The 72,089-nt window shown below is 38.2% G+C and overlaps 1 protein-coding gene across 1 annotated transcript; it reads right to left on the reverse strand.

Moving 5' to 3' along the window:
- Nucleotides 1–11,225: 11,225 nt before the first annotated feature.
- On the reverse strand, nucleotides 11,226–36,672 carry LOC139723318 (beta-1,3-galactosyltransferase 1-like). The gene is made up of 2 exons (XM_071634578.1): nucleotides 36,610–36,672; nucleotides 11,226–13,398 (listed from the first exon to the last, which is right to left on the reverse strand). The coding sequence occupies exon 2, from the start codon at nucleotides 13,351–13,353 to the stop codon at nucleotides 12,103–12,105; it is 1,251 nt and encodes a 416-aa protein (XP_071490679.1). The 5' UTR covers nucleotides 13,354–13,398; nucleotides 36,610–36,672; the 3' UTR covers nucleotides 11,226–12,102.
- Between the last annotated feature and the right edge of the window lie 35,417 nt (nucleotides 36,673–72,089).

Here is a 72,089-nt window from a genome sequence, read left to right on the forward strand (position 1 = left end):
CTGTAGATCTTTGCTTTGATCAATTTGAACATTTATTATAGGAACGCTTATTTGTTTAGGCGGTGCACTTAAAGATTATTCTTATTTCTGTTACTTTGTGTGTGTGTGTGTGTGTGTGTGTGTGTGTGTGCGTGTGTGTTTATGGGATGTGTATATGTGCATGTGTGCAAGCGCTAAATTTAACTTGTCTTGATTGAATTTGCTCTTTATTTTCACCGTTCTTATCTGATTACGTTAGTACTATTTTTAAGTATAAGAAATTAATCAATTTATGACAGGGAGGAGTTATATATATACATTTGAAATATTAGTTCTTTTCCACATGAAATGCATACATTTCTCAACATGAAACAAGTGCACACGTTCATATTTACTTATATTCAGTCGAATAAGTATAAAGCCCAGAATAAATTTGCAAAGTTTTTTTTTTTTTCAAAACTTCATGCCTTTGTATATCATTCTTTGAGCACGATTATAAAAACGATTATGCTTTGAAAGTAGATTGCTTCAATAACTCCTAGAACTCATTCTACTGGTATTCCTAAATCAAAACATTATAGTATCACCACGACTAATGCTGATAGAAATAATAGTTCACCAATAATGGAGAACTTCATGAAATATGACTATGCATACGGTACTTGTACAGGTAGGTTTCCCTTTTTCTTTTTAATTCATTGATGTTGCCAACCAACTCAATTTCTGCTTGCGATGGCGGTCTCCTGTTTTTTTTTTTTCTCCCACTCACATAACAATTTGTGTGCAACTTCTTGTACAACGTTGCTTTATGTTGCGAACGACAATGATAACTAGATGACATGCATATTTGCTTATCATTTTTGCAATCTTTTGTATCATTTCCAAACTTCGTATTTCTGTTGTTGTCTACCTGGAGAAAAAAAGATAATATCAGATATGAGACAAAACCAAAACGATAATGGCATAACCATGTTTCGCATGATAGCACTTCACTTTTGCAATTAATTAACAGTGATGTACATTCGACGTTACGTTAAGGGGGATTTCGATAAATTGAAATATACAGATTACACTCACGTGGTATTTGTCATACGCCTCATCCATAATGCCTCAGGAATTAGAAATACGCCGTAAGGACAAACGTAGAAAATCGAATGTCTGCTTCTTCCACTGCCGAATCAATAATTATGCATGCACAAAATATACTCGTACGAGCATTTCCCGTCGGCGTATCCGCTTCAGCCGAGCTATTCCCTACTTCCGATACTAGACCTGCCCCTCGTAATCATTCCCATGTTATTGCCACCTTGTTGTAGCCATCTCGAGCCGATGAGCAGACGAGAGAATAATAGAGTGGTTGCTCCGGAGCATGGGTCTCCTCGTATACACCAGTATCATGTGCGTAATCATAATATACTTGTTGCGTACTATATACAGCGGCAGTCTGCCACTTTGTTGGAGGCGGAGTCAATTTTGTCGTTGATCGTTACCGGGCAACGACCAAGAGTCGCTCTTGGTAGACACCTCCTCCCCCCCCCCCCCCCCCCCACACACACACACAAACACACACACACACCCACCCCCCGGCATTTGTGCTATCAATCGGTGCATGTAAGGAAACCAGAGATCTGTGACTAGAGCATTTTGATATAAATTGGAAAGAGTGCGTATCTTTGATAACGTCTTCGGCTAAAAGAAAAAAAAAAATAATCAGAATATCACTGTTCCAAAGATAGAGCATAAATGCCCTGATCGGTCCTTGTCGACCCTACAGGACACCAATATCTGGTTCTACTGATATTTTAATTACTGTTGAAATAAGAAATCCATTAAAAATAATTTTGTTGTGTAGTGTGCTAATAGAACGCAAGGAATTATGTTCATAATTTGATATGCAATAACCAAAGAGATTCTTTAGGTACAGAATCTCTTTTTTCTCTAGATAACATGAATATTGATAAGTACCTGTTGGTACATGATATTACACTTATGGAAGAAGAATGATTGGACAGAGCAATGCTTATGAAGTCATCCATTCAAAAGTTTAGAAAATCAACAAATTTTCTTGTCTTCTGTTAAGTTGTTTAGAAGTTCAGGTAGTTCAGATGCAAGTGATTTTTAACAAGACAATTATCATTCAGTATTACGTGGCAGATGAACCTCATCAAGTTAAAAAAGTAATATATTAACCATTGAAAACTTACTAGCACCATCTCTTTTCTTACTCGCTCCACTCCTCCCCCTTCTCTCCCTCCCCCACCCCGCCCCCTCTCTCTCATCCCTTCTCTCTTAAAACACCTCTCCGTGCTCCAAACAAAGTCGCCTCGCTCTGAAGATAAGCGAGCTTTAGACCTGCGACGCGAACGCTAAGACGACGCAGCCTCCTGGGATGGACGATGGAAACAGCTTTCTCGCGCATGTGCAAAACACCATTTTTTTTTTAACCTAGTAAACGTCATCTTAGCGTTCGCGTCGAAGATGTACAGCTCGCTTAGAGAGGAAAAAAATGCGCGTACAATAAAACAATCAAAGCTACCGAGCCTGCAGCTACGAAAAAAAAGAAAAAAAAAAAAGAAAGAAACTTGAAACTTACAGGCCACGGCCAATAATTTTGTCTAATACAATTATGCATCGCCCTCAACGTTTACCGCACTCACATGTTATCGTCAGTCACAGAGCTGCAAAGAATGAAGTCGCATAAGTGACATGCATGCAAACGTCCATGTATTACACTTCATTGAAGTTCCTCCACAGCTTGAACTTAATGTCGCATTACACACACACAAAACAACGACAAAAACTGGATGCGCGTTTTTGGATGTCCAGATGAAATACGTTACAGTAGCTTAATACTGCAATGAAACCAAATGAGGATTTTTTTTTCTTTCTCAACGCATACGTCAATAAAGACTATAGTTTCTGGATATGTGAATTTTTCGCTATACCCTTACATTATTTTTCGTCTTAAAAACAAACAAACAAACAAACAAACAAACAAACAAACAGTTATCATCCTTGGGAGGGTAAGTTAACACGTCTCCTTTCTGTTTATACTATCAATATTTAACAATCACGTGCTCTCTGATGAAGATTAGCGGTGAGACCAAAAAGACTGGTGGCAGCATTCGCCCAGTTTATCACTATATAGAGCTGCCGTGATCCCAGTTATCACCTTCGAATATTCATCTTCATGAAACGTAAAATACATGTACTTGCAAATTTAGTCAGCGACTCATACACTGCGTTTCTACTTTGATAAATAAAGGTGCCATAATCGTTTTCATATTTTCTTTCGGTTTTCACATAATCACAAAAGACATAGGTCCTATTGTCGTACAACCCCGCATTACAGAATGGAGACACGGATGACGAAAATCAAGAATGAAATTTAAAGGCGTGGAATTTTGCATGACGGCTGAGAGCTATATCTTCTGCATGCGTCAGGACAATGATCACCCTAGGCCCGAAGACATGAAGTGAAGTTTAATGATTTGAATAAGCGCAAATGCTTATTGATGTCCGAGGTTTTCCGATTATTGTGCAGCTACGATCTATACCCTCCGTGGTTTCAGAATGAAGCGCAAAAAAAAAAAAAATAAAAAAATAATAATAATAGAATTTGTTTTACTTTTGACAGTTTGAAATAGATATCAGCTGGCACTGATTATTGAGAATCGAGTTTTTACTCTCGCACTCATCTCTATTAATTGCCACGCTACAGAACAATGCATCAATATGGAAACGACAATAAAATCAGCTTCAGATACAGCATGAAGTTACTTGGCAATATCGCATTTATCAATTTCGTATAAAATACAATACATGTAACACCTAAATTAAAGATAATATCTTGTCCAACAGATTCAAATTACAATCACTGACAATAGCATACTTTACGATTAAACTACGAAGTCTTGCCAGCTAAGTCTTGATATACATTAAGTATGTCAATGGCAAGAAGTACTTGTCTCAGCATAGAGCAGTTATTTCGACATATAATCGTGATGTCGTTCACACACACATCTGATTTGTTGAAAATACATTACACTATATACTCACGTAATGAAAATAAGACAAATGAAAATCAAACAAAACGTGTTCACCTCACAGTTTGCGTTTTGATTCTAACAAAAGCGATTTAATTCCTCTAGTATTATCCGTCGTCAAAACTGATTTCCGACATTGTTCATACAAAGGACTGACTTTTGATATAAGAAGAGCGACGAGAAATAACGGGACAATGTAGGGTCTTCACACTAAGTTAATGCTCGCGGAGACATTAATACGTTTCTCTTTTCGTGTGCGGATAAAGCGACAAAACGTATGCATACGCTGAGTTTAGTTAACGTTCTGCCTTTTCGGCTCCGCAGTATATAGACGGGCAGACCTATAAATTGGCCCCGATATGACACGGATAGCACGTGCACTCACTAGTCTTGTGCAATCCGCCATGAACCTTTAAAGAGGAAGCGTTAATGACTCCTTCCCGTGCCCAAAGACATACAGGTAGACCTGCTTTGTCAGTTTCGTGATCTGCACCCTAGCACGGTTCGCAGGCCTTCGCGTCATCCCTTTTTGTCCTCACTTCATACGAAAAGCATTGGCAAATTTTGACTCGTGTAAACAAGACTTGTGCGTACCTCAGATATATTTTACTCTAACAATATCTCTATGGTACGCACACAGTAATATAGATCGCCGAACGTTATCTTCAATGACAGCGATAACACTAAAGCTGACGATATTATAGATGTAATAAATTAAATCACAATATTTTCAGATTAATCATAATATGAACATAAGATGAACATTTTCCCTCCCGGCACGGATAAATTTCTAATCGTGTTGATGTAAACAATCCGCTCGAAGGCTAATCATTATTGCGTATGTGTGTCTGATAATATTAATGTTCTTTTCTTTTTCCCACACGCATATCAAAAAAAATATTCTCCATTCATTTTTTTTTTTCTGATTGGACACTCATGTTAATGTGCATTATAACTATGTTGATTACAGAGAAAAAAAAAAAAACTGCACTGGGTAATAAGTTGAGTTTGGTGTGTTAAAGGGGAAGTTCCCTCAAAATAAATGGACTCATCCGAGGATGGAGAAAGATGACTGAAACGTTCAGTGAAAAGTTTGAGGGGAAAGTCGGTCAACTCTTTAAATGTCACCGATAGACCGAACGTGACAGAAGATCACGGCTTGCCAGACCATGTGTTCACTTGATACCCCTATACATCCAGCAGACGAATGAAAGCACTTGTACCGCCAACTTTAAAAGGGATGGTACAGTAATGGTGGAAATTAGAATTGGGCTTTTAACTTTTTGCGAGATACCAAGAAAAAAAACTTATGAAATAGTACAGAGCACACCATTTTGAGCGGAATTCAAAGTTTAATTTGATGAAAATCGGGTTTGGAATGACTGAAACATCAAAAAACTAAGTAAAACAAAGCGATCGTAATTAAAGGTGCGTCCCCACACTTTATTACAATAGCTCTGTCTTTTTATATCTCAGCCATTTCAAAACCAATTTTCATCAAATAAACGTTGAATTCCGCAAGAAAATTACAAGCGCTTTCATATTTCATAAGAGGTTTCTCACTATCTCACAAAAAATGTATAGAAACCTGAAATTAGGTCTCAACCAAAACTACGATCCCTTTAAGGCGCGGTTATGGAAGGAGTGCCAATCAGGCAAACGAACATAATGTCCACCGCACACAAATCAATTTAAAGGGGTGGGAAGGAGGGGGCAGGAGGGAGGGATGACGTCATTAATGGGCGGTAATTCTTGCTATTTCCGTGTCTGCAATCAAGACAATACTGACGGATTGTATCTAATCTCTATTCGGATCCGAGAATGATCGTCCTATAGTCTTCTATATGAGGGTGGGAGAGGGGACGAATTTGAGGACGTCTATACACCACTGAAACTTGTACATGTATTTTGCAAGAGAGAACTACACTATAGCGTCTTTAGCATTTTCGCTTTTGTTTTGATGTGTTGTGTATTCTTTTGTTGCGTTTTTAAAGAAGACGTAAAGGAGAACTGGAGAAGTTTATGTATAAATTGGGAAAAAAAAAAACAAAATAAAAACAATCCGAGAGTAAAATACATAAAGAAAAATGAAACACAATTCGTCGTAACCGTTACTTTTCTTAAAGGCAACTCATAGCTTTTTGCCAACAATCTATCCTTACTGTGCTCTGTGTGCCCAATGGCACATTAAAAAAATTATAATATAATAGCGTTTCACTTACTGTCCAAAGTCCCTGGATGGCATAAATAGGGTTAATTGCCTTGTATTACAACAGTGTGCACACGACGGCTAACAATTTTTAAAGTAACCCCACAACAACAAAACGCCAACTGGAAAGTAACAAAGAAGACACATTAAAGTCTCTTTTGGTTTACATCATGGTTTATACAACAACGCCACGGTCAAAGTCATAGTGAATACAATGAACTGTCAGTTACTAATGGCACACTGTCAGTTACTAATGGCGCACAAAACCGGTATTGCTGCAACAATAAGGAATGGGTTATTTACCCAATATGTGGAATGTGGGGAGGACGGTGTGATTGTCATTGTCCGTTAACATTGTGAATAATGTGAATGTCATTGTGAATATCATCGTGAATGCTACTGGTTCTACGGCAAGCCGAATTCTCGCTGGTTTCGGTATCTCTGAGAGTGCAAAATGATCACATTGTGAAAATTGGAAGGGTTGACAAAAACGGTCCTAAAATAATAACGCATTAACCAAAATTAAAAAAACTTAAAAAAAAAAAAAGAATGGCCTTTCCAATAGAATGCAAAATGATGACATATTTGCAACAATATTACTGAAATTAAAGATCTTTGGTGTTCCGTTCTTTCTGGGCCACCCTGTATAATAGAGGTTATGCATGACCATATAATACATGTAGTGAGGCAGGGTCACTAGCATTGGCAAGTACGTATACTAATATACAGCATATCAGCTGTTATCGTAATATAGTCCTTAACGGACATAAGGGCAGTGTTCGATATGTTCTGGGGAAAGCTGACTTTAAAGGATACCAAAAATCCAAATATTAATGTGGATTGAGTGAAAGCAGCAATATTAGTTGATCTCATGAGTGAATCTTTAAAGAAAATTGGACATTCCATTCAAAAGTTATGAATGTTTAATGTTTTGGCGACTACTACAGTTCATGATATCATTGTGGACAACTAATATACAGAAAACATATAGAAAATTCAAAATATTTTCACTTTTATAGCATTATAAAAAAAGAGCACTCGGCTTACCTCTTTCAGAAGCAGTGGGAATAATATTACTAATAACCTTTTTATGTCAGCACCTCGTCGATGGAATTTGTCCTTTCCATGAAAAATGAAATTTTGTGGAATTCTCCCTATATTTCTTTATATTGTTGTCCACGATGACGTCATGAACTGTAGTAGTCTCCTTATCCAGCAATTATTTTTCATCAAACTTCAGCTGATATGAACTACTAATATCGCTACATTCACTCAATCCAAATTCATATTTTTATTATTTGGGTTTCCTTTAATATAGTTTGCAAGTTTGCGCAGCTCTGTGTTAGCTGTATAAGAGATCATCATGATACCTTTGACTGAAAAAATAAAATCAAAGCAAACAAAAGAAATACATATCGCGTAATATATGTATCTACAGCAAATTTATGATCAGTGTACGGCTTGTTGACGACAACTAGCATAATTCTGCTCGTCTATATTTTGTTTTGTTCTTTGTATTTATCACGCAATAATTGTCTAAAAAATATACTTCTCCATCCGCATTATGATTTGACAGGTTTCACTTTTAACATTTAACAGTTATCATGACTTTCAATGTTGCGGCAGTGAATTAGAAAAAACGAAGCGCACGACCGAATCGTTTACATTACTAACTGAATAATTTTCGCTTATACGCAATATTATAGGACCTATACATACTGTAAACTGCAACTCATTTAATGGTAAGCTGCAAATGTCTATAACGTTACGTGCATAATATCTTATAGACCAAACCATGCACCTGTCAAATAAACCAACGCAAGCATAATTATACACTTCTCTGAGATTACGATCAGCTGATAACTCACACTGGTACTTTTGATCACTACCTGTAAAAGTGGATATTTTCGCGCGAATAATTTGTCGCGCTTTGCCATGTAAGAAGAGTTTCGCGCGTTTTTAATTCCGCGAATCAAGACATCAGCTATACTGGAACATGTGGCACACAAAACTATTCGCGTTTTTTTTTTTTTTTTTTTTTTTCGCGCTAGCTTCTGGTTGCGCGAAATGCGCGAAAATTTCAACACCGCGAAAATTTCCACTTTTACAGCATATTTACTTGATCAATTCGTGTGCTTCATTCCATACGCTTCGACACATCAATTTGTTCTTTGCACAATACTGCGATGATTAGATTCATGCATACACAAGCCTACGCCATACAATTAGTGTATCAATATCATACATTGTGAAATATAAGTAATCATGTAGGTATTCAGGGTCTGTAGGTCTTTACAGTGCATTTCAGCATGTTGAGTGATTGCAATATTGGTCAAGGTCCTATACAATGTCTTGTAACATTTCCTAAACACGTTACACGAAATAAAACATTGACGAGTGTTCCCTTACATTACTGTATACATTCTGTAGGCAGTCCATAGAGCCAATTAACCCGCCTCCAGCAGTCGAATCAAAAGGGACTGGAAAAAAAATCCTTCAGCTTGCGTGAATCTCGACTTACGCACTAGAATTAACACATGTGTAAACATCCATCTAATGGGCAGACATTCTGTTTGACTTATTTATCAAAATATTCAACTTACTCGAGGTTCACGGCGTATGCTTACTCTCAGTAAAACTTAAAAGAAACGACATATTTTATCTTCTTTTTAACGATCATAGGGTAAAATTAAGTTCTGTTGTTCTTCTTGTTGCTCTTTATTCGATTTCCGTGCGAGTTCTACCCTTGAACAAACCTCGCTAAAAATCCGCTCAGATGTCAGACGAGATTTCTGAAGAGGAGATCGGGAAAGAAGCATGGGGTGATAACCATGATCTAAGAAACTATTATATACAAATTTCTATTTCAGAGGGATAATCGGCAGTGTAGCCACTCTGTCGACAGATTTCTTAGGGCTCCGGTGGTGTTATCCTTGCTAGGAAATTTCCTGATAGTTCTACGAGAAGCTAGCAGTACCTATAAAGCCTACGCCGGCAGATCCTGCGAGTACGTGATGAACTTAACTTTATGTCCGATATCGTAAGTGTATTCGATATATACGGCGAACGACTACCTTGGTGCTGTCGACAAGAAAAGTTATTCGAAAACATCGAATCGACTGCCTTACAATCGGATCTGACGTTTGATTGCACCAATCCCATCCAAAAGCCATGCTTCTTGAATTGCTAAACATGCAGGTGTCAGTCTGAAAATTATCCAGCCCGCCAGCAGCCCGCCTGTGATGTAAGCAATGATCATTAAATGTTTCATATCATTGTCATCGAGAGGAAAATAGTGACCTTCTACATTACTTCACTTACATTTGCTCAATTTGTCTCTTGAACCGCAGGTACGTGAAATTTTGAGTTTTAATACGTATAATATGATAACATCCTGCTCGTTTTCGCTTTGTATTACCAAGAAAACAATGCTGCACATTTAAGTCAATCATTTACCTGTTCCATGCATTTTCACTGTTAGATTCAAACACTACACTCAACAATAACTTTGTTCAACTGCCTTTGTGTTATATTCTTGCACGAAAAAGGAATGCAGAAATGAAATGAAATGAAATCAGGTCACGTCACGTCACGTCACGTCACGTCACACCACACCACACCACACCACACCACATCACACCACACCACATCACATCACACCACACCACACCACACCACACCACACCACACCACACCACACCACACCACACCACACCACACCACACCACACCACACCACACCACACCACATCACATCACATCACATCACATCACATCACATCACATCACATCACATCACATCACATCACATCACATCACATCACATCACATCACATCACATCACATCACATCACATCAAGTAAAGAATTAGGTATAACACCTTCTTATCCCAGCCTTTTCTTCCTCAGCTACTTCGCCCGAGAAAGTCTGCCTTTTGTTACGTATAGGATATGTCACAGCATACTCTGAGGTCTTCATGATCGCTGTGAGACACTGCGTCCTTCGGACGCTTCTGCCTTTCCTATCAATTAAATGTTAACTCAATCGCCTCATTTGTTACACACAAATTTGGTTTACAGCAGTATTGTAATTCTGGCAGCCATGTAGAAATTTGAATTTTGCATGGCGTGTGAATGTTTTATGGTGCAGAGGTCATATAAATGAAAACAAATCAAAAGAATGATACTGCATTGATTGCTATTTTGCCAGCTAAAATGATCCCCATCAGAACTATATGCTTGTTTGATGATTTAATAACCCGACTTCAATCTATTCTGCACGTCTTTTCAGCATTGGTAAATATTCTGCCAAAAGTCAGGCTCAAAGGGGTGATTGAATATTCTCTGCGAGGGGCATTGCGTTTCGTTTTCGTTCTTGTTCTACGTCAGCATATCTTTCAATCATCACATTAAGTCAAAGCTACGTCAAGTCTGGCATCATATTGCATTGATGGTAATATATCACGATATATTAAAGTCTGGCATCATATTGCATTGATGGTAATATATCACGATATATTAAAGTGATGTCACAATCATGTAGCATCATAATTATACACACTATCATAATCACATTCATAATCACAATCAACTTTATAATCACAATCATATTCCTAATCATAATCATAACCGTAACCATAATCATATTCAAAATCATAATCAGCATCATTCGAAATCATGTTTATAATCGTAATCATACTCAAAGGATGCTTAAATGATGTTACCCATAATTCCTGGTAAACCATAGATCAGAACGGAATTAAACTACTAAGTAATTAGATCAGTTAGGTATCTGACAAACTCAGCTCTGCAAATGAGAAGCCAGATAAGCCACAAGTACAGTATACAGAGTCCATTAGGCTGAATAAAACAAAATAAAAGAAAAAAAAACAGACTTTAAAAATCTAAATAAACGTTCACACACGGAGGACTAAGTGTACATTGTGACCAAACAGAAGTGAGAAAAGCAGCTTAATTTCCGATACTCCTCTAAGTTCTGTGTACTGATTCACCCTGTTGTGCATGACGTATGCGGAAATATCAACGATACTGTAATCGTCTCGCTGAAGATTATCGGCGATGACGGGCGTGTCATTACAGTGTTAACAAGCCTGGTTTTGTGGCGGTTTGGGCGTATGGGGATATCACTGTTTGTTAACACTTACGCTTCTGTTCACACATTGTGCTGACAAGAAGATTAAGGAAATAGGGGAACAACTTGATACGGGAAAGGGGGTACTCTTATGATGAACTCCAGTGAAAGTTAATTAATCGAACTATCATGTTCACTGTGTGAAATGAACATATTCCCATTTACCTCAATGACAATTTTCTTCTGTTATGACTTAATTGTGTCTTAAATAGGCCTTCGTGAATTTTGATGGTGTGAAAACTGTTTGTACAGTAGGAGTAACCTATATTGTTGCTGTTTTTTAATTGTCCTCGTTAATGGTATTGTAAATTTCTTCAATCTTGACATGTGACCTTTTAATACTTGGTAGGTCTTCCCCTATTATACATCGAAAAGAAAACTTGCTTTTCATATCATTGATGACAATGTAAATGGTGACCTTTAACTCGTAAGTTTTGGCCTCATCCTCCAAAAAAATTCGGGAGGTTTATTGCGCGCTCCTCAATATAAAACTCTGCATAATACCATGATATGAAAGAATTACACTTGCACAACTCGACTGTGATTATAATCGTGATACGACTGAAAGCGAACACGAGATTACGGTTATAGAGACCGGATCATCTCACAGTTATCCCACATTAAGGCGCCACATCCAATTATAGCCAGCCTGTGCAATTATTCGTCAGGTTTGCCCCTCTGCCTGTTAGCTCTCTATGCAGAGGTATATGACCCTGTGCTACGATTTGACCCCGATGCAGCGCGTGTTGCCACGCGACCGCTGGTCCTCCCAGATGCGGTACATCTCCGTGGTCGTCTTCCCGTGCGTGGTGATGAGCCTCTTGTAGGCGCAGTACTTGTACGGCTGATTGTCGATATGGAACCCCGTGTGGCCCGTCATGTTGATCTTCAGTTTCTTCATGCACAGCCCCATGTACACGTCCTCCAAGTAGAGGTAGCGCGTGCGCAGGGACATATTGTACGCGCGCCCCGGCACGTCGCCGGACATGACGTAACCGGTGCCAGAGCAGAACGACGGGTATTTCGTGTTCGGGTACATTTTACGCGGGACGTACCACTTGCTCTTGGGATTCCTGATCGGCGCGTTGCCGGAGAATTTGCTGCCGACAAAGTAGTTCGTTGGTGGCGTGCCGGGATCTGTCAGATGGGTGATGAGCATTTTGTAGTTCACATACATGTCGTCATCAGTCTTCATTACGTAATGCGCGTTCGGACAGTACTGACTCGCCCACTTCATCGTCATGATTGTTTTGAGGGTCAAATTATGGTAGGCGTCCACGAAGTCCTCCATCAGGATATCTCCGTGCCTCCTGCTCTCCAGCTCGACGAGTTTCTGATGAAAGGCGTTGCTAGACTTTCCCAGCATGAAGAGCGTCACTATTCGTTTATCTTTGATGAGCTTCTGCGAGCCCCATGTTTCGCGAATGGCCTTCCGTTTCTCGAAATTCGCGTGCACGGTGAACACGCACACGAGGAGAAACACTTCGGTGCCATTGGTACTGCTAGTCCTACACACATCGCGTTGATTCAGTACTAATTTGTAGTTGTGCGACGCGCTTAAACTCCTGCGCGCTTTGGTACTGTTTCCCGCGCCGAACCAACCCAGGATCCACGAGAAGAGACCACGTGACTTTGCCGTGGTCGCTCCCTTGCTGGTCCCCCTACACAGCTTGTCCATGTGTTCCTCGGCGTTGGCCCCATGGTGGCGCACCACGTCCTTCACCACGTCTGCCCCACCGCAACGCACCTGTCCGAGATCGCGCGTCGACAACCCGGCGCCGTCGCGCGGCTTCGACGTGGCGACTTCGCGCCCGCTGACCACCTCCTTTCGCCCGCTGTAGATCACGAGATAGAGGCAGGCGTTGACCAGTATCATGATGACGAAGGAGAGTTTGATGCGGCGGTGTCTCGTCCATGACGTCGTCAGCTGTTGCAGTACCCTCAGGTACTCACCAGAGTATCCCGACATTGCATCAGGAACGGCGTTCCAGCGTCCATCAAGAGCATAAAAGACCTGCGATAAATAGAGCAAGACAAAGAAGCTTTTGTTTATGAGATTTTTTTTTCTTGTTTTCACCATGATTGTCCATGAATAATCAAAGCAAGCCTATATCAGCACACTTTATCATATACTTCATAACTGCAGCTGTTTAAAACAAACCGGGACCCCCATACCGGAAAATATGCCTCTTCAAATTATTTGGTTTGTTTAAATTTCAATGCATCAGTGAACAAATAAAATGCACATATAGATTATACGCTCATTCCTGCTACTTGATGCAGTAGTTTGAGATATCCAGTGCGAAAGTGATAGGTATCAACACAGAATGTAACAACCCCACTTACTCGAACTTTGGCACATAAGTCAATAAACAAAAAACAAAAAACAAACAAACACGAAAATAAAAACAAAAAACAAAACTTTCTTTTTAAAAGTAAAGAAAACTCATCACAATTATCCTCCCCTCCCCCCCAAAAAAAAGCAAATAAGGTATAGGAGGTCCACTTGTTTGTTTTGTTTTGTTTTGCTTTGTTTTAATGACTTGCATTCTAAATTTGATTTTACGTATAGATTAGCGTATTTAACATCAATACTGATCTGGTTGAATGAGATGTCATAAGTAAAGTCATTATAAGCAGCTTTCTCCAAACATGAATTCCTCATTATGTTGCAACCTTCAATATCAAATTACATGGATTTCCAACTCTGCATTGTTTCGAAAAGTAATCAAATTATTAATGACAAATAACATTCACACCAAGAGTTGAAATTGCTTGATTTGATTAGTCAATTATCCATGATATGGAAACCAACACAAAAAGTCCACAAAAAACAACAACTAAAAGCCCAACATTAAGCATGACACGTTCGAAGGATCAACGTGTGCGAAGGAATTACATTTAAATTTTGAGTCATATTATAGACATCAGTCTACAACTAGACCATAAATAACATTGGGGGTTTTAATTTTTGCCATTTTAATGCACCCCCTAATTCGGACTGCATTTCCTGCATTTGTATTTGGCACCCCAGCTGGCGTATATTAAGAGGAGTGATTCTTACGGCGTTTACAACTTCAGTACACGAAAGCCCGATAGTATTAGGATATGAACGCAAGAGTCATTTTCTGAAATCCACTGGGCTTATGAAGGGACGTATTTCTGGATTTCTTGCTTGGACGAGTCACTGTCGGCCAAATTAAGAGCATTACAATTTCATGCTCTTCCTATGTCAGCGTGAGTTTATGGGGAAGGTTTACAGCATGAGAAGCGTATTAAAACCCACAGAAACTATATGCAAACCTGATCATGAACTATTATTGTCTACATTAATACACTATATAATCATCAAATGTTATATCACATCACATTAGTGAAATTGATATGATATAATAATACATATGATAAATTATATATAATATAGGGTTAGCTAGTATATATGACATAACATGATAACCGACGATATGAAATACAACTGTCTTTTAGTAATTAAGGGGGCACTACACCAAGAACATTGAAAATGACAACAAAAAAAAATCAAAATTGTTGTATTTCATTTTTTTACTTCACGAAGAATTTATCAAAACACACCATACATGTATAACTATATATGTACATGTTGCTAGAGATGTCAGCAATATAATGGTATACATTATGTGTAATATTGTGCATGGTTACCATGGTAACCAGATGCCTACAGGTGATTGGTTACCACAACAATGCCTACTACTGCTGTAAACTTTGATATTTTTTTTTTCATCTTTGGTACATCTATAGATGCATCTAAAAAAAAACAAACATTTTTATTGATTATTTTTGATTTTTTTTTCCTGTTGCCATTAACCCTTAATATCCAATCAGGATTCAGCTGTCAATAACGTAAAAACTAACGAAATAACTAAAGCCCATAATATCAAACTCTTTATCAACTTATTAAGTATGTTCTTCTGCATAAGTGTACCAAATTTGGAAAGAAAATATTGAAGCATTCTCAAGTTATAGCAAAATTTATAAACAAAGGTATACAAAAAACGCATTTTGAGAAAACGGCCATTGAAAATGGAGATGTCACTTTCGAATAATAAAATACATAAAAAAGTTGCATTTGCTGTAGTTTCTACACAAATTTGACCTCAAAGTACGGGCAAATGTCATTTCTAGCAGTGTGGACACAAAGTTCCCTTCAAACTATATCTATAATTCACTTTATACACTTTCACAAACATATTATTATATATATTATTACATATTATTACATATTATGTTAAGAATTATGATTTTAACCCACAAAAACAAGGTAAAAGGATTATGTTCAGTTGTTATCACACTGTAGTCCCACCTACAGAGTTTCGAAAATACATTTCTCCATTGCAAAGATGTGCCTTCAAAAGGGTATCGAAAAATGAATTTTAACCACTTTTACTGCATTTTTTTAGTATAGAAGTTACTGAATATTGAAGATAAGGACCTAAACTGTCACTTAAAAGTAAAAACAGAAAATTGTAAAAAAATAAATTCCAGTTTTTGGTGTAGTGCCCCCTTAAGTATTTTTCTAAAAAGTAATTTTGTCCTCTGGTGACACCTGACGGGCGCTGACGTATTGGCATTATGGCATTACGTGATCAGGGCCCCGTTTTATCAAAAGATAAAATCAATTTTAAATTTCCTTACCACACAGGCTGCCATAGACTTACAGTTGAAATCAACTATATAATCAATTTTAACCTTTCACAAAACAGGGCCCTAGTCGTAGTTCATTATAACAGCTATATGCTCAAGACTTGGTTAAGGTGTGGTGTTTTGTTTGTTTGTTTGTGTTTTTTTATTTGGGGGGGGGGGAGATTTTTCTGAAAGGTATAAGTTCGGCGACTTTAAAACAAGTCAACCTTGCATAAGGTTAGGTTAAAGCCTATCCACAATGAGATTGCCACCCGTTCAAGTCTGTCAAAACAAACTAAACGGATATAACGCAAATTTCCCGTCTCCGGAAGGACGTTTCTGCTGTGTCTTATACACCGAACAATAAATCGACCAACAATATCCACGATACCTTCAGCTAAATGGCTAAAGCTCGTCGCACACTATACAACTTTTCGTCGCACGGCTGAGCGATTTTAAATATGAAATAAACAAGCGTGTTTATTCTCAGGCTAAAGGGATAATTTCGGATCCAAAGTCAGTTAGCCGTGTGACCAAAAGTCGTATTGACAAGTGTGAGGCGACCTTAAAGGGATAGTACAGTTTTGGTTGAGATGAAAATTGAGCTTTTAAATTTTTGCAAGATACCAAGAAAACACTTATGATATAGTACAGAGCATACCATTTTAAGAGGAATGCAAAGTTTATTTGATGAAAATCGGGTTTGGAATAACTGAAACATTCAAAAACAAAGAAAAACAAAGTGATCGTTACAAAGTGTGGGTCCCACACTTTATTGGAATCGCTCTTTTTTTTATATATCAGCCATTTCAAAACCAATTTTCAACAAATAAACATTGAATTCCTCATGAAATTGCATGCTCTTTTATATTCTATATGAGATTTCTCATTATCCCACCTGAAAATGGTAGAAACCGGAAATTAGGTCTCAACCAGAACTGTATGATCCCTTTAATGATACGGGTAGACAGTGTATCACCAACTTATGAAACACACATGATATCACGGCATAGTATGTTCTCGTGTATAGTAGCATGTGCTACCCGTGAATCTCGTCACAGAAACGGATATTAAAGGTATCGTATAGTTTTGGTTGAGACCTAGTTCCAGGTTTCTAACTTTGTGTGTGTGTGAGATAATGAGAAGCCTCTTAGGATATATGAAAGAGCATGTAATTCCAAGAGGAATTCAATGTTTATTTGATGAAAATTGGTTTTGAAATGGCTGAGATATCCAAAACAGAATGAATCTAATAAAGTGTGGGACCCACCTTTTATTACGATCGCTTTGTTTTACTTTGTTTTTGGATGTTTCAGTCATTCCAAACCCGATTTTCATCAAATAAACTTTGAATTCCTCTTAAAATGGTATGCTCTGTTTTCTTGGTATCTCGCAAAAATTTAAAAGCCCAATTCTCATCTCCATCAATACTGTATCATCCCTTTAAATGCCTATGGGCTTGGATTCCGAATTTCTGGTTTTGTATTGATGGTTGTATTTGAACAGACACGGATGCGCATTGCGTGGGACTACTGTTTCATATCAAATTACTGATACGTTGTACTACCGTTTCTATATATCACATGACGAAAGGCGATTAACTCTGGGGCAGGGACTGAAGAGCAATTAATTGCCAATCTCAATGTATGCACTAACTTGCGCAACCTTTTGTGAAGTCTTCAAGCGTACAGACCACCAGCAACAAACGTATATTCAAATTATGTGCATCATTTATAACATCCCACTCTGTTCCTGAATTCCCCAAAGGATTGCCCGATCAGAGTTTTACCTAAGCATACCGACAAATGGAGCATGCAGACTGGAACCAAGGGCCCTGTTTCATAAAGCTGTTCGTAAAGTTACGAACAACTTACGAGCGACTGGTGATAAGTTCTGATGTGCTATATTATACTTATCAGAATTTCCATAATTCAGTACAAGAACTGATCACCAGTCGCTCGTAAGTTGTTCGTAACTTTACGAACAGCTTTATGAAACAGGGCCCTGGTGTTGAAATAATACCTCTCCAAGCAACTTTAAACTATCACATGCGATAGGTGAATGATCGCCCCTAATGGATTAAGAATCCCTAAACTTGTGGTATAACTGCCCGATTGATCGACTGCTGTCTCTCCCCCATCCGCACCTGTATAAGCAAGGGGACCACGTGCACCATTCAGGATATAATATTGTCAGACGCGTCAACTATACACCATGCAGGGAGTAGTATTCTATATACAAGTCATTCCACATCGGATCATTTGCATGTCAATTAAGGAAAGGAAGTGATGGGATATCCGCTCCTATATAGAGGATTTCCAGAGTTACAGTACGGGTAACTCAAGTCGTTAATGACGATCCCATAATTTCAAGTTCCGGTTAATAGATGGTGTATTCAGTGCGAGCTTATTCGGAGGCTGAATACGATGGAGACAGGGGCAAGTGCATCAATACTTCTTGGCAGACATTTCCGATTTGAAGTGAAATGGCATTCTCTGTCAAACTGACTGGTGAGATTAAGAGTATAAACTCAACACTGACAAAATACAGCAGAATTCAATCGATGCGTCACTATGTAAATCAAGCCGAAGAATTACAAGAACGTCACGGAAGTACTATTATTTTTCATATATTGCAAAGCTGTGATATCGAGCGCATGCACATTATCCAACTAGACAGTAAAATATCCAACATGCTGACGGGTGCCTATTTCTGGCATGGGTACTTTCATTCATTCAGCTATAATGAACATCATGTGTGCTTAGTCCAACTTTAGAACACAAGCAGGAGTTACTCGCAAGTGTTATGGAAAGTGACACCTGATTGGGCCTTTTTATTAATGAATGAAATGGCCCCTGCTGCAAAAAGGCACCCTGTACAAAGCCTGCCGCATACAGGGTATTTTACTAGGATGGTGTACGAGCGTCACTGCATCTTAATTCTTCAAGAATTACTGGTCTTCAAACCCCAAATACGTGAAACTTTTTTGTTTCATGACAATTGAACTTTTCCAATCTTTTTTTTTTCTTACCTTTATTCTTTTCACATTTGAGTGCGCCTTGAGAATTTCATTTAATGAATTTGGCGCAATATAAATTGTCACCTTATTACTATCATTGATACTTGAAATATAAACTGTGTTTCTGTTCAATAATTTACAAAATACACAAGGCAGTCACATAAGCTAAATCATCAAACGTGATTTAATATAATGAATTTGATCCTATGTGCACAACAATGGTCTTATTTCATCCAGGGTCTAGTCACTTTGAGCAATGTTGCCATGATTGTTTCTATGATCAGATGACCCTGCATGCCATTATCATTTCCATTGCATTGCCAGGTATACACTGCAAAAAGTCCGGTGTTAGATAGTGAACACCGAGCTGGTGTTACATTTTCGGTGCTCATTATTTTATGGTGTTGAATTAACACCTCCGGGTGTCATTGCAACTGTTTTTTGAAGAGTTTCTTAGTAACTGCACTTCTTGTTGATTTTTAATTTAAACAAGACGATCAAGAATTTTACATTAAAATACTAGATTTTTGAAAAAATGTGAAAATAAATTTACACCAAAGTAACACCAGATGGTGTGGTCTCTTATTGAAGCTGGACGGGTGTTAAACCATTGATATTAACACCAACAAATATCAAATCAACACCATGTGGTGTCATTTTTGAATTAACACCAGTACAGTGTCAAAATAACACCAGGTACAGTGTCAAATTAACACCACAAAGTGTCAGGTGAACACTTTTCAACACCATCACAGTGCATTTTTAACACCTGTGGGTGTGGTCCTTTATTGAAGTTTGATCGGTGTTAGATTTAACACCCGTGGTGTTAAATCTAACACAGTACTGTACATATCCAATTACAGACACCTGGGTCGAGAGGAACGGGGGGGGGGGGGCTAAAAACGTTCACCTTGTCCAATATAAGGACGGAAGCATCATTTAGGGATTCGCTCTCGAAACCTCCGAATGAGAGTCACGAGTCTCATTATGCCACGGTGCCCCAGGTATACTGGTAAAGATACCGTATAGTGTACTTATTAAAGTGTTAGTCGCATGGGATACTGGGTGCGTCGATGGTACAATCATCCCATCTAATTTGCATAGAGGTCGTGAGCACTATCACTCAAGATCATTGTTTCATTTTCATTGACATGTGGATGAATAAACATCTACCTTTTGGTTCACTTAATTTTACTCCAAAGCTACGGAAGGCAATTCGCAGACGGAGGGAGGGGTGTTCATAACAAACTTTGACTACTGTCGGTATTAATAGACCTTGATACCACCCGCAGGAAACCCCTTCACTCTTAGAACATCCGGGTCAGAACTGACCCGGAACTGGGTCCGTTGGGGTCACACACTATTCCGGGTCAGAAATGACAAGGAATGGGGTCAGACATGACCCCATTCAGAGTCATGAATTGGGTCAGGGTGACCCCATTCGGGGTCTTCATGACCAAATTCCAAGTCACTTTTGACCCGGAACGGTGTGTGACCCCAACGGACCCAGTTCCGGGTCAGTTCTGATTCGGATTTTTTTAGAGTGTTGGAAATAGTTTCCCTGCATAACATTGTATAATACAGCATGCAGAATCTTAATTTTAAACTGAATCTTAATCTTAGTCTTAATGATGTATTTAAACTCAAACCGACAGTCAAATCCAAAATGAAAATATATATCTATAGCATGGACAAAGCAATGTAAAAGAAGAATCAAAGCACTTACACAATGAAGAGTACGGATGGCTTAATAACAGAACATTAATATACAGACACGTCATATCATGTAGTTCCAGGGTCATACGTACGCTGACGACCGTTGTGAAAACCGAAATATAAATATATGGACATATTATTATGAAATCTTTAAATATTGCTCATATTTTTTATGTGATAAGTGACTTATGAATATAATGAAGTGAAATCATTATTACTGTTTTTTCTCTCTGTATCGCTTTTCAATACAAACATGAAAACAGAATATCAATTTTCCTAATCTCTATAATAGTAATCAATTGTCAGTTTTGACATACGAATTAGCGCATATTATAAAGAGCTTGAGCCTTAAGAAAGTATTGAGAGCTACAGTATACTAACGAGGCAAGTGCTGCGATGGTTAGCAGCCCAGCTGTTCGGTCGGGATAACAGCAGCAGCTAATCCCGCTGATGACTAGCCATGAGTTACTAACGGGCTGAGACTGAATGCGTCAGAGCATCAGACATTCACCGCGTATTTGGTCAATCCTCCCTCCACAGTCGGGAGTACCAGGAAATAGAACTCTCGTTCAGTTCTCCCCTATTCCATGCAGGTTCATGTTATAGTTGTCCAATGACTTCATAATATGCATGGAAGTCGTTTTCACAGTCACCAATGTTTGTGGTTGCAACAGAAATAATATACAAATGTTTGTGGTTGTAACAGAAATATACAAAATGCTGGTGGTTGTAACAGCAGCATGGTCATGGCGCAACATTGCTACAAAGTGCTCTTTAATAGAACACAAACATTCCGGATATACAGGTATATTATAGCATTCAGGCATATCAGTAGCTAGATTGAGTTTCCGATGTCAGAGACGTCACCATCGTCGTCATTATGTCATTATCATTATCATTATTATTATTATTATTATTATTATTATTATTATCATTATTATTATTATCGTTATTATCATTATTGTTATTATCATTATCATCATTGCTATCATTAGTTTTACTATCATTATTATCATTATTTACTCAGTCAAATGAAAATGACAATAACAGTTACATAACATACATCACAAGGAAATGGCACAGTCGACGTATACCACAGGACCTACACAGTTGACATATAACACAAAGTATGAACAGGGAAGGAATACATTGGCTATAGGGCTCACAAAAAATAATTATTTTACTGTTGCCCTTAGGCATGTGTACGAAATTAAGTAAAAAACATTTAAACATCCATCCCATTACAATTACGACTTTATGCCGTACCTATTGAAACACAGCACTATATATTATACAAATCAATCAACATCAACATACAGTTGAAATGTACAATATTACACTTTACTATAAAAATGTGATGATCTCATATTTTGTCGTTATCTGAGCTATGTGGAGTAGATCATTTTGCGCACAAATAGTACAATATTGACACAAGTTGAAAACTGTGAAGCAGCTAATAGAACAAAAGGCGACAGAATTGTGTTTCACGATGTTGCGGTTGAGCAGGAAGGTGGAATCTTTCCACCTCCCTGGGTTGATTGGATCAGGGAGGTGGGGCACCTCCCTGCTTGAATGTTATATGCACAGAGACAATCGCATTTATTGTAAAAGAACAACAACAACAACTCCAAAACAATTAAAAGAAAAACCTCTTTACTACATCAAATCATCCATGCTGGATTACAATATACGGCCACTGGAACATTTTCCTTGTACAAACTGTACGTAAAGCAATAACCTGCAGTCCACATCAGATCATTCCTTTAACGAAACAATAGCTTGTTGTAACGCAGGGAGGTGGGAGCCCACCTCCCTGTTATAACCAGATACAATGCACTCCGTTTGCAAATGTACAGACACAATATTATCAAACGCCAAATGGGTGCTTCGTTTGCTACTTGAATACATACATACTTTTCATACGCTATGCACACTAACACTGACAGGTTCTATAAAACTGCATTGAATTCCAGTCGGCAGTAACAACTCTACTAGATCTAATCTTAACATACAATGTGGCGGGGGAACCATTTTCGGAGACAGCGTTTACTATGTGACGATGAATCACCGTTCTTTCCGGAAGAGAACGACGAGGCGAGAATGGAATCTTCCCAAGTGAACATTGTACAGTAAGAACACTGGAATAAAATAATACACGTTCCCCGCAATAGCGCAACATTGATCGATCTCCTAACCGTTGCACTGAATCTCGTACATATACAAACACCAAGATTCATACAAAATAAGTGCTGCTTAGACAGAAAAAGAGAGAAAAAAGAGAGAGGAAGTGTGTGTGTGTGTGTGTGTGTGTGTGGGTGTATGTGTGTGTGTATGGGGGATATTCAATATAAATACATACAGTAGTTGTTGTTTAAACTTTAATTAATGAATTCCTGTTAGCTGAGTAGTCTACATAGTGTCATGTGATCAATCATAATATTGCTATGTTGAAGACAAGATGACGTGGCCTCATATTCATGGTATAGTACACTAAACCCTGGATACGCATACACTGTACGATTGACATATCCTTTTTATTTTTTATCCAATGTTTATTTTAGGAAAACATTAACGTTATATTAACTTTGTGAAAATGCAGAAATCAAAGTAAGTCATATTCATGATATACCCATAGATAGCGTGTATAAAGTGCTATGTATGAGTATTTGCCTCATAGACCCTGTGTATGATTACGTCCACTGCAAGCGCAGTACACTGTATAGTCTGCGCTGCAATATGTAAACAAACAACAAAGCTAGACAATTATTTTTGTAGGTGAAAACGTCTTGAAATTCTATTCTAAAAGCTGTGCTTGAGAATATAAAACAAATGTATCATGTACTTCTTCGAGCCTCGAGTAAAATCACTGATTCCTCTGTGACAGAATTTGCACCGGGAAAGAGCTATTCCTGTCACCTCTTAGTCGGAATCCATAATTTCAACTAGCGGCTGTCAGTGCATGGTATATTTGTTTGTAACATTTTGCTTTAAAAAATCGACCTTCTAGTTATTGGTTGAAAGAGTAAAACAGGATTTTATATATTTTCAACAATCTCAGAGTGTTGGTCTGGTTGACACTACATGGTATACTATTTGGAAAATGACAACATTTTCCAAATGTTACACTATTTGTGAAATCATGTCACAAAGCAACGATAAAACATAAAAGCGATCGATCAGATATCGGTATCGCCAGGTGATATCGCTTGATATCGGCTACTAGTAATCAACGGCGTAGCCAGGATTTCATCTTGGGGGGGGGGGGGGGGGCGGTTAGTCTGCGAGGGAGCGAAGCGACCGAGCCCGAGCGAGGGGGGGGGGGGAGGGTGTGGGAGGGGGTGTCCCTCCTCCCACGGTAAGAACTTTTTGCATTTGGATGTTGTAAATGGTGCAATTTGATGCATGTTTTTGGGCGTTTTATCGACGTGAAACAGTCCCACTTGTTTATGGTAGCAGTTTAGTTTGATGTAGATTATTATTGAACAATTTGCCTATAAAATGGTATAATTTAGATACACTTCTTGTATTGATTCTTTTCACTGAATATCATGAACGCGACTGAACCCGAGCGAGCGGAGCGAGCGAGGGGGTAGGGGAGGGTGTGGGAGGGGGGTGTCCCCCCTCCCACAGTAAGAACTTTTTGCATTTTGATGTTGTAAATGGTGCAATTTGATGCATGTTTTTGCGCGTTTTATCGACGTGAAACAGTCCCACTTGTTTATGGTAGCACTTTATTTTGATGTAGATTATTATTGAACAATTGCCTATAAAATGGTATGATTTAGATACACTTCTTGTATTGATTCTTTTCACTGAATATCATGAACGCGACTGAACCCGAGCGAGCGGAGCGAGCGAGGGGGTAGGGGAGGGTGTGGGAGGGGGGTGTCCCCCCTCCCACAGTAAGAACTTTTTGCATTCCTCCCACAGTAAGAACTTTTTGCATTTTGATGTTGCAAATGGTGCAATTTGATGCATGTTTTTGCGCGTTTTATCGACGTGAAACAGTCCCACTTGTTTAAGGTAGCAGTATATTTTAGTGTAGATTATTATTGAACAATTTGCCTATAAAATGGTATAATTTAGATACACTTCTAGTATTAATTCTTTTCACTGAATATCATGAACGCGACTGAACCCGAGCGAGCGGAGCGAGCGAGGGGGGAGGGGAGGGTATGGGAGGGGGTGTCCCCTCTCCCACGGTAAGAACTTTTTGCATTTTGATGTTGCAAATGGTGCAATTTGATGCATGTTACTGGCGCGTTTTATCGACGTGAAATATTCCCACTTGTTTAAGGTAGCAGTATATTTTAGTGTAGATTATTATTGAACAATTTGCCTATAAAATGGTATAATTTAGATACACTTCTTGTATTAATTCTTTTCACTGAATATCATGAACGCGACTGAACCCGAGCGAGCGGAGCGAGCGAGGGGGGAGGTGAGGGCGTGGGAGGGGGGTGTCCCCCCTCCCACAGTAAGAACTTTGTGCATTTTGATGTTGCAAATGGTGCAATTTGATGCATGTTTTTGCGCGTTTTATCGACGTGAAACAGTCCCATGATATACCCATAGATAGCGTGTATAAAGTGCTATGTATGAGTATTTGCCTCATAGACCCTGTGTATGATTACGTCCACTGCAAGCGCAGTACACTGTATAGTCTGCGCTGCAATATGTAAACAAACAACAAAGCTAGACAATTATTTTTGTAGGTGAAAACGTCTTGAAATTCTATTCTAAAAGCTGTGCTTGAGAATATAAAACAAATGTATCATGTACTTCTTCGAGCCTCGAGTAAAATCACTGATTCCTCTGTGACAGAATTTGCACCGGGAAAGAGCTATTCCTGTCACCTCTTAGTCGGAATCCATAATTTCAACTAGCGGCTGTCAGTGCATGGTATATTTGTTTGTAACATTTTGCTTTAAAAAATCGACCTTCTAGTTATTGGTTGAAAGAGTAAAACAGGATTTTATATATTTTCAACAATCTCAGAGTGTTGGTCTGGTTGACACTACATGGTATACTATTTGGAAAATGACAACATTTTCCAAATGTTACACTATTTGTGAAATCATGTCACAAAGCAACGATAAAACATAAAAGCGATCGATCAGATATCGGTATCGCCAGGTGATATCGCTTGATATCGGCTACTAGTAATCAACGGCGTAGCCAGGATTTCATCTTGGGGGGGGGGGGCGGTTAGTCTGCGAGGGAGCGAAGCGACCGAGCCCGAGCGAGGGGGGGGGGGGGGGAGGGTGTGGGAGGGGGTGTCCCTCCTCCCACGGTAAGAACTTTTTGCATTTGGATGTTGTAAATGGTGCAATTTGATGCATGTTTTTGCGCGTTTTATCGACGTGAAACAGTCCCACTTGTTTATGGTAGCAGTTTAGTTTGATGTAGATTATTATTGAACAATTTGCCTATAAAATGGTATAATTTAGATACACTTCTTGTATTGATTCTTTTCACTGAATATCATGAACGCGACTGAACCCGAGCGAGCGGAGCGAGCGAGGGGGTAGGGGAGGGTGTGGGAGGGGGGTGTCCCCCCTCCCACAGTAAGAACTTTTTGCATTTTGATGTTGTAAATGGTGCAATTTGATGCATGTTTTTGCGCGTTTTATCGACGTGAAACAGTCCCACTTGTTTATGGTAGCACTTTATTTTGATGTAGATTATTATTGAACAATTGCCTATAAAATGGTATGATTTAGATACACTTCTTGTATTGATTCTTTTCACTGAATATCATGAACGCGACTGAACCCGAGCGAGCGGAGCGAGCGAGGGGGTAGGGGAGGGTGTGGGAGGGGGGTGTCCCCCCTCCCACAGTAAGAACTTTTTGCATTCCTCCCACAGTAAGAACTTTTTGCATTTTGATGTTGCAAATGGTGCAATTTGATGCATGTTTTTGCGCGTTTTATCGACGTGAAACAGTCCCACTTGTTTAAGGTAGCAGTATATTTTAGTGTAGATTATTATTGAACAATTTGCCTATAAAATGGTATAATTTAGATACACTTCTAGTATTAATTCTTTTCACTGAATATCATGAACGCGACTGAACCCGAGCGAGCGGAGCGAGCGAGGGGGGAGGGGAGGGTATGGGAGGGGGTGTCCCCTCTCCCACGGTAAGAACTTTTTGCATTTTGATGTTGCAAATGGTGCAATTTGATGCATGTTACTGGCGCGTTTTATCGACGTGAAATATTCCCACTTGTTTAAGGTAGCAGTATATTTTAGTGTAGATTATTATTGAACAATTTGCCTATAAAATGGTATAATTTAGATACACTTCTTGTATTCTTTTCACTGAATATCATGAACGCGACTGAACCCGAGCGAGCGGAGCGAGCGAGGGGGGAGGTGAGGGCGTGGGAGGGGGGTGTCCCCCCTCCCACAGTAAGAACTTTGTGCATTTTGATGTTGCAAATGGTGCAATTTGATGCATGTTTTTGCGCGTTTTATCGACGTGAAACAGTCCCACTTGTTTAAGGTAGCAGTATATTTTAGTGTAGATTATTATTGAACAATTTGCCTATAAAATGGTATAATTCAAATACACTTGTTTTATTAATTCTCTTCACTGAATATCATGAACGCGACTGAACCCAAGCGAGCGGAGCGAGCGAGAGGGTAGGGGAGGGTGTGGGAGGGGGGTGTCCCCCTCCCACAGTAAGAACTTTGTGCATTTTGATGTTGCAAATGGTGCAATTTGATGCATGTTTTTGCGTGTTTTAACGAGTTGAAACAGTCCCACTTGTTTAAGGTTGCAGTATATTTTAGTGTAGATTATTATTGAACAATTTGCCCATAAAATGGTATAATTTAGATACACTAGTCTTCTTGTATTAATTCTTACACTGAATATCATGAACGCTGTCTGTTCAGCAATCAAACAGAAAAAGCATGCACACGAGGGTGTAGATAGGGGCATATCCCCTCCCATACGAAGGTGATTTTGCGTTTTCAGACCTGAAATTCAGCGATCTGGTGCAAATTTTTGGTGCAATACTTTCTCATCGAAGTGTTAAAATCACGGAATTTAGCTCTTATTCCGAATGTGCACCATCTGTGCGTATGTATAAAGTCTAGTGAGGTATAGAGCTTAAGGGAAGGGGGATTCCCCTTCCAGCTCGCGGAGCTTTTGCGTTTTCAGAATTGAAATAAAGCGATCTGGGTATAGCCACAGTCTACTTCTTTGCATGGCCGGGGGGGGGGGGGGGCGAGCAGGGAGAAGGCGTGGGCGAGTGTTATCTCCACCCTTCCCTTCCGATGGAGCTTTTATCTTTTTAAGGTTGAAATTGAGATATCTCGTATACGCATATTTGATGGAATCAACATTTGAGAAGTCACCAAAAAAAAAAAACAGATTTTTTTTTTTGGGGGGGGGGGGGGCTGAGGGAGGAAAGGGTCGATTAAAAGGGGAAATTCCCCTTAAGATACATGAGGGAACCTTCAGTTTTCGGAATATAAGTGATAAGTCTTGTGCACTCAGAATTATTCAGAATTTTTTGTAAATCTAAACAGTGTACTTGGCTAGGGAAAGAGGCACAGGGGGGAGGGTTTGGGAGGGGGATACCCCCTCCCAAGCACGAGAGATTTTGCATATTTTGAATTGAAATTCAACGATCTGGTGCACACTTTGAGTGAAATATAAAAAAAAAAAAATATCTTATTTGATGAAAGGTTGCAAAGGAGACCCGCTTCATGTTCATGCATACAGTATACACGCATTTTTTTTTCCGCCTCCCAAATCCCCGGTCCAAATCTTAGGGGGGGGGGGGGGGGGGGCGACCGCCCCCATCGCCCCCCCCCCCGGCTACGCCAGTGCTAGCAATACGATAAGGATAATTCAGATATCGTAACAAAGTAATTATGACAACAAAAAGCAATTCTGACATGGCGCGCTGCTTCGTACTATGATAACTGTCGAATGTATTAAAAATTAATTGTGACATCACAAAGTAATTCTGACATCGCGCGCTGCTTCGTACGATCACTCTGTAAAATGTAACAAAACAATTGTGACATCACAAAGAAAATCGGACATTGCACGCTGCTTGTTCGTATGGTCATTTTGTGATATGGTACAAACCACATCGCACCCTGCTTTGTACGGTCACTGTATAGGATCTCTCCATAACATCGCATCCATCACACGACTTCTCGCCTAATACATTGTAGTTTCCTTTCATTGTTTATCTTTTTTATCACAACTTTAAACAATTTAATATACTCTGCCTAATTTCGAGTTCCTAGTTAAAGCTAAAATGCCTCATTGCCTCCAAAAGTACTAGTCACCTTGGGGCGCGCCCCTAAGTGAATAGTACATGTACTACTGTATTTTGGAGTCACCTCTGTCCATAGTTTTAACCAGAAACTCTCAAGGCAGAGTAAATGTTGTTTACTTTGATATGGCTGATATGAAATCTGAACCATGTAACTTTACAATACACCCTCGGGTCTGAGTACAGCAAATTTGTTCTGATGGGAAATGACTTTCTTCCATCAATTTCTAAGCAGATAACTGCTGTGATGGCAGTACCATTGTGCGCGTGTTTTGAGACTTGTATGCGTTTGTGGCGTATGAAACAAGGCCAGGATTTAATCAACATAAAGGGAGCAGGAAGGTAAAAGGGGGAAGTGGTGTAGAAGGAAGGAAAAGTCAGAAGGAGAGCTATTGTAGGGTCGAGAGAGAATTAACGATAAAACATTTATGGGAAATGAGAGATCCTTATTTGTTTAATAATATTTATTGTTTATATCGTTCGATGCTCATGCGTATGATTCAAAAGAAAAGTTTCATTCATGTGCTCATTAGTATCAATCAAATCATACAGTAATCCGTTTGATTCAAAAGTCATCAAACGTCTAGAGTAAACTTACATCACTGTACATAATTTTGAATAGGAAAAAAAGACGAAGTTTTATTAAAGATTTCATCCTCATTCTCTTCATGGTATTTCTGGAAGTGAGGTATATGTTTTGTCTATTTCTTCGGTACATTTATAAATTCAAGCGGAATGTCGGCCTACAATATAAATGAATGAAATGGAAAGGAAAAAAAATCACTGAAAAATGCTTTAAAAAACAGAAGTAAGATTCACAGGGCCCCAACATGAGGCAGTGCGAGGCCTCAAGTGACTGCCGTCAGAAGGTCACGTGTGTCGGCAACGATGCGTTAAAGACTACGAAGTACACGTATGTTTACTGATATTTGATCTGACAACAGCAAAATAGGGCCCTGCCATATGAACAGCATGATAGTTCCTGCCTACATAAAAATCATATACGTATACTCAGTACTTGTTTATGTAAAGTATCTATATATATATAAATATATATATATATATATATATATATATATATATATATATATATATTTACAACACTTTGATCAGGGTCTGTAAAAGTGCTCAATGAGAAATAGTTATCTTACAATTTGTATATATGAATGTGTATATATTGTATATGCATTTTATATAATATAATCGTCAGGATATAAAACTGTAACTTGTATAATTTGTAAGAGTAAATAGGTGACTATATCACTCACGCACTTTTCAACTTACAACATATATGTTGAGCTACGTGACAGCATTCTACGTTACAGGCTGACTTACCTGCCCTTAAAAATTAGTACTTCTATGGGTTAACTACCATAGTGACAGATATGAAAGGGCAATATATCGCGGCCCTTGGTGTTATGATCAAATACAGGTACAATGTTGTAGGTTTTTAATTGATACGTAGGTACTGACTATGTGGCAGAAATCCTGATATTAAAGTCAACATGCACTCAGTCTGTTCACGTCTAGGATCATATTATTATTCCCCCGACGCGCTTTTACACTACAGCCTCGTTTGTGCTAGTTGTGCGTAGACGTTTTTCCTGCATCAAATAAACCATAAAAACATCAACAACTTCATAGTATAAACTTCAAATCAATCACGGAATATTTCTAGTTGTCCTAAACTTCCTACAGATTTAAAGGATGCACCTATTCATGCATAACTAATCGCCGCTGTGATAAACAAATCCACTCACTTCACTGACAGCTATCTAGACCGTACAGCTACAAAACCTAGATCTATGGACACAAATATTTAAATGGGCAGAACAAAAGATTAAACTGCTTACGTGCGCCTTGTCTTTATTTGACAATAATGATAATGATGATAACAATAATAATAATAATAATAATAATAATAATAAAAATCAACCATTTCTGTAGAGCGCAAAAATTGCATTAAGTCTCTATAAATAACAATCGCTCTTTAGAAAAGAGAAAAGACAGGCACATGTATATTTAGTATGTGCATGGAAAGTTAAACTCTCTCCGTGTCGATGATATCGACAGTACGCATCACTGACTGCACTATCACGAGAACTTTAGGCCAAGAAAAAAAAAAGTAGTTTCTCGTCCGGGTTTTTTGAGCAAGGCGATGAGGGAGGCCCTTACTATTTGATATCTTACTATTTTTTCGAGGATTGTCAAAATGAAAGTAATATGTGTTTCTCGTCCGGTAATTCTGAGAGAGGTAACGAGAGAGGGCTTTACTATTTTCTATATCCAATTTATGAAATGAAATATCACTCTGGTGGCTGTGTTATGAGAGACTAGGTCCCAAGTGTATGTCTTGCCTGCACTCTGTGCATTTTCAAACAAATAGATATAATATGTACCATACTTGAAATGAAACTTCATGCATGCAGAAATACATTTGCTTTTTCTTTCCACTACGTACACTACAGATGTCAAGGGAAAATGACCATCTTAATACTGGTATTTAGTGTTGTAATGGCATTTCTGATACCAGTGTACTTGCAATTCTGATGTATTGTGCTATTAATTGAAACAGGTTCAAAGCATTCTATCAACAAATGTACGACTGAAATAAATTCCATGATATTCAAAACACTGCTTTATTTATCATTGGTGTTTGTGACTTTTTTTTGTCCACACAGCTGGTATGTATCTGCATCTCTTCACACTATACAGCACAATTGTAGCACATTCAACTGGAAACTGGCTGGTACAATTGCAGATGGATGTCAAAATGATACTGATATGGCATTATAGCATTAAACATTTAAAGATGTGTCTTCATGTTCTAAAAAGACATTTGATAATCACTCATCATTTGGATGATGAGTGATTGTATCACACTACAGGTGATACGACTCACGGCCGTGTCCGTGAATTTACATCGTAAAGAAAAGCATCCCGCAGAAATCACGAGACAAACCGGAGTCCGTGGAAAAGTTATTTATTTTGTAGATACACCCATTTAATAATTCTACATTTGCTGGAAAGCGCATTCATTTTCTCTTCAAAATAGAACAATACATCGCCGTCAGATGCAACGTTACAGAGCAGAGTGTTTGGGCCTCTACACATTCGAATGTGTTCATGCGTGCGTGCAGACAGCTGATAGACCAGGGGGATGGGGACCCTGACAGCTACAGACACGCATACGCGGCCGGCACGGCCACTGCGCTGGCACTGTACCTTCCGACACTGCACACACATGCACATAGTCACAATGACATGAAAATGTATACAAAACTCGATACAAATTACAATCCTCACAAGCATTTGTACAGTACAATTCATCCGCTTAAAATATGAGAAACGGGGAAAAATACGAACCATGCGCGAAATATGCGTGAAATATCAGCGATTGTTCGTAAAAAATGTTGCCGCTATCGCGTTCACGACGTACACGTGATGTACCGAGTGCGCTGTACATCACCGCCCAGGCCCGCGCGCCCATCCAACTACAGTTCGACTGCTTTGTGGGTCATTCCTTCTTGCCGAGCTCGCAGTGTGAAATGCGTGCGTTATTATACAAGTGATGCACAGGATAGAGTGTGTTAGTGTAGGCGTGGTGCACTCGAGGGTATTTACAATTGTGAAACATGCACTACATTGTAAATACCCGAGAGTGAGCTACGCCTCCACTAACGCCACGAAATAATCCTGTGCATCATTTGTTTTATAAAATGGGTCGAAAATTCGAAAACTAACATCATTTTTCAGCGTTTTTCACGTACCTTTGTGGGTCAAGACGTCCGAAGATGTTCGTCCCAAACATTTACGCACGTCGCACTCGCGGAAGTCCCGCACATACAGTATAAGTATAATGGGGGGTTTGGTTTCCGGACACTTAAGTTCCCGCATGAAAACTTACTTATTTTACATAGAATATGCACCCTTTACCTTAAAGACTTGATATAGACTCCTCATATAGGCCTACTAGACAACATACTCTGAAAACGGCGTGAGAATTAACCTGCTAAATCGTTGGATTTGCTCTTCAAAGTGACTCCATGTACGTGTCCGGTCCCATAACGCTTGGTCTACTGTACAAAGTGTACGTATAGTAGAGTATACGTACGTACGCCACACATGTTATGCACAAGGGAAGACAGGCCGGCCGGCCGGCAGCCCGAACTAGAAGTTGTTTACAGGATTGACAGCGCGTATGCATGCAATTCATCAAAGGAGCCACCGCGCGCACAGACGATCGGCAATCTACCATAGGATTACAGGCAGTGCAATTCTCGCTATCGCCAATGACGTAAAAAGTACCCGGATGTGGCTTTCTCGTCAAGATTTACTTCACTTGGTAGCAAAGGCACTTCCGGCGTGGGGCATAATTTGCACAACGCTAGCGTGCGCGTACGTGTACCTTACCTATAGCGCAGCGCCGACCACGGATACTAGTACAGTAGGCCGCTGTACCGCCCGAGCCAGCGAGTGGCCAGGCCTGTCATACTCGTACACTGTAGTCCCCGCCGGCGGCGGCCGGCTTTGCTAGCAGGCACCACTGCACGCAGCGCATTACGATAAGCTAACACATACCGGTACGGCGTACATCACAGATCAGTCATCTCTGCATACGCTGAAAATATGCTGGAAAATATTCACCCACCTGGATATACAGTATCGTCATGGAATGCCCATCTCTTTTCTTTATTTGTTCTCTGTCGAAATGTCGCGAACACAATCGGGAACGAACAGTGATTTCGAACTTATCCTGTCTCCAAAGCAATTTCTTCCAAGTAAGTAGGTACACAATGTACGTAGGCACTGCACTGTACTAGGCCTACTACCTAGTGCTACTACCACTACTAGTAAGGCGCGCGTGCACGTACTGCGCTGTGGAGTCACCCGCAAACTTCACCCACCCTGCCACGTCACGTCTCGCATGCCAGTAAGGGTCCTATTTCTGCAGATTTTTTTCATTTATTGTCGTGCGAACAACACATGGCAACTTCGCAGCAACAACCAATAGTTGTAGTAACAGCAATTTCTTAAGAATGGAGAAATTTCAAATCATATTAAAGCTGTAATTCAAGTCGAGAAAACCGGAAGTACACGTAGAATACAGTCGGTTGTGTGTGTAAATAGCATTAGTCACGTATCACGCGCGTACGAACGGAAGTGACTTTGCTACCGGACTATCCCATAATGCACCGTAAATGACGCTTAAATCAACATCCGGGTACTTTTTACGTCATTGGCGATAGCGAGAATTGTACTGAAGTAAAGGAAGGAGGTGTGTCTCATTTCAGCGCTTCCTATTGGCTACATTCTTGAACCCATTTTATAATACATACGCACTACAGAAGCTACAGCTGTACTCCAGCTAAGTAGAGGACGCAAGGCGTATTAGAAATGAGACATCACGATTGGTAGGTGAATTGTCGATTTTTTTTTCGGCGGCCGAAAAAAATAGTGAATATCAAAAAAGTCGATGCGGCAACAGAAAATCGATGCGGGCGGGAAGCGGGCTTGGACGAGAATTATGAATTTCTTGGTATTTTCAACGCCATTTTGAAAATAGTAAATAGTAAAAAAATCGATGCGGCGGCCAAAATCGATGCGCGCGAGGACGAGAAACTGGTTTCTTTTTTTACTTGGCCTTATGTGATTCGAAACGTCCGTTCATGATATCAGGGAGAGGCAACTCCCTGGTGATATGCAGCGACAGGTCTTGTATCAACAGAAAAATGGGTTAACATGACACCTTTGCTAATCATTAGACCAACGCAATACTTTGAATTTGCAACAATGTCCCCAACATTGGCAACAATAGCGAGCTTCAGATCTGCGACGCGAATGTTGTGAAAGACGACGCCTCCTCCCGGGTCGGAGAATAGAACAGCTGTCTCGCGCCATGTGCGGAACACTTTTTTTTTTTTTTTTGTTGCTTAATTAGCGTCGTCGTAGCGTTCGCGTCGGAGATCTAAAGCTCGCTATTGGTAATGTAAAGGATGTCTATACACAGCTGGTTCTGACTCTGGACAAGAGTGGATTGCTCGGTTTTGATCGATCTTGGAATCCAGCTGTAAGTTGGAAGTAGGTCAAGGAAAGCGTAGTAGGTTACTTCAGGGAGGTGTCACCTCCCTGGTTACTTTGATTTCTTCAAATCCATAGCCATGCAAACCGTGGATTTATTCTAAAATGATAATTTGCTGCACAGTCTGACTCTTGTTAGTATGCCCCCGGGGTATTTAGTACACCTAATACCAGTACCGTTACAACCCCAGCTGGGTTAGGGAGGGGGGGGGGGGGCATCTCCCAGGCCAGCTCCCTTTATATAAATACGGGGCAGAGGTTATACTCTGATTACTCAATTATAATACTGATCAATAGGGCCTACATATTTATACATGTACTCGAGACTTGAGTTCCTAACATGGAATGGGAGTCCACATCAACAAGATGGTCAAGCCACATTACCTCAGTTGGGCTCAAGATCCTGAGATCTTTATTGAAGAAGTGCATCTGGATCCCCTATACTCACTCACACACGGTCACCAGCGCAGCCCGAACGCGAAGCTCCCCAAGTTTACAATAAGTATACGAAGTACAGTATTTGTGTACTATATTTGTATTGTACGGGAGCGCCCCGGGGTAGGTCACAGTGAACTGAACTGAATTGTAAAATCTAGACCTAGATCAGGGTTGTCCCTGCCTAGATACGAAGTACATTGTATTGTCTATACAATGCACTGTTTGTTTTGTTTTGTTTTGTTTTGTTTTGCTCTTCCAATGGCACAGCCACGATACATATGTATTGTCTCTACAATGCACTGTTTGTTTTGTTTTGTTTTGTTTTGCTTTGCTCTTCCAATGGCACAGCCACAGCTAGGTCAGGGTCCAGGTGGGGGGGGGGGGGGGGATCAGGAGGGGAGGTTGGAAGAAATACTAGTAGTAGACGTCTAACGTTAGTGTCTACGTTACTACTATACCCGTATACTACACCGTGTAGTATAGACCACTATGTAGGACATGCAAAACACAGATATGACTACAACAACGGCAATGCACTATCGAACAATACAGAACAGCAACATACTACAGTACACTGACACAGTGACAGTAGGGTCTAACAGGTTAGCTAAAATCTGAGAGGTGAGAGTCTCACCTCCCTGCTGAAATTGACTGATAGTCAATACTGTGTTAGAAATGGTGTTTGATAATTAGGGTCTATAGACTCTATAAATAGTCTAATATCTACATTTAAAAACCAGGGAAAGAAAGAAAGCTCTCACGCCTTCTTAATTGGTCACGCTGGTTTATATATTTTAAGCAAAAGAATAGTATATGAATTATGATAATATGCACCATCATGACCATAGATGGATTTCAACGCTTACTTTTCCCTTGGGGCTTTGCATTGATAATGAGCTCGATCCCGGAAAACATGAACAAAAGCGAGAGTGCAATTTACTTAATGATACCGGTATTTTGATACTAATATTAAAAGCCACTGCAGTCTGTAGCTAACATGAGCTATACTTACTACTTGATACTGCTCTGTCGGACGACTTGGTTTTTAATCCATATCTCTAGTGTGTGGAAATCAGCTTCCACGAACGTCCTTTCTTCTTTTTTTTTGCAAATTCCGATGGATCACGGCATCATGAAAGACAGGGCGAGCTAATGGACAGGACATGCATTTTGCAAATTGCGATAGAGAATCCGGGCGGGTGGTACGGTACGTACGGGTGTACTGATTTATCCCTATAGCGGTTAGTGTACGCTTTTACTGTGCAACGTATTTACACGTAATTCTATGCTTGGCAGTCTACTTCGGCGTTACACGTGCGTGAAGCACAATACGTACAACTTTCAATAGGGGCGATTGTACAGTACGGTATCTGTACTAAACTAGTATTTAGATGCACGCGCACCACCAACACACTGTAAGGATGGAGCTGAGAATTCACACGGTCATCGATCGTGCAATCCGAATACGAATTTGTACCGCTAACACACGAAGCCTGGTCATGTCCGCGCCCGCACGTACATCCGAACTCACTCTCTTGATCGCTGAGACATCCAGCGAGACGTCACGACGTCAGCATTAGCACACAACAGTGGGTGGTGAGGCGCTTTCTCGCACCTCCACTAAACTTCACTCTTTTGCCCTCCTGTATTATACATGTACAATGTACACTGTACTTCCTTTTGCCTCAGACCTCGTTCCCAGTGTCACCTCACAGGAAATCACAAATTCGCCATCCTGTTATGTCTAGAGGAAAGAGCCAGCGCAGCAACTTCGAACCATGAAAATACATAATACCATGATACAATGTTACTTGGTTACCTACAATAGATTGGAAACCCTCCAACGAATACTAGTCACAAAAAGGAGGAGGGGGGGGGGGGGGGGAGCTTACATGAAAAGGAAACGTTCGTGGATCCTTCTCCAATACAGCCTCGCCCATATTTGTACACCTGTTCTACATAATCCATGAAATCTATTTGAAGGCAGAGTAATAGGTCAATTTATAGCAGGACATACAACAGTACATGTTTATAGGCCACTATAATCTGTAGAAGATAAAAATGAACATGAACATTTTACACGTGAACTTGTCGAGGCAGGGAAGCCGCCCTATGACGTTAATAAAGTCCGTCCGTAGCAGATATGCGTTACGGTTGCATTTATAAATATACTGCATGTTCTGCGCCGTATACATGGTGACTGATCCTACAGCAGCTGTATCATTCAGTAACTTCGCACGTCGAACTCAACTGTGTGGCCTTTGATGATGACTGTTCAGCTATACTGAAGTTTTGAAAATATTCATGATGCGTATTGCCCACAGGCCCTGATCGTGATTATGTTAATATATTTTCTCTCTGAACGGGATAAAATTGACGTTGGTATATCTGATCACTTATCAGCAAGTTGGCAGGTCCGTATGTGCACCATGGATATAGAAAAAAAGTACTTCCATGGCTTCACACCGTAAAACAGTAATTTTCCCCAAACCGAATTTTTTTTTCCATGAAATACAGGGGTCGCAGTTCTAAGCGGGGAGAGGGGAGGATGCCCCTACTGAACAAACACAGGTTCACACAGTGTGGTTTTTGTGAAAATGTCTGAATTGTATATATGAGTATTATGTGAAATTCGGGCATTTCACATAAACCACACTGGGTGAATAACGGGTGGGTGCCTGCAGCCACCGAAATCGATTTATTTACATACTAGTAATATCATTGTTAGTTTTTCAATCACAACAAAATCCAAAACTCTCCGAGGATTCAGCTAAGAGCTTGGGGGGGGGGGGGAAGGGGGAGGGGGAGGGGGAGGGGGGAGGGGGAGGGGGAGGGGAGGGGGGAGGGGAGGGGGGAGGAGGAGGGGGAGTGGGGAAGGGGCTCCCCCACCGCCATGTGACCGAAATCACAAGGCCGCTGCAATGTGTAATACTTTCATTTCCAACATATTTGCCACGGTCATCAAACTGTTTGATTAAGACGTGGATGAGCATATACAAATATTGTATAACCCTATATACGACATAATGTTTTTTTTCACGGAATGTATATAAATATGTTTGTATAAATCATGCCTCATTCTGTGATGCACTACAGACATGAACATGTTATATTCTTGGCTACACCTTGCGTATCATTACATAAAATGCATGTCAAATTGACTTGTCTTTTGTACAGTCTGTTGAAAGAAGTGCAAAATAATAAAGTTTGAATTGAATTGAATTGAATTTCACACTTTTCCTAATGGTATTATATTAGTCACTATTTGCAGATTTGCATGCAGCAAAAACAAAAAACAAAAAACAAAAAACCATCATGTTTTATCTGGCGTTATGATGATCTGCAGAATTCACCTTGGCTCTCTCTTGAAATGAAATTAAATGAAAAATAAAACTATTTTTTAAGCCAAACAATAACACCCATAAATATGAATACTAGTAGTCATAAGTTAAAGAACACGACAGTCACTTGACAGTTGGTAAAACAAAGAAACAGCCATAGCAGGCACGCAGGCATGTTGAGACCATGTCCTTTCAACTAGGCGTATTTGCAGTATTTCCAGTAGTATACAAATTGTGTGTACTTATTCTACAGGTACATTTAATTCATTGAGGATCATTTTAAAGGGGATGGCTAGTAACTGATCAGTGGGAATTAGTGGGAATGCTTGGGGATGATTGTTCCAATTCTTGTGGGATTCATTTAAGAGTACATTTATATATTTATTGTTGTGTGAAAATTATTTGCTTCAGAACAGTCTCATATTCAAGTAATGTGAAGTTTAATGCCCCGTCACTGTACAGGCATGGTAGCCTGGAAACATTAAACTGCACATTACCTGAATATGAGAATATTCTGAAGTGAATAATTTTCACACAACAATAGATATATAATGTACTCTTAAATGAATCCCACAAGAATTGAAACAATCATCCCCCCAGCATTCCCACTGATTCCCACTGATCAGCTACTAGCCGTCCCCTTTAAGCATTACTCGATAAGATATATTTTCGAAATTATTTGCTAAAAGCGTTTCGTGAATTTTTAGATCTTGTGGAAAACCTCAGCAAATCATGCTATTAGCTGCATATTATGACATGGGCAGTGATGGGTTGTTTACCAATTTCAGATTTCACTTTTTTTTTTTCTTGCCGGTTAAAGTGTATATACGTATTGTTAAACTAGTACTTGTGTTCTTGTCAGTGAAGCAACAAGAGTAAGTGGTAACATTGATCACAACATTTCAAATTTATTACATTATCTTTTGTCATACAGACATTAAAGGACAAGTCCACCTTCATAATACATGTGGATTGAGTGAATGCAGCAATATGAGTATAAACACATCAGTCAAAAGTGGGGGAGAATCGGACAGTCTGTTCGAAAGTTATGCATCTTTTTAAGTATCTGCGCAGTCACTGCTGGATGAGAAGACTACTACATTATGTGATGTCCTTTCATGATTGTCGAACTGTAAGTTTTGAAGGATTTTTTTTCACTTCTTTTTGTTGTAAACACAAAGAAAACGGGAAAGCACAGGCTCATCACATGACGGCTATATGCCTTTTATATTTTTCAATGGACCCGGTCAAAAAGAAAATATCGTAAAAAAAATCCCTCATATACTCTTGTTAAAAGGTGAAATGAAAAACGTTTACATAACATTATAAAGAAAGAATATATAACACGATTTATTCTTTCTTGTCACGTTTTTTACACTAAAAAGAAAAACTGGAGACAATGTTCCTTCAATCATTGCAAGCTGTCGTTAATCGGCGACATCTTGATTCTGGTCTGTCGAAGTTGATGGATGGCATGTATATCGAATTTCGGAGGGAATCAATCTTAAACCAAGTTTCATCTTAAGATATATTTAAACGTTGACAACATGATATACCCTCTTTAAGTGCAGTCGATCCCGCTTTAACTTCCTGTTTCTGCCATTTGAAAGTGATACTACCTTCACCTTCAACATCTGATCATCGGTCAAATGCCGTACGGTCATACTGATATGACTTCCGGGATTATTGAGGCGATGCATCATTAAAGGACGGTTATGAATCGACATTTCAGGGTCAAATCGAGACTGTAGCCGATTCCAACACTCTTCCCCTTAAAGAAAAAAAAAATGTTATCGATAGATAAATAGATAGACGGGTAGATAGATATAGATAGATAGAAAGATAGATAGAGAGAGAAAGATGCATGTATTAGTACTACAAAATAATTATATAGATTTAGATAGATATGATAGTTATGATAGATATGATAATATTATGAAGATAGACAGACAGATAGATAGATAGACAGCTAGATAGATAGATCTATACATGAATCAAAAATAAATAGAAAGATAAAGGGATAAATAGATAAATAGATAGACAAAAAGATAGACTATAGATAGAGAGAGACTTATAGATTCGATAAACAGATAGTAGAAAGACATGAGAGATATGGTTGATAGATATAGATAGACATAGAGAAAGAGATAGAGATAGATATAGAGACAGAGACAGAGAGAGAGAGAGAGAGGTAAAGATATTAGAGAGATCATAAGGGTTTGTTCAGCTGTATGCTGTTCTGCTACTGTGGGACGATTTTGGTCTCCTGGCAATGTTGAAACGTGACATTAAAAAGAACACTCCACGAATTGGAAACGATTGATTAACAATCGAGTGATGCAGAACAATGGGGAAAGACGTAATCAAAGATTGTTTAATTGTTTCATCACAACGAATGACTTTTATTGTCACTACGTGAAAGTCGGGAAAATTTTTTCTATACGATGTATTGACGTATACACTATACACTAATTCAGTTCTAAACTTTTGTTGTTGTCTTTGTTTACTTATAGAGTCGGAAGTATGATGACATATTCCGCGGGAAAGGAAATTTGGACGCTCCAAAAAAAGGTTCGATATCGTCAGGGAAAGAATTATATCTGTGCATGAGCTTAATGCTTTGTATGTATGGGGAAGGGGAAGGTATTGATTGATTGATTGGTTGGTTGGTTAATTGATTGATTGATTGATTGATTAATTAATTGATTAATTGATTGATTGATTGATTGGTTGATTAATTGATTGATTGATTGATTAAGTGATTGATTTGTTTATTTTCATTCTGCATTTCTTTTGCATGCATATATTACGTGTAATCTAATGTCATTTAAACAAACTTTATAATCGAGTGTATTATCATTTTGATCTTACAGCTGATACAGGTATGAGAGATTAATTCAAGTATGGGACATTATTCCATGATAATGCAAAATGAAGATGAGTATTCACCTCCAAGACCCCATGATCACATTTTAATGAAGTCGCATATTATCATATTGCCCTGTAATGCATTAGTCACCCGGCTACTTCTTTGCTCATTGTTATCGATAAACCATTATCAATTTACTTCAACAAAAGGGTGGGGAAGAAAAACTTATCCATTATTACTCTCTACCCAAAACAAAAAAGGAAAAGGAAACGAACAAAAAAAGATACCTACTCTGATCTTTCACCGCGTTGCATGCACTCTAAACAAGAAGAAAAAAAGGGGAAGTGTTAAAACTATGACTTTGGAACGCGCAGCAATGTGAAATCAAACAAACAATGCCAACAAAGAAACAAAAAAAAAAACCCCGAAAGACGACAAAGTTGATTAATATCCTGTAACAGAAAATCTGAGACCATATGTGATACACCTTATTATTTCTGCTTGAACTATATTCTTCTTTGACCGTCAACTTCTCGTCCATCCGGCAGTTGGTCCGGACACCTTCTTCCTTGACCACTATCAATCACATGTCAGTTTTAAAGACAGAGTAAGAGTTTAACAGTCCCCCAAAATATAGATTCATCAAACTGTCATTGAAATGTACTTATGGTCAAGCAAACATTTCGTCTTAAAGAGATGTATGGCTGCTAGAAGATTATAAATAGGTGAGCAAAATGCTGTGAATTTCATCGTGCTCATCTCACATTCGATAGCAGAGACTCGTAATAGCTGACTCCGGCTTTTCGTCGACTACATTTCAAGGTGATAACGTAAGCTTATTTGCTTTTACAGAATGATTGTAGATGAACGCTTGATTTGCTTGTGTAATATTGTTATTATTAGGCAGAATATGATATACTAGTTTATATTATCAACGGCCTGTTGTTTTTGTATTCGTACTTATACAATTTACTGCCACCTATATGAAGGTAGGGACTAGTTAACTTATCTCAGCTGGAATGATTACCACATTTTAGCCAATCTTTATCACGTCAGATGACGAAGAACACGTGCTGTAATATTGCCTGTGAAACATAATTATGAAATAAAACGCGTACGTAAAACGCACTCGGTATATATTCATAATCGGATAACCAAAATGTGAGCATTTTATCAACTGTTTATGTCGGTATCGAATTAAGCGCCAGGCAACGGCAGGAGCGTCCAAGCACGGACATGTGCGCTACACCCAAGGTAGTATAGCCGACCATTACTATTGTAATTATTATATGATCTGCATAGAATTATTACTTTATTATCGTTTTTGTATCAGAATCTATAGAGTAAACAAATAAAAGTAGATTAATCCCTGCATTGCACCAGGCTGAATGTAAATCATTCCTTTATTCAAATTATTGCAGTCTACAAACAACCTCCCTGCACAATTATGAAGCTCGCCCTGGTACTGCTCGGCCTCCTGATGACCGTCTCTCTCGGCAGCTCGGCCCCCAGCCGAGAAGACCTGAAGAAGGAAACTCTGGAAAGCCTGGCCAAAGGTATAAAGGTCGCATCTGCTCCCAGTAGCATGCGGGACAACTGTCCGTTCTATTTCTCAATAGGAAAACCCTCTTATATCTCAAAATGTGGAAAATATAGTGTACCAGATGACGATTGTAATAAACACGCTGCTATTGCTTTACTGTAGAAAGAAAAGAACTATACACTGTACATTACGGTAGCTGTACAACTGTTGTTTTTGCATGTTTACTTGTTTGTGTGTCTGTTTGTTTGTTTGTTTGTTTGTGTGTGTGTTTCTAGGGGAGCAATAATATATGAGTAAGCGGGGGACAGGTGGCTGTATATAAAGGTTAAAAAAAGAAGATAATTGCCAATTATGGCAAGAAGAAGATTTTATGACAGAATAGACACATAGTTTAATATGGACAGCAGGAAAGGAAAATGTTACTAAAAGGGTGAAAAAAAAAGAAGGTTCTTTTAAACTTTGAGCTATCGAGCATCGTGATTTATGATATAGTCGCCCTCATGGTCTGCATGTAAAAGCCAATATTATTCAATACTGTACTAAAGGAAAAGGACTTAAAGAAAATGTAATACTAAAATAGGCCATCAACTTGTGCCAATAATATACTCGGATATAGGCCTAATGGTTGATCTTCATTGCATCTTTTGTTTTGTTTGATTTTTTTTCAGGAGGAAGGCAATAATGATTCAGAACAATGATGAAATTGACACCCTTGTAACAATATTTTACTCTGCCATTGTGTTCACTGCAATTCCGCACGTATAGATAACTTCCGCACCGAAGGCTTCTGGGATTCTCTGAAGAGTTATGGAAGCAAAGCCTTGGCAGGAGCCAAGAAAGGGTGCGCGCTGGTAAATGGCGCATCCGACGCAGAGCTAGGTAAGCTATATCATAGAAAAAAAAATCAAGACGAAAAGGCAGACGCAATTCCGTTCAATTGAATTAAATCAAATCACATTTAATTTAGTTCAATTCAACTCAGGTGAATCCAGATCAATGATTCTAAACTGCCATCGACGGAAAAGTAATATACAAATCATATATCCACATCTAAAAATTATTACATAATATATACACATGAACAATGTACCCCCAATCAAATAGCGTAACTTTTTAACTACATTAGTTTTGAACAGAATAAACTGATACGGGTATTCCCTAGATATTACATTGATTAGCTTCTGAATGAGAATGGGAAAGATGTGCTGAGTCTTCCATGGGTGAGCACACATAGAACACAAAAAATAGTGATTTCCAAAAGTCACAAGAGTCTTTTTTTTTTGGGGGGGGGGTCTGATGTGAAAGGAATTTCATAAATAGCATATGTATTTATGTCATATCAACAGGGCGTGCGCCCCCTTTTTTTTGTTAAAGCAAAAGAAATAAAAAGACAAAAATTAAATGAAACCGTAAGTAGCACCAGAAATATTTTGCCCCCCCCCCTTTATGGAATTCCTGGATCCGTCCCTGACATTGGAATTATAAATTGTATTAGCAACATTGCTATCAATGTGATAATCATATCTACAATTGTAGTAATGATGAAAATTGTTATAATGATAACTAATGTAATTGTCATCGTCATTATCCTTATAATATCATCGTTTCCATCATACTCGCCATCGTTGCGTCTTTGGTGTTCGTTGCCGCAATCATGGTAATGACATGACCACGCTTTTATCCTCCAGCCTTCCGTATGTCGAGGGCCTTTCCCGAGGCCGTGTCGGAGGACGAATTCCAAGAAGACTGGGACCTCGGTACCATCATGAGCGGAGTCAAAGCAGGTTGCAGTATGCTTCATTAGAATCGTCAGGAGTCATTGAAAGTAAGTAGTGCATTTACGCACCTTTTTCCCCATGATAATTATTCACTTGCATTCAAATAATACCAACAACGGCAATTTAATTTACCAAGGAGGTACTACTACAATATTCATCACTGGTCTTGTTTGTCATGCTCAATGAACAAGAATATTTCCTTTAGCGAGTGATATTTCAGCACTGAAAAAAGTAGACACTTATGATTGTAACACAAATACAATTTTTCATTGGTAAGAACAAACAAATAAAATGAAAATATATGCAGTACACCGATATAAAAAAATAGAAGCATTTTATATCTGAAACTTAAACAATACCATTCCTAAATCAGCTCCCCTATCCGTCCTTCGTATAAATAATTATCACGTCACTATAACGCCATTACGGCTATTGATAACGTCATTCCCAACACAGCGATGCAAGAGTGTACTAGTGTTATATCACACACGCAGACAATATATTACATTCATAATTAAGTAAATACAATGTACGTAAATGTAAATGCATTTCGCGCAAATACATACGCAGGTATAGACATGAGCACACACATATATTATATGAAAATAAATTAAGTTTGAAGTAGATAATGATGCGCAAATATATGAATACATTATCACATTATTATGTATTTACTAAATACTATATTAACAAGGTAGAAATCAATACACTTGAGCTGTTCAAACGGTTGTATAGCTCTGGCAGGACATCATGGATGTTATGGTAATAAGAGGTAATGTTTTCCAAAAAAGTTAAGTGATAAAAGTATGGTGTGATTTCAATTCATCCCCTTTCTCCCTTTTCTCTTTTTCTCTACAGTTCGGCGACATTAGACATGGATGTTGGACATGGATATGGAATCAGACGGGAACGCTAGTTTGAAAGTCAGTTATTGACTTACTTGTAATTGTTTGTCTTTTTAAGCACTTCGTGATATTGAATTTAGATTCAGTTTCTTCTTTGTGTCATCGACTTATTTCGTACCCCAAATCCTAAAGGAGACGTAATTCTCATACATTATGTGATCTAAAGTAAGACTGCGAATAACATTCTTAAGGAATATGTGACCACTTTGCTTCCTTTCAACGAGCTGAACTTGTTAACTCACCAATGCTGAATGATTTTAGTAACCCACTACCTCAATAAAATGATCATAAAATCATAATCACAGTGAATGGATAAAATCGTTCCTTGATATACGCTTGTCGGTGTTATCCACACAATAAATTTGCTTATGTGCGCTTGAGTGTGTGTGTGTGTGTGTGTTTGTGTGTTCGTGTGTGCGTGTGCGTGTGCGTGTGTGTGTGTGTATGTGTGTGTGTGTGTTTGTGTGTTCGTGTGTGCGTGTGCGTGTGCGTGTGTGTGTGTGTATGTGTGTGTGTGTGTGTGTGTGTGTACGTGTGTGTGTGTGTGTGTGTGTGTGCAATTACATGAATGTAATTTTACTGAACCTTTACTGGCTGGCGCCAATTCGGCTGTGATGAGATTTGAAGCGACGGGAATTCGTGTTCAACCACCTCTTAGCTATAAATTATATACCCTCTCTTGACAAGCCGCGGAAGGTGAAGTAGGGAAAGTAGTCGGTCCCGTGGTGGCTTGCTCAATGCAACTGGTTCCTTTGTGGCCACGCACACTTTTTTGTGTGTTTTAAGTGATCTTTTTATTAATTCCATTTCCTTTGAAAATATAACAATTAAAAAAAAATACATATACCTTATACATAACATTTGTCATAAATCTTCATACATGTATGAGACATATTCCATAAAACAAAAATAACCATTCAATTCATTTTAAGGCAGAAATCAAACAAGAAAAAGAAAAAAAGATGATAGGATGAACCGAACAATTTCTTTTTAACTACAAAAAAGATACATATGCAGTTGTAGGCAATTTAGCCAAACACTAAAAGAACAGAAAATGGAATTTCTATTATATTAAAAGAACAATAGCAGCAAAAAAACAAAACAAAACACCCTCGTTCACGCACACACACACACTCACACACACACACACACACACACATACACACACTCTTTCTGTTTTAAAAAAAAAAAAACAGAAAGAGGGGGCTCGCGCCCGGTGCGCCCCCCCCCCCCCTGAATACGCCACTACACATGAACTTGAAAAGAGAAAGCGCTCAACCCATTCAGCTTTTGTTGTCTGTTTTTTTTTTCTTTCTTTCTTTTTTTCCCCAAATGGTATTTGGGTGGCAAAGAATCGAGATTAAAGTATACGTGTACAACAGAATTAATGTTGGAAATCAGAGATATATAATCATAAGATGAAAGTTTGTGTCCCGGCAATGTTGCAACATGACATTAAAACGACCACTCCACGAACTGGAAACGATTGATAACAATCGAGTGATGCAAAACAATGGGGTAAGACGAAATTAATTACAGGTTTTATATTTTACCACAACGAATGACTTGTATTCTCATTGCTTGAAAGTCGGGGATATATATATATATATATATATATATATTTTTTTTTTTTTTTTTTTTTTTGCTTTGATGTAAGCAAGCATTGATGTACACTATTAGTTCCGTTATTTATCATTAAGTCGGAAAGTATGACATATTTCGCAGGAAGGGAAATTTCGTCGTTCTAAAAGGGTCCGATATCATGAGGAAAAGAATAGTATCTGTGAATGAGCTTAATGAATTAACGTTTAGGGAAATTCGGAACAGGGGAAAGGTATTGATTGATTGATTGACTGACTGATTGATTGATTGATTGATTGATTGATTGATTGAGTTTTATTCCGCTTTTCTTTTGCATACATATTACGTGTAATTTGATGTCATTTAAACAAACTAATCGAGAGTAATATCATTTCAATCTAACAGCTAAAACAGGTATAAGAGATTAATTCAAGTGTGGGATATTATTCCACGATAATGCAAAATGAAGATGAGTATTCACCTCCAAGACCCCATTATCACATAAATGAAGACGCAAACCTTAAAGCCGAGAGCAAGTCCAGGCACTCATAATATAAATTGGTCACAGAATTATTTGATTTTATCTGTTGTTGATTTCTTTTTTGTAATTTTTTGTTTTTGTTTGCTTTTTGTTCCTTTGTTTGTTTGTTTTCGGGGGGAGGGATTGTTTTCTGAAACTTGTCAGCATGTTGAATTCATTTATGTTGTTTGTACTTACAATTTCCTATCAGGAAATTTTAATCCTTGTTTGTTTGATGTATGAATGTTTACAAGTGTTGAATTGGCGAATGAGATGAGTATTAATGGGTATCTATAGACATGTGGGTGATGTGCATGTGTTTGTGTGTGTGTGTGTGCTTCTATAGGCACATTGATAACTATGTTAATTATCTCAAAGTGATGCATTTCGCACGTTAATTTGCGTTTTGATAAGATGCTATAGTATATTTGTTATGGTTCTGTTGATGTTATATTTGTCATTGTTGAAACGTTAATCATTCATATTTATGTTGTTATATATATATATAAATATATGTTGCCCTGTATAATGTAGAATTTATTCACCCGGCTACTACTTTACTATTTTGTCAGTAAACTATTATCAATTCAATCCAATAAAAAAAGGAGGAGAAGACAAACTTATTCATCTTATTACACTCTACCAAAAAAAAAAAAAAATAGAATAACGGTCTAACATTCCCCCCAAAATATCGATTCATCAAACTGTCACTAAACTGTACTTGTGGTCACGCAAACATTTCGTCTTAAAGAGATACATGGCTGCTGGAAGTTATAAATAGGTGAACAGAACGCTGTGAATTTCATCGTGCTCTTCTCAACATTCGATTGCAGAGACTCGAAACAGCAGACTCCAACTTTTCGTCGACTACATTCAAGGTGATAACGTAAGCTTATTTGCTTTTACAGAATGATTGTAGATGAATGCCTATTTTTGTTTGTGTGATATTGTCATTATTAAGCAGAATATTATATACTTATTTATATTGTCAACGGCCTGTTGTTTTTGTATTCGTATTTATACAAGTTACTGCCACCTATGAAGGTACACTGTAAAAAATTTGTTTAGTTTCTAAACACCTAACTAAACACTTTTCTGTGACAGTTTAAAAACACTGCGACGCGTTTATTTATTAAACATGTTTAGGAACTAAACACATGCTGTGTTTATTTTCAGCACACCCTAGGTGTTTATCACACACACATGTTTATGTTTTAAACGGTTGTGATGTTTAAAAACTAAACACCTGCTCTGTTTATAGCCTAAACACCAAACGTTTACACCATAATCACTCACAGTGTTTAAATACTAAACACCACACAGTCACATAATCACCCACAGTGTTTAAGATCTAAACACTGAACCAAAAAATAAACATGACGCACTGTTTACGATGTAAACACTGCGACATGTTTATTCGCTGTGACAGATTAAAAACACTGCGACATGTTTATTTGCCATTGAAGTGTTTATTCTCAGAACACATGTCTGATTTTTAGATCGATCACAAAATTGCATACACTAAACATGTGACATGTTTACATATTAAACATCGCAATTTCTCAGTGTTTATATGATACATGTTTACACCTTATACATGCTGAGTGTTTATATGAGACATGTTTACACATCATACATGGTAATTTCCACGTGTTTATATGAGACATGTTAACACATACATTCATACATGGTAATTTCTACGTGTTTAAATGATCATGCATGTTAATTCCCATGTATTTATTAATGTAAAGTGGATTGTTTCCACCTCTTTTTTTTTTGCATGGAATGAGATAAACGCATAACATTATATAGAATTTACCCAGTATGTACCAAATCATCAGCAAACTTACATCGCATAATACCAGGGAAGACCTGGGTTAGCTTTCACAAACATTTTGGCTACAAGAGTCAAAGGCAATTCTCTGAATGCAAGTTATCAAAACATCAATCAAAGCTTGGGCAATATCTGATGAATAATAAGTTAAGTACCGAGTCCAATAAATAAGATAGTCTGATAAAAAAGAGTAAAATCTTACAAGTTAAACAGTAAAAATTTGAATGAAATCGGATGAAAAATAAGGAAGTTATAAAATTTTGAAGTTTTGCTAACTTCTGCAAAGCAGTTAAAAGTGGAATATGCAAATGAGTGAGTTGACCATGCCATAACCTCACAATTTTCCATTGATCGTGTAAAAAAAAATGATGAAATTCAATGTTTATGTTAATGAAATGTGAAACATTATGGTATTGCTGGTTGAATACCTTCAGAAAAGTGATGAGTTAGATATATTAGGACTTGAGCCTCGGGAATAATTGCGTTTGAATGAAAAACTTGACATTAAGTAAGTTGTGAGGGAATGACATGCCCACGTTGCCATTTGCATATTCATATCAACCATTCAAGAACTGTTTCCTCAAAAATTAGCGAAACTTCAAAATGTCATAACTTCCTTATTTTACATCCGATTTCGATCAAAATTTTACCAATGAACTCTTAATATTTTACTCTTTCTTATCAGACTAAATTGTATTTGGACTGCATTTTTCCCTTTAAATATTGCCATATTTTGCTATACGACACAATACTGAGTTAAATGCAAGATACCTGGGAGTCACTGGCATGTACACGAAGACGTAAATGAAATTCCTTCCTATACACACAGTAAAGTCTGTATATGCAGGAAATGGCACACAACTCATTTTGGAGAACAAAAAATATTGCATTAAACAATTACTTTTCAGCCACATGTAATTCTTGGCCTACTTTCAAGAATTACCGTCTTTCTACTGTATTCAGAACTAATTCTTAGAATTGTAAAACAAACTAATAAACTTGTTGATTGTGACTTGCAACTCAACGCTTCGGAAGCTTGACATGTATGTAACACCTCCAGGAACATAACTACAGTCTGTGAAGAAATCCATGCCGACCTTGAAGATTGCATCAATTATTGGCAAAGTACTTTGGGGTGTACCCGAACCAGATTAGGCTCACGGAAAGTTATACCATGCACAACACTATGGTCGTATTGGTACTGGTCAGGGAGTGTAGATGATGCACTCCATCATAAAGAGACCAAAGGAAAAAAAAAATGTTTTCTCTGTATTTAGCCTGTGGTGAACATCTGCACTCCCTGATCAGTACCAATAATGGAACTTAAATACATACATGATATTGTTCTTTTCACTGCGACGATCACTGAAAGTACATGTAGGCTAACAGTACTGTATGGATTTTTCACTTTTGCTATTTTGAGAGAAATATTAGAATGTTAGTGGATTTCAAGGGGTGAGTGAGAAAAAAACTTCTACCTTGCTAGAACCTTGAAGAAAGAAGTCAAACTCAATGGGTATACATGCATAGTCTATTAGAGTCTAATCAGTCTCATCATACTCCACATAATCATGGTATGGAGGGCTACTTTCAATCTCGACACAGCAGAATTTTTGGTAAAGACAAGAGGATATGAAAAAAAAAAATAATGCATTGCAACTGGAGGCGGGAGGGTATGCAAGGCTGTCATGAACACGCGATGTGATCAGCAAGACTCCTCCCTTGACAATTTGTCAGTCAGTTGCAAGACCCCTCCCTGTTTTCCACACATGTTGTACTACATTTCTAATACCTCTCTCCATGTGACCGATTTCAAGAATATCCCAGAAAGAAAATATTAACTACCGAATACTGCATTTCCTATCAGGTCTACAAGAAGATTGCAAAGAATTCCAAACAAATGCAACTACTGGCCTCTTATTTGCGTCCAATATCTGCTGATTGTATTGGAAGCACCTGAGGGAATAAAAATGATATGGCTGATATTTTGATTTGATTTGTTTTGATTTCTATATTACTTTTTGCACAAGAATATACAGAAAGCCACTCGAACAAAGTTCTTGAGAAATATCTTAACAGGGAATTACAATTAGTACATTGGTTGATGAATAAAATGAAGTGAATAAAATTGTTTTTCTTAAGAGTGCGAAACGATTTCGAGCAAGTGTCTTTACATACTAGTATTAGATAAAATTACAATTTTACGTACCAGCTGTTAAAAAAAAAGACAATTACACATATCTATGAGCAATAAGAATGCAGGTGACCATTATCGTAAGCACAGAGGACAATAGAATTGCTTTGTTTTGGATATCTCTGCCATTTCAAAACCAATTTTCATCAAATAAGCATTGAATTCCTCTTCGAATTATATAGGCCCCCTACCTTCATTTTCTTTAGAGGTTCGTCATTATGTAATACACACACGCATACACACACACGGAGAACTGAAGCCCCATCGCATACAAAATCCTATCATCCCCATATGATTTACTTTATTCTAGTGTATACAGGTTTAGATGCACACTGTCAGTGAAGAAAAAAAAATAGAAAGGTTGCTCTAACAGGTGGGATGCCTCCTAATTGGTCTGTAGTGCATCATGACGATGTGAGACATCACATGGCTAGCGGGAAAAAGATTATTAACATTCAAAATTATTATCCATGGTTCATTTCCTTCATATGGCATGTAGGCCTATAGATATACTGTATATCAGTATATCTTGCGATGTCCTTGTAATCCTCAGATGTTTGCACTTTTAGACGGGTTGTATAGAAGTAAGCGCATGCATCTTTCATTCTAATCCAGACAGGTTTGGCGTGATCCCTGATCAATTCTTCCATGATGTACTAGTGCTAGTAAAAAGAAATGATTACACAAGGAAAACAAATCAGTTGGCTTTGCAATACAATGGACTTAACTGCTCCCATAGATTCTGAAAATGAATGGATAGCAAAGAAGTTGACTGAATCCATAAGCAAGTTTAAATTAAAAGGAATGTCAGAGTCCCTTCATCACATTAGCCCTTGGTGTCTTGCGTCAGTTTTTACTTACTTTGCTGAATTTTCTGGAAATAATTCAAGTCTTTTTTGTTGTTGTTGTTGCTTCTTTCTTATTCATCATCATTATCAAGCAGAGTTACGACCATTACTGTATCCTTTGTCTCTTGGGTGAAGATTTTCACATCTGTAATTTACACTTTCAACAATATTTGCAATAAATCAATTTTCCATATTTATTTTACCTAATGGATTAGATTCGGGAGTCGGGAGTAGGTAATTTCCCCCCCCCCCAAAAAAAAACAAACAAACAAACAAACAAACAAACAAACAGAAGAACTTAAAGCATCTAAAATCTGCATTTTATAGAAACTCATTTACATGCCCTTTCATTGATTTGGCTCTGCAATTTTTGAGTACTTACTTGATTTCCACTTTCCACATGGGTAGTATACAGTGATGTACTATCCCCAGTTGATGTAATACTCCGCTGACTGCACCATGCCTCGTTCTCTGCCAGCAGAGGTAATGATGTCTTGCAGAATTTATACAGTCGTCAGGACATCACGTCACCCACTTTAGTGCCATCGCGCATCCCTTTCCAAGACATCCTAATGGGCTTTACATTCAATTTTCACCACCTGTTGAGTTATGAAGAATTTACAGGGAATAAAACTGAATTTCACTCAAAATATAGATCTAGTCACTAACCCATCGTCATTCACATGAAAGATACTTCATAACCTCGTAAATACAGTGAGTTTACCCGCTAGGCCGAGTTTACCCATAACTACGGTACCGGTAATCTGTAGAGTGTAACGTTAGGCCTATTGTATTAACGTTAACAACACTAACACGTTACAGTTACAGCGTTCCCCGTTCAAACGTTAGATTTAGAAATAGAAAACTAAGACAAACGAGCAAAATCTTCAGGGCGTAGCCTATTTCTACGCCTACTACAGTTTTACATTAAACGAGGGCAATTTTGCAATAAATCTTGTTATTCACCGACTTAGCAGACTTACCGCTTTCAAAGTTTCATGCAGGCCGACCAGGCTAGAACTTCTTTATCGCTTCGACGCCATCTTAGCTAGATCCGTTCGTTTAGCTTTTGCTTTACATGCAGTACAACAGTACAGTCAGTGCATGCAGTCGATCGAGTCGTAAGTACAGTGGTGGACGATACCAAGCCTAGAACGAATGCGCACGTACTGTAGGCCTACGCACATCACGCTGCTAGGGCAGCACCAGCCAGCCAATCAGACAGATCCATCCGTACAGGTACCTACGCGCACATCTCCTTTCCCGCCAATTGTGCATTGATTATGGTCATAATTATGCATAGCACGAGTGTGCGCTAGAAGCGCACGCACAGGGCACCACTGCGTGCGTTGTGGCCGCGGCCGTCATGTCACATGCGCTGCTGACTGGTAGAGTACTAGTACTCGTATCACAGTGTTTATGTTAAACATGTGCGGTGTTTAGAACGTGTTTACGAGGCGTTCTAAATGTAAACGCGTCTGTTTACCCTGACAGTAGAAGTGTTTAGGCCTAACCAACAAACATTCGGGTAATGCCCTAAACCATGAACGAAATCATTAACAAAGGCAACTCCCATTTTTTTCTAGCAGTTACAATATAGGACTGTACATGCGAAACCAAAATATAAATTTATTACAGTTGTATTACATATTTTTAGGTTATCCTTTTTCCTTATTGGTTAGGCATTTCAATGAAAGGCCTAAAACATGAATTATTTCATAGTGCCTCTTGATGTCGTAACAGTTTCCACTTTCTCGTGATAAAAGGAAACTAGAAATTGCAATTTACACACCATTTCCAACACTTCTCCATATATACATGGACATATTGAGATTAACATAGCGTGACCAGAATAAACACTCCAACTAAACACTCCAAGCTAAACACTTTAACTCTCAATACTTTACACGTGCTATACACACCGGGTGTTTAAATGTTAAACAAAGTGTTTAGATTTTTAACACTGTGTTTAGTTCATAAACATGTCGCATGTCGCATTTTTTACAGTGTAGGGAAAAGATAACTTATCTCAGTTGGAATGATTGCCACATTTTAGCCAATCTTTATAATGTCAGATGACGAAGAACACGTGCAATATTGCCTGTGACACAAAATTATTAAACAAAACGCGTACACAAAGCGCACTCATTATATATTCATAATCATATAACCAAAATGTGAGTATTTTATCAACTGTTTATGTCGATACCGAATTAAGCGCCAGGAGTGTCCATACACGACATGTGCGCTACACCGAAGCTAGTATAGCCGCCATTGCCATCGTCATTATTATATGATCTGCATAAACTTATTACTTTATTATCGTTTTTATACCGGAACCTTCAGAGTAAACAAATCAAAGTAGATTAATTCCTGCATTGCACCAGCCTATCACCTGAATGTAAATCATTCCTTTATTCAAATCATTGCAGTGTACAAAAAACCTCCCAGAACAATCATGAAGCTCGCCCTGGTACTGCTCGGCCTCCTGATGACCGTCTCTCTCGGCAGCTCGGCCCCCAGCCGAGAAGACCTGGAGAAGGAAATGCTGGAAAGCCTGGCCAAAGGTAAAGGTCGCATCTGCTTCTAGTAGCATGCGGAACAACTGTCCGTTCCATTTCTCAATACAAAATCCTCTTATCTCTCAAAATGTGGAAAATATAATGTAACAGATGACGATTGTAATAAGCATGCTGCTATGGCTTTACGGTATATAGAAAGAAAACTACATTACGATAATTGTACAATTGATTTTTTGTTTGTTTGTTTGTTTGTTTGTTGTTGATGTTTTTTGTGTTTTTTTTTTTGGGGGGGGGGGGGGTAATAAAATAAGAGTAGGGGGAACATCTGACAGACCCAAGAAGTGAATTTGGAGGCTGTATATAAAGGGTCAAAGAAAAATAAAAGAAATCGAGCGATAACGGCCAATATGACGAGAGAAACTGTTTGAGATAGAGTAGATACATGTAGTTTAATACGGATAGAAGGAAAGGTATATATAAGGGTGAAAAGGGGGTTTATTTATTATGGTTTGTAAATGTTCAAAAAATACAGTATAAGAATTGGTGGGCAACATTTGACGAAAGAAAAAAACAACTATAGAATTAGAGTGATATTTCAAGCCATCTGACTAGTCATCTAAGTGTCAAAACATGTGTCTTGTTGTAGTTATAGGCAATATGCGCGATGTGCTCCCGCAAAACAGTTATTACTGGTCAGAGCTATTAACTGCAAATTTTAGTACTTGTTTGTTTATTTGTTTGATTTTTCCTACTATAAACTTGACTTCGACCAGTGAACAGCCGTCCCTGGGCTGTGGCTGTTGTAAAAATTTAGGAAATTCTGTGTTTAATATAGCAGCTACTGACAACAATATGAAAGTTTATGTTGAGTGTGACAACGCAATAGTAACTTTCAAACTTTGAGCTATCGAGCATTGTCATTTATGATATATTTGCCCTCATTTGGTCTGCATGTAAAAGCCAACATGCAATACGCAGTTAATGGAAAAGGACTTAAAGAAAAACGTAATACTATAGGAGACCATCAACTTGTGCCATTAATTATACCTACATTCGGATATAGGCCTAATGGTTGATCTTTTGTTATGTTGGATTTTTTTTTTTCTTCAGGAGAAAGGTAATAATGATTCAGAACAAGGTCAATGAACAATGATGAAATTGACACTCTTGTAACAATATTTTACTCTGCCATTGTGTTCACTGCAATTCCACACGAAGATAACTTCCGCACCGAAGGCATTTTCGGTACTCTGAAGCGCATTGGCCAGAAAGGATGCGGGCTGGTAAATGGTGCATCCGACGCAGAGCTGGGTAAGTTATAGAAAAAAAAAATCAAGCCGAAAAGGTAAACGTAATTCCGTTCAATTTGATTAAATCAAATCATATTCAATTTAGTTCAATTCAATTCAGTTCAATTCAATTCAGTTCAATTCAATTCAAGTGTATCCAAATCAATGATTCTATACTCCAATCGAAGAAAAAGTAATTTACAAAATGATATATGTACATATAAAAATAATCAAAATAGCGACATGGTTTTGAACAGAATAAACTGGTAGGGGTGTTCCTTAGATACTCTATTGATTAGCTTCTGAGTGAGAATGGGAAAGATGTGCTGAGTATTGCATGGGTGAGAACACATTGAACACAAAATGATAATTTCCAAAAGTCACAAGAGTCATTTTTTTTTTTTGGGGGGGGGGGAGGGGTCTGATGTGAAATAAGTTTCATAAATAGTACTAAACTCTTCAATAAATAAAGCATATGCATTTATGCCATATCAACAGTATAGCTTACATTTATCATTTCTTGTTTCATCTTTGCAGTGTGGAAACACGACAAAAATATTAGCAACTACTTCGTTTGTTCACGCAACATGTGCTGTTTGATGCACATTGGTAACAATGTCTGGCGTAAATTCTTTCAATAAACTAAATTGATATTGCAACTCTAGGAGCGTTGAACGTAGCCGTTTACCCAGACAGTGTGCTCAACCAACCGTATATATAGACATATAGATAACTATATGATGGACGCATTGATAATGCAGAAAGATTAGTAAAACACTCTCTGAAGGTTTTTCGGAGAATGATTACAATCCGTTCAACTGTTCAAAAGCTACATTTCAAGTTGTTGGATAATTTCATGTGCTTCCCTCACTAGGTACAATTTTAACCAGAAATTTTATAAGTGTTCATTAATCTGATATTTTGCCGATTTCACATACCCTTGGCCTATTACTAAGATAGGATATAGGCGGATTCTTTTTTTCTCTCTCATAATTTCTATATCCATGCGTCTTCCCATTTTATTATATTTATGGTGTGTAGTTATTGCTCCCTGACATCATCAATAGGTCCAAGACTTCTTAATAATGTTTGTTACCATCTCAAGTCTTAGTATTGTGATTTCTGGTGTGAAAAATATAAAATATTGACAACCGAATTCATGATGATTGTGAAGAGTGACAATGACGACAATGATTTATGTTAAATGGTACTGTTAACATTCACTGGCGGATCCAGGGGTCTTGTTAAAGCAAAAGAAATTTAAAAAAAAATGAAATGAAACTCGTAAGTAGCACCAGAAATACCCCCCCCCCCCTTTATTGAATTCCTGGATCCGCCAATGACATTTGTATTATAAATTGTATTAGTAACATTGCTATTAGTGTGATTATCGTATCTATACAATATTGATGACACTTCCTATAATAATAATAATTATAGTCATTGTCATCGTCATCATACTAATAACATCATCGTTTTCATCATATTCGCCATCGTTGCGTCTTTGGTGCCCGTTGCCGCAATCATGGTAATGACGTGAACACGCTTTTATCCGCCAGCCTTCCGTATGTCGAGGGCCTTTCCCGAGGCCGTGTCGGAGGACGATTTCCAGGAAGACTTTTTGGGAAAAATCGTCAGAGCAGGCTGCAGAATGATTCATTAGAATCGTCAGGAGTTCATTGGAAGCAAGTAATGCATTCACGCACCTTTTTTTCCCGTAATAATTATCACATTCACTCCTATTGAAATAAAACCAACAACGGCAATTTAATTTACCAAGGAGGTACTACAACACAGGCTCTATGGTATTACTGTATGATATTATTATGTATGTATATATTTAATATGTGTATATTTATTACTGGTCTTGTCCGTCATGCTCAATGGACAAGAATATTTCCTTTAGTGAGTAATATTTTAGCACTGTGGAAATAGGAATTTATGATTGAAACACAAAATTTCATTTTTCATTGGTAACAAAAAAAAATACTTGCAGTACAGCGAAATTGCATCAGAATGGAAGCGTGTTATATCTGAAACTTTAACAAGCCCATCCCCCATTCAGCTCTCTTTATCCACCTTTCCTATAATGTCATTGTAATTATTACGTCATTCCCAATACAGCGATGCAAGAGTGTGTGTATGTAATGTATACTAAGTACATCACACACGTAGACAATTTATCACATGTACCAAGTAAATACGTCAATACAAATGCACATCACGCAAACACATGATCACACACGCACACAAAGCACCACACATTATACATTGTAAGAAGATAAATTAAGTAGATAATGATACCCAAATCTTTATATGAATACACTATATTGTGAATATACACAATGCTATATTAACAAGGTGGATATCTGTACCACTTGAGCTGCTCAAACGGTAGTATCTTTATATGAAGGACATAATGGATGTTATGGTAATAAGGGGTAATGTTTTCCCAAAATCAAGTGATAAAAGTGTGGTGTGATTTCAATTCATCTCCTTTCTCCGTTATGTCTTTGTCTCTACAGATAGGCGACATTAGACATGGATGTTGGACATGGAATCAGACGCAAACGCTAGTTTGAAAGTCAGAAATTGACTAGTTGTTTTTTTAACACTTCGTAATATTGAATTTAGACCAAGTTTCTTCTTTGTATTATCGACTTCTTTCGTAATACTCCAAATCCTAAAGGAGACGTAATTCTCATACATAATGTGATCTAGAGTAAGATTGAGAAAAATATTCTGGAGGAATATTTTGTCACTTTTCTTCCTTTCAACGAGCTGAACACTATTTCTTTACTCACCAATGCTGAGTGATTTTGGTAACTCACCACCTCAATAAAATAGTCATAAAATCATAATCACAGGGAATGGATAAAATCGTTGGTTGATATACGCTTGTCGGTGTTGTCGACACAATATTACAGTTTGCATGTGTGTACGTGTGTGTGTGTTGGTGTGTGTGTGTGTGTGTGTGTGTGTGTGTGTGTTGGTGTGTTCGTGTGTTTGTGTGTGTATGTGTACGTGTGTGTGTGTGTGTGTGTGTTTGCGTGTGTGTGTACGTGTGTGTGTGTGTGTGTGTGTGTGTGTGTGTGTGTGTGCAATTACATGAATGTAATTTTACTGAGCCTTTACTGGCTGGCGTCAATACGTGATTCGGCTGCGACATTTGAAGTGACGGGATGTGGAGCCGGGAAATGTGCCTACGCCGGGAATTGTGCAAACGTCTCGCCGGGAAATGCGCAAACGCCGGGGAATGTGCAAACGTCTCGCCGGGAAATGTGCAAATTTCATCAACGGGAAATGTGCAAACATGACGCCGGGAAATGTGCAAAAGTTCAATTTTGCCGGGAAATGTGCAAACGTCGCCGGGAAATGTGCAAATCATTTACTTTAGCGACATTGTATATAAATATAGTAGATAAACTCCATATCAAAACTGCCCATGAACTTCCACCATTTAGATTTTCTTACTGAAATTCTTGACATATTTTCAACAAAATTGGCAGGTAGCACGATTATGGCAATGGGATCTCAATCTGTTTATAGTAGCCACCTCCTCCCCCCCCCCCCTCCCGAAAAAAAGGGAGGGGTCCTCAAAGTCCCAAAACTGCGGTTTTATCGAAATTCTTAACCAAATGAGAATGAGCTAGGTTGGTTCTTTAAAGACATTGATGACAGTATAGTTCAAGTTTAATGGCAGATCCAGGGATGCAGGGCACGGGGCCATAAGTGGGGAGGAGTCTTCAAATCGACAAGCCTCAGAGTCCCTAAACTAGTGCTATGAAGACATTAATGACTGAAATTGCATGTTTGATTATGACGGATTCAGGGGTGCCCGGATCGCGGGGGGGGGGGGGGTGATGGGGAGGAGGGGGATTTTCTACATTTTCAGTATCTTCTTGAAAAGTCTACAACAGATTTTCACTAAACTTGTCAGATAGCCTCATTGCGGTGATAGGCCCGTTTCATAAAACTTGTCATCAGTGACAACTGCCACATTTCTATGACAAATTTGCTCTCAGCCAATCAGATGCAAGGATTTCAGTAGCTTGTCATATCTATGACAACTTGTCACTGATGACAAGTTTTATGAAACGGGCCCATGATCTTTATAAGTTGAAATTAACCCCCAATCCTCCGCCCCCACCCCCGGCCGAAGGGGGGGGGGGGAGTTGAAGCCTCAGAGTCCCTAATTTTGTCCCTGATTTTTTAATCTTCTTCTGTCGAAGAAGAAAGATAGAGCTAAGTTAGTGCCTTGAAGACATTAATGACTGAAATTTCATGTTTGATAATGGCGGATCCAGGGGTGCCCTGATTGGGGGGGGGGGGGGGGTGACATAAAGGAGGGGGATTGTATACATTTACTGCATCTTCTTGATAAATCTCAAGAAGGATTTTCACCAAACTACCAAAGATACCAAAGATACCATCTTTACGGTGATATGGCTTTATATGGTAAAATGAGCCCCACCCGCTCCAACCGCCAAAGGGGGGAGGGGGAGGAGTTGAAGCTTCAGGTCCCTAAACTCTGGAATTTGTAATCTTCTTCTGTCGAACCGAAGAATATGGAACTACGTTATATAAAGACACTCAGTTACTAAAATTTCAGGTTGGATTATGACGGGTCCAGGAGTGCCCTGGGGGGTGTGAGGGGGAGGAGGGGGATTTTCCACATTTTCTGCATAGTCTTTGTAAAATCTATGACGGATTTTCACCAAACTTGGCAGATAGTATATTTATGGTGATTTGATCTTAATTTGTTAAAATGAACCCCCCCCCCCCCGCCGAAGAGGAGGGGGGGGGGGGTTGAACCCTCAGAGTCCCTATACTCTGATTTTTTTTTTTAACTTCTGTCGAACCGAAAAAGTTAGTGCTATAAAGACATTAATGACCGAAATCTCATGTTTGATTATGGCGGGTCTAGGGGTGCTCTGATCGGGGGTAGGTGAGGGTGAGGGGGAGGAGGGGGATTTTTAAAATTTTTTCCATCTTCTTGAAAGATCTATGACGAATTTTCACCAAACTTGGCAGATAGTATCTTTATATTACTGTATGTACAGTTAATGCATGATGTAGGTTCAAGTTTACTATGACAGATGAAATGATGCCCAAAAATAGTCCAGTCAAATATGGAATGACCCAAAACAAATTGCAACAGACACCATTCCACTGGCATTTAACCTGGAAGAGCTATCAAAATAACATATTAAAAGTTCCCTATAAATCGAGTGGTGGATCAATGCCTAATTTGCATATATTCAAAATTGCCGCCACGTAACCTATTTAAGCTTATATCCTGAGACTTAAAACCCATAGAAAGTTAGTTCTTGTTTCTAAACCTATGTTTTTTTAGGTCAAGGAACACAATTATGACACCAGAAGTAACTTTAAAGTATTCCTTTGTACATAATTTGCATGAATTTACATATAAATGCATCCAAAATGGCTACATAATGGCCTGTTAATATCTCTGTACATAAAACCTGTAGAAATTAAAGTCTCTTGTCTATACCTATGTTTTTCAGGTCAAGGAACGCAATTATGATGGCAGTTGTGACTTTAAAATATACATAATTTACATATATATATATATATATATATATATGCATACAATTATTTGAAAAATGGCCGCCATATGGCTTGTGCATGCCATAACTACAATCATTTCATCCGCAAGTGGGTCCCTTTGTGACTCTTATTGCTGAATAATTGCTGCAGTACTTACATTCAGGAGTAAGTCACCGAAAATCTGCATAAATATACATATAAATACCCTTATTCAAATCACAATTACAGGATATACAAAACGTACCATTGAACAGAAACGATTTTCATTTAACTTTAACTTGAAATTAGCTTCCAAGTGTGCTCAATAGGTACAAAAAAATTGACATCTTTGAATTGTTTTATGCATATTATTTTGTAACTATGTTACAATACTTTTTTTTTTGCAAGAGGGAGGGTACATCAATTCATATGAGCATGTTTATCTATAAGTTGATATACAAAAGTTACATGAGTTTGGTATTATACTGTAGTAGATTTTTTTTTTTTTTGGTCAGATTTTGGTACCTTGTCACTCAGTGACTTTCTGAACAAGAGACCCATTGGTTCAGAGCTCACCTGAGTATCTCAAGTTCACCTTCCGTGCAGTCTTGCAGACTATTAACTAGGGAGAACACATCGAAGTTGGAAGTCTTTAGAGACCTCCAGGGCCCAGGAAGACTAGGTACAAGTGTAGATAGAATAGAATAGATTGGGCATGTAGATACAAGTATGCATTAAACATGAAGGCAAATTCTCACATTGTATGTAATTATGAGATGTTTTAAACGAATGAAAGATTTCAATTTTTGTGTACCTATTGAGCACACTTAGAAGCTAATTTGGAGTTAAAGTTAAATGACAGTATTGGTTCTGTTTGATACGGTTTACATTGATTAATGTTCAAAGGCTTTATTTGAGGAAATTGTGTGTGGAACAGTACTCGCAAATTCATGCAACTAGGTGTAAAGATGATCATTAAGGTTGAAATAATAGATAAAGACATCACAATCAACATTGTGCAGGTTGTACCTACATGTTCATCCTAAAAGTAAAAGTGTATTCATATAAGTTATTTGAATGATGATATCTATATGTATATTTATGCAGATTTTCAGTGACCTACTCCCGAATGCAGGTACCGGTACTGCAGTAATTATTCCTGGCAGTGAAGATACTGTAAGAGGCACAAAGGGACCCACTTATGGATGAAATAATCGGAGATATGGGCATGCACAAGCCATATGGCGGCCATTTTGCATATAAGTACATGTATATGCACATGTAAATTATGTATATGTTAGGAATGCTTTGAAGTTACAACTGACATCATAATTGTGTTCCTTGACCTGAAAAACATATAGGTATAGACAACAGAATTTAATTTCTACAGGTTTTATTTACAAAGATATTAACAAGCCATTATGGTGGCTTTTATTGGATGCATTTATATGCAAATGTATGCAATTTTTGTACAAAGGAATACTTGTAAGTTACTACTGATGTCATAATTATGTTCCTTGACCTAAAAAACAGAGGTTTAGACACAAGAACTGACTTTCTATGGGTTTTATGTCCCAAGATGTAAGCTTAAATAGGTTACATGGCGGCCATTTTGAATATATGCAAATTAGGCATTGATTCACAACTCGAATTTTAGGGAACTTTTAATATGTTATTTTGATAGCTCTTCCAGATTAAATGCAAGTGGAATGGTTTCTGTTGCAATTTGTTTTGGGTTGACCCCCTTTTTTCATAGTTTGACTTGACCCCCTTTTTTTCATAGTTTGACTGGACTAAAAAGATGAAGGGGTAGGAAGGAGGCTTAATTTTCACATTTTCGTCTTTTTCCTGAAAACTCAAGACGCATCCCTCGGGTAATAAAATTATATGTAAGCTTTAAAAAAAGCCGTCTATACAAAAGTGATGGAGCTAATGGAGTGCTGGTATCTGTTATAGTAAGTTAATTCATGAATTAATGCTAAGTGCGGAGGAGGCGGACTTGTCACATATTCAAAATTTCAGAGTTTAGGGACTCCGAGGCTTCAACCCCCCCCCCCCCTTCGGCTGTGTGTGTGTGTGTATGGGAGGGGGCTCATTTTGACAAATTAAGTGCATATCACCGTAAAGACGCAATCTGCCAAGTTTGGTGAAAATCCGTCGTAGATTTTTCAAGAAGATGCTGAAAATGTGGAAAATTCCTCTCTTTGCTCTCACCCCCGTGATCTGGAGACCCCTTGATCCGCCATAACCAAACATGAAATTTCATTCATTAAAGCTGTGTCTTCATAGCACTAACTTAGCTCTATCTGTTTGACAGAAGAAGATTAAAGAAATTCCAGAGTTTAGGGACGCTGAAGCTTCAACCCCCGCAGCCCCCATCCCCCCCCCCCCCCCTTCGGCGGTGGGGGAAGGGGGGGGGCTCATTTGAACAAATTAAGATCATAATTATTACCATAAACATGCTTTCTGTCAAGTTTGGTGAAAATCCCTCATAGATTTTTCAAGAAGATGCTAAAAATGTGGAATATCCCCTCCACCCCTCACCCCCCCCCCCCCCCTCCCCCGATCTGGGCACCCCTTGATCCGCCATAATCAAACATGAAATTTCATTCATTAGTGTCTTCATAGCACTAACTTAGCTCTATCTTTTTCGGTTTGACAGAAGAAGATAAAAAAAAATCCAGATTTTTGGGACGCTGAGGCTTTATTCCCCCCCCCTCCCTCCTTCGGCGATGGGGGGGGGGGGGGGGCTCATTTTAACAAATCAAGATTATATTACCATAAATATGACTGTATCTCACAAGGTGGGTGAAAATCCGTCGTAGATTTTTCGAGAATATGCTGAAAATGTGGAAAATCCCCCTCCTCCCCCTCACCCCCCGATCAGGGACCCCTTGGTCCGCCATAATCAAACATGAAATTTCAGTCATTAATGTCTTCATAGCACTAACTTAGCTCTATCTTTTTCGGTTCGACAGATGAAGAAAGTGTTTAGGGACTCTGAGGCTTCAACTCCCCTCCCCCCCCCCCCTCCTTAGGACTGGTGGGGGGGGGGGGGCTCATTTTAAACAAATTACGATTATATCACCATGAAGATGTTATCTGCCATATCTGGTGAAAATTCGTTGTGGGGCTTGCAAGAAAATGCTGAAAATGTTAAAAAAAAAAAACAAGACAGATGGTCGCTAAGACAGGTGGTAAATATGGTAATGGTTCGTGCAGCTTTGAGAGTTTCTCTTCCATCTATACATAAAATAGGTGAAATGAATGGTTTCCACATTTCCCGCCAAATTTAACATTTGCACATTTCCCGACGTCACGTTTGCACATTTCCCGTTGATGAAATTTAGAGATTTGCACATTTCCCGGCAAGACGTTTGCACAATTCCTGGCGTTTGCCCATTTCCCGGCGAGACGTTTGCACATTTCCCGGAGTTTGCAGATTTCCCGGCTCCACACGGGAATTCGTGTTCAACCACTACTTGTATACTCTCTCTTGGCAAGCCGTGGAAGGTGAAGTGGGGAAATAGTCGGTCCCGTGGAAGAGGTGGCTTGCTTATTAGAATGTAACTGGTTCCTTTGTGGCCACACACACACAAACACACACACACACATACACACACATAAAAAAGGGGGGCGGATCTATGAATTCCGCAAAAGGGGAGGCACCTCTATAAAAATTAAAGGGGGAGGCACTCGCCCCCCCCCCCGTTTTTCCTTTTTATTTCTTTTGTTTAAAAAAAAATAAAGAGAGGGCGTGCGCCCGGTGCGCCCCCCCCCCTCCTGAATACGCCACTACACATGAGCTTGAATAGAGAAAGCACTCAACCCATTCAGTTTTTGTTTTTTGTTTTGTTTTTCCTTTCTTTTTTTCCCCCAAATGGTATTTGGGTGGCAAAGAATCGAGATTAAAGTATACGTGTATAACAGGATTAATGTTGGAAATCAGAGATATATAATCATAAGATGAAAATTTGTGTCCCGGCAATGTTGCAACATGACATTAAAACGACCGCTCCACGAATTGGAAACGATTGATAACAATCGAGTGATGCAGAACAATGGGGTAAGACGAAATCAATTACAGGTTTTATATTTTACCACAACGAATGACTTGTATTCTCATTGCTTGAAAGTCGGGGATATCTTTCTTCTTCTTTTTTTTTTTTTTTGGTTTTGCTGTGATGTAAGCAAGCATTGACGCACACTATTAGTTCTGTTCTAAACTTTTTTTTTGTTGTCGTTGTTGTTATAGACTATAAAGTCGGAAAGTATGACATGTTTCGCAGGAAGGGAAATTTCGTCGTTCCAAAAAGGTTCGATATCATGAATCATGAGGGAAAGAACAGCTGTATCTGTGAATGAGCTTATGCATTAACGTTTGGGGAAATTCGGAACAGTGGAAAGGTTATTGATTGATTGATTGATTGATTGATAGATTGGTTGGTTGATTTTTAATCCGCTTTTCTTTTGCATACATATTATGTGTAATTTAATGTCATTTAAACAAACTAATCGAGTGTAATATCATTTCAATCTTACAGCTAAAACAGGTATAAAAGATTAATTCAAGTATGGGACATTATTCCGTGATTGTATAATGCAAAACGAAGATGAGTATTCACCTCCAAGACCCCATGATAGCATAAATGAAGTCGCAAACCTTGAAGCCGAGAGCAAGTCCAGGTACTCGTAACTGAAATTGGTCGAAGAATTGTTTGATTTTTATCTGTTGTCGATTTCTTGTTATTTTTTGTTTGCTGTTTGTTTGTTTGGTTGGTTTTTTTTCGGGGGGAGGGTGTTCAATGAAACTTGTCAGCATGTTGAATTCATCCATGTTGTTTGTACTTATAATTTCCTCGAGACTTTTATAATCAGGAAATAATAATCCTTGTTTGTTTGATGTATGAATGTTTACAAGAGTTGAATGGGCGAATGAGATGGGGTATCTACAGACATGTGTGTGTGATGTGCATGTGTTTGTGTGTGTGTGTGTGTATGTGTGTGCGTGTATAGGTGCATTGATAACTATGGTAATTATCTTAAAGTAATACATTTTGCACATTATTTTTCCCCCTTTTTGCGTTTTGATAACATGCCATATATTTGTTATGGTTCTGTTGAGGTATGTTATATTTGTCATTTTGAAACGTTAATCATTCATATTTATGTTGTTTTATATATGAATATATTATGTATATATATATATATATATATATATAATGATACTTGTAGTCCGCGTGTTGGTACCAGTATAGAAAAGATGAAGAAGTAGAGTGGTAATGCATTTTGACAGTCCAACAGTGCTATTTATTCGACCAAATTTTCGACGAATACATTCGTCTTCCTCAGGGTTGGACTGTCAAAATGCATTCCCACTCTACTTCTTCATCTTTTATATACATATATATATATATATATATATATATATATATATATATATATATACATATATAGTGTGAAAAGAGGAGCCAGGTGGACGTAGCTAGGTCAACGTGTCTGTTTATTGCCGCCGAGCTTTCGGTCCCAAACGGACCTTCATCAGGGCTGTAACGATACAAAAATGACTCACTCGTATGGCTACACTGGTACTGTAAATGGTCGATACCCCTTCTCACAGTCTATATATACATATATATATATATATATATATATATATATATATATATATATCATATATGTATATATATATATTATACATATATATATATATATATGTATACATATGTATATATGTATATATATCTCATATATATTTATATATATATATTACACATATATATATGTACACATATGTATATGGGTCAGAATTTTGAACGATGTACAATTGAGCCAAAACAAGGCAAAATTTAAAAAGTAGGAAATCCCCCAAATCATTCATCTTACCTGAAAGAGTATAACTCAAGCTTTAATATGAACCCAATTATACTAGGATTTTCCCAGAGGAACAAGTTTTTATTCACCGCTGAAGTTTACCATGTCCAAAGCAGCGAACGTCCGTGAGGAATAGTACTGCACATACATTTGAATACCATTTAACATAGTTTCCAAAGATCTGATTCAGTTCAAAATCCTAACGAAATATCTTAAGGGACATGTGTACGTGATTGCAGAATATTAAGCTTGTACTCTTAACCTGTACGTAATGGTAGACAACTGATGATTTAACTAAATTCGTCATTTCTGTGGAAATATTGCTCTTCCGCTAAACACTTTCTTAACTTTACGCGCATTTTACAGAAACTTAATATTTTCACCTCTTATTTCACTATCCTATACTTTAATCCTCACTCCCAAATAATAATATACCTTTTTAAGATGTATCTCATCTGGGCAGTCTCTATAACCCAACAAACATAGCATAGTTTTCATCACGGAGGTTCGCATGTAGCTCACGGACGTTCGGAACAAACAAGATATTGAACAATGCAGCTCTCTTAAGTTGGAAACGCATTCTACTCACAACAAATAGCAATTTCATGTCGAGAACAAACTCCTCTGCAAAATCCTGAATAGATATCACCAATTCTCAATTATATAAGCTTGTTTATCTTCTCATACTGAGGAATCAAAGAAAACAATTTTTTCCATCTCTCGTAAATGAACGTACAAACATACGTGTAATCTCAGTGACGTAGTCCATCCTTGGGAACGAATATATTTATCAAAAATTCGTTATCATGAAGTAAATATTCAGGTCCTAAGCTTGTTATATAAAGTCTACAATGCAAAATTTGCTTTTTATATAACGAACATGATCACAGCTAAAATTATGACAAAGAATTAATATAGAAAAACAACAGAAATGTGCTCCGTTATAGAAATACGAAGTTTAGCTGGGGAGAGCAAACGAATACGTTAGGAAGAAATCCCTCTGTGTTTGCTCCTTGTGTTACACACTGTTACCGAGGAGAATTTGTGTTATTATGTTAGTCAGAAATGATAATAGGTTCGATACTGCGAAGTTTCGTCATAACAAGACAAAATAAGTCCATATAACTTGGATGGATGTTTGTGACTTCGATATTATACAATATGGTTTGTTATAACAAACCTTTTGTAGCGCGTCATTTCGGAGCGGCTCGTTATTCATACAGTTTGTCAATACGAAAATTGATAGAGTTCGTATAATTATGAAGCTTTTTTATTCGGTAAATGATAGGAATCTCCGAAGGTTAACCGAAAGGCTTATTAATTAAAACATGAAAAATTATGTTCGCTTATCCAAATGTGGAGAAACAAGTTAACAACTAAAATCCTCCAATTTCAAAACCTCATAATAACCGTTTTCACCTAAACGAATATCAGGCCCATTCCACTTTTAGAAGAACGGACCTAAAAATAATGATCCTTAATATCTATTTCTCGAAGAATATTTCTAATAACAAACCTCCTGAATTAACTACAATTTTTTTTCCATTTTGGAATAACAAACCTTTGGGCATCGGAGTGACGAATCTTTGGAAGAGCGAACGTATCAAAGTGCAACCTTAAACCTATTCTTAATCATTACTTTTTTTAACATGTGTTTTCAAAGTAAGCATAAAAGCACAAACAAATTGACGATCTCTCTGTGTCTTAGATGTAAAATGAAAAAACAAAAATCTTGGAAAAAATTACAAATGAATATTGCTTTTCATTGATGAGTATAAAACAACATCATGTGATGATAAGCGGAGGATTTGTGTGTTTTCATCAGACAATAATTGTATACTGCATGATTTTTGTTCGCTTGTGACGGCATTTCGATGAATAAAAAGCATAAACAAACAAACAAAAACTTCTCCAGAGGAATTTGGTATAACGGGAGTGCACTGGCCATTCTTTTCTCTGAGTGTTGGAGCTCGAACCCTTCTCTGTTTCTCAGTCATTTTCATTCAACTGCTTCCACGTCCTTTTGAAACTTTTCCGTTTCTTATTCAACACATGCTCATTACAGACTTTTTCGGTCATTATCCTGAATGTGATTGCGTAGCACTTTTCGGATTTGTTTTGGTTTGTTTTGTTTTGTTTTTGTTTTCTGTTTGGTCGCAGCATGTTCAGGCTATTGAGGGAATGAGAGAAAAATCGTCATGAAGAGAAAAATAAGAATGAATTGAGGCATTTAATATCATGACAATTACAGCGAACGTCCGTTATGGAGACCAAAACTGGATGTGTTCTGTTTGAGACGGCAGCTACCATACTCAAAAGATAAACACTTAGAGCACCTGTCACTAAAAAGTGGCACTGATCCTCTTTCTCCTACTATGTAATCCACTGACTTATTCAACAAACGAACATCCGTGAAAAAAAAACGTTTTCCGCTTGTTATTACAGGTAAATTAAGTGCTGAACGCTATTCACTTTCGGGTATGAGCAGCTCGGTGATTTGGTAATAATTTCAACTAACATTCATCTTATGTACAGTGATATATTTGTAATTGTCAGAAATTTCCTTTCTCGGACAGAACGTCCGTGAGCGAAACTTTCAGAACCTGTAACAGTACAAATCGTCTCCAGAACCTCATTAGAAAGAAATTTAAACGCACAGAAATTACAGATTACGCAAAATTCCATTTTCCTATAACTTTGTTTTAAGTGTTTAGCTGTTTTTTGTATAATTAGAGGGAAAACAAGCGTAAAATTGTGAGTAAATTTTCAATTGTTTGTTCATCATGATCACATAACGCCTTAAAAATTCTGAAACTACTGCTCTAAACTCATTTTCTACTTTGTAAAACTTTATTTGTCGCTATTCGAGCCAAAAGTTTTAAAGAATACAGGACACTTTCGGGACAAGTTATCCATATCGGAGGGATTGCATACGTCACGGACGTTCTCTGGAATTATCACGGACGTTCGTTCTACTACTAGGGTCATGTTCCAGGATGGATAACTAATCGGCAGGAGTACCTAGCCTTCCTAACTCTTTCGAAAATTTGAAAATGTATTGTCAATGCAAATTATAAGAAATTTGACATCCTTACAACATATGTATTGCTCAGAGGGGTATCAGGAGGTGAATTTTCAGAGAAAATATTAATTATTTGCTTGGTTTTTGGTGAATTGCATGGTCCAAAAACTGCGGACGAACCTCAATCCGTTCCAAAAATGGCATGCAGCTCCTCGGCTAGAGAGCCAAAGGTAAAATGCACCTTCGCCATCAAAGCAAGATGATGTCCCACTCGAAAACGTTTTAATCATCACGGACGTTCTTTTTTTCTTGGAGGTTCGTATTAAAATATAATTTCGGCTCCTATTTGACAAAGGATGGACAGAAACTCAAAACAAACATATTATCGTGTTGCTAGATCTTAGTTGATTACGACTCAGAACAATATCGCCAATAACGTTTCATGGGCTACGATCTTTATTAGAAAATAGCGGAGGTACGTCCGTGACGAAAACTGAGTATAATTTTGCATAAAAGAATATTACATCCCATGTACAGCCAGCAGACGTACAATTTTTGCAGGATATGTTCATTAGGTGGAACACCAAATTTTCGTATACGTTACAGTTGGGACAACAAAGTAGAATTTGCAGCAGCGATAGAAATAAAAGCATCGCGGACGTTCGTCTGTTTAGGACTTTGATATTTTAATTGTTCTCTGTAATTTTATACGTGCTCATAAAGTTCTTATAACTTTGTGGTACATACCCATGATATGTCAGATCCAGAACATGGTCAGATATTAGATGCCACGTACCATTAAAAATGCACATCATTAGTTTG

Source organism: Diadema antillarum, unplaced genomic scaffold (genome assembly GCF_040938485.1).
Source record: "Diadema antillarum isolate AM-2024a unplaced genomic scaffold, OU_Dant_1.0 scf00000186, whole genome shotgun sequence".
NCBI classification, from domain to species: domain Eukaryota; kingdom Metazoa; phylum Echinodermata; class Echinoidea; order Diadematoida; family Diadematidae; genus Diadema; species Diadema antillarum.

What these genes read in the sequence shown, in the direction of transcription:
- LOC139723318 (XM_071634578.1), bottom strand. Translation starts at nt 13,353, where the DNA reads ATGTCGGGATACTCTGGTGAGTACCTGAGGGTACTGCAACAGCTGACG.